This window comes from Centroberyx gerrardi, chromosome 10 (assembly GCF_048128805.1).
Source record: "Centroberyx gerrardi isolate f3 chromosome 10, fCenGer3.hap1.cur.20231027, whole genome shotgun sequence".
Lineage (NCBI taxonomy): Eukaryota > Metazoa > Chordata > Actinopteri > Beryciformes > Berycidae > Centroberyx > Centroberyx gerrardi.
In genome coordinates, this window is record NC_136006.1 from 17407785 (window position 1) to 17479209 (window position 71425).

At 43.2% G+C, this 71425-nt stretch overlaps 4 protein-coding genes across 6 annotated transcripts in view; 2 read left to right on the top strand and 2 right to left on the bottom strand.

Moving 5' to 3' along the window:
* Positions 1 to 11798: 11798 nt before the first annotated feature.
* On the bottom strand, positions 11799 to 20461 carry LOC139933024 (uncharacterized). Of its 3 annotated transcripts, none has more exons than XM_078286043.1 (8): positions 20143 to 20461; positions 19203 to 19493; positions 17021 to 17293; positions 16306 to 16404; positions 15878 to 15937; positions 15537 to 15596; positions 15312 to 15443; positions 11799 to 14858 (listed from the first exon to the last, which is right to left on the bottom strand). In XM_078286043.1, the coding sequence occupies exons 1-8, from the start codon at positions 20189 to 20191 to the stop codon at positions 13729 to 13731; spliced, it is 2094 nt and encodes a 697-aa protein (XP_078142169.1). In that variant the 5' UTR covers positions 20192 to 20461; the 3' UTR covers positions 11799 to 13728. The 3 variants fall into 3 exon arrangements, with proteins under 3 accessions (XP_078142169.1, XP_078142168.1, XP_078142170.1); XM_078286042.1 differs by having other exon boundaries at positions 15878 to 15940; XM_078286044.1 differs by lacking the exon at positions 15312 to 15443 and having other exon boundaries at positions 15878 to 15940.
* Positions 20462 to 21894: 1433 nt separating this feature from the next.
* klhl6 (kelch-like family member 6) lies at positions 21895 to 27032 on the bottom strand. The gene is made up of 7 exons (XM_071927046.2): positions 26625 to 27032; positions 26379 to 26544; positions 24962 to 25411; positions 24401 to 24638; positions 23512 to 23714; positions 22985 to 23198; positions 21895 to 22513 (listed from the first exon to the last, which is right to left on the bottom strand). Exons 1-7 carry the CDS (start codon positions 26879 to 26881, stop codon positions 22215 to 22217), a joined length of 1827 nt encoding a protein of 608 aa, XP_071783147.1. The 5' UTR covers positions 26882 to 27032; the 3' UTR covers positions 21895 to 22214.
* A 682-nt stretch (positions 27033 to 27714) lies between these two features.
* LOC139933078 (immunoglobulin superfamily member 3-like) lies at positions 27715 to 38234 on the top strand. Its single transcript, XM_078286233.1, has 11 exons — positions 27715 to 27802; positions 29983 to 30059; positions 30914 to 31285; positions 31543 to 31959; positions 32135 to 32536; positions 32710 to 33084; positions 33678 to 34052; positions 34153 to 34557; positions 34688 to 35101; positions 35618 to 36010; positions 36146 to 38234. The coding sequence occupies exons 2-11, from the start codon at positions 29990 to 29992 to the stop codon at positions 36337 to 36339; spliced, it is 3417 nt and encodes a 1138-aa protein (XP_078142359.1). The 5' UTR covers positions 27715 to 27802; positions 29983 to 29989; the 3' UTR covers positions 36340 to 38234.
* Positions 38235 to 56745: 18511 nt separating this feature from the next.
* The window catches only part of igsf3 (immunoglobulin superfamily, member 3), a 61645-nt gene continuing 46965 nt past the window's right edge, over positions 56746 to 71425 (top strand). The window contains exons 1-2 of the mRNA XM_071927095.2: positions 56746 to 57792; positions 70714 to 71094. Coding sequence (XP_071783196.2) covers positions 57753 to 57792; positions 70714 to 71094 — 421 coding nt within the window. The 5' untranslated portion in view covers positions 56746 to 57752. The remainder of the gene's footprint in view (positions 57793 to 70713; positions 71095 to 71425) is intronic.

Consider the following 71425-nt stretch of genomic DNA (forward strand, 5'->3'; position numbering starts at 1 on the left):
ACACTTGATATGGCGCATTTCATTAGAAGAGACACAAACACAGGAACCCACAGTGCAGTTTCTCTCAGCCCAGTCCCTGTGCTTGAGGTGACAAAGACACATGGCCCACTGAATGCTTTGGGATAAGCATCTCCTCTAACTAAAGGAACAAAAGCATTGTGAGGCAAAACAGGCCGCCATGCCAAAACACTCTTAAAGAGGCATGAACTGGCAAGTCCTCGATCTCCACATCTTGAGAAATAATCACTCCCTTCTGGATGTGTTTATGAGGGCAGAGGGGCCCGGGCTATGACGCCTGTACAATATACTGGGGAAGAGGCATACAGTGCAGCTGATCTGAGCCACCTTGGACTGAGTCTTACAGAAGATGCCTGCCTGAAGTGACATTGTGCTATCGTCATTTACAAACGACAGACAAATTGTTTTCTGTCGCAAATGGTTTTATTTTATCAAGGAGATAGAGCTAATCTTTTAACATTTAATATAATAAGTCATTCAAAAGGTGGCACATGGCCTCAATGACAATTTTCCTAGAAAATGACTTCTATCTGTGGAGGAAAAAAAGAACATGGCTATGGCTTTATATATTGTAGGTGTGCTCCACATGTGCTTCTGATCAAATCATAAAAGTCATAATAAAAGGCATAACTTAGCTTTTGCTAGAAAATCATTTAACCTAGCATGAGCTTATATAAGTTTTGCAGTAAAAGAGAATATTTGTCCCTTGGCACAGAGCAATTGTTTTGTCCAAGGAAAGAGAGGGGAGAGCTGAATCCAGCGCCTCGGTGCGCACAACACCATCTAGTGAAAAGCTCTTTCTGATTCAGATGACTGGAGCCAAGGCCAAGGTCAAGGAGACTAGACACCATGCAGCATACAATCACCTTTCAAAGCAGCCTTGGACACATGCTTTCATAAGAGACAGCGGCAAGAAACCACAGGATATATGTGATAGAATGAAAACCATGATCCATTGATTTTCCTTTGAATTTTGTGGAAGTAGATTCAAAAGCATTACGTACTGTAAGACAAGAAGGATGTTGAAAAATAGTTCCACTGGTATGGGGTATGTTATTTGAGCAGCAGGCTGTTTGTTTACAAGTTACCGCAGGATTAGGATAGGATGGATTTATGCCCCAGTTGAGGTTCAAATAATTCCATGTCAAATCCAGGGATATGTGCATTTTGTCCACCCATTCTAAAACAGCCCTTTCAAGCTGATGGATATGGTGAGAGCACATGACATGGAGAGGATTTGCTATTCCCTTTCATGATTTCTGTGGCATTGTTGATGTCTAAGCTCTGGGCTCCTCTAAGGAGCTCTGGGGAAGCCAGGCATGTGTTTGTTTGTCAGAAGCCCATTTATAATAGATCCATATTTCAAAACAAAAGAAAACCATCAAAGTGTTTATCTTAATTATTACATTCTCGGTACAACCTTTATGAATTATGTTACAATGAGAAAATGTGCTTTGAAACATGGAGGAATAAAAGAAACCTATATACTTAATACAGTACAATATGGATATTTATCCATTTAGTGGACAAGGTTCACATCATGACGGATCTACTGGGTTGTCTAAACCCACTTACATTGTAGACATGATATACTCTATTTTTAAGCAACTGTACATGATAAGATGATTAATTTCTGATTTATTTTCTTCCGGTCTGATTGGGAGGGAATCCTCTGAGAACCCGGATTGAAGAGTTGCATCAACCTTACTCTCTGGATAGACGAAGAAGTCTTTATGTGTCTCTGCAAGCTTGTTAAAAAGCAAAGGAGAATGTCAAGGAAAGGAACACATGTGGATATACCATTCCCAGTGGAACGTCCCAGAGTTTAAGAGACAAATGTGCTCATACCGCTTTGCCAAAATTTCATGAATGGCTGTTGCTATCAATATATTTTATTAAACATGAAAGAGTTCTATAACAAACTGTGCCAATGATCTGAGATGCCGTAAAAATTTTCCTGGAACACAACTCGGAAGTGCAATAAAAGTATGTTTGTTATTGCTAGTTGGGAGTCTTTGCTATTGTGCGCAGTGCCATTAACTTTGGCATCGGTGAAATCTATCTTTGCATTGGAAGCCAACCAAAGTTAAGGTGATGATTTATTTCTTACAAATTACCTTGGTGTTGTGTATTAAAAGGTCAACAGTTAGGTTTTGTTACAAATAGATCTTCCATTTTATTCTAAGCTACACAAGTGGAGCACCAGCATAGCCCAGTTACCGTATAGAAGCTGAGGTGGGAGGCTATGTAATGGAATCCAGGTTATGACCTATTTTTGTTTAGATTCACCTTCATTTGCGGTTCATGTCTAGAACAGTTCCCGTGTTGACATTTACAAGCCCCATGATAAATGTGGATGGCTGTAGCAGGCTGTGTAGGGCATAATGTCAGTCTGCCCACTGTCTGCACCAGTCTCAGTTCAGCCTGCAGGCCCCTGCAGCAGGGCCTGGTGACAGGACATCCCCGCCTGTCAGGGGACCTCCAGCTCCACGGGACCCCTTCCTCAAATTAGTTTCCTCATTTATCAGTTAGACCCTTGACCGCATAATGTTGAGGTACAGCGATCCTGAACCCAAGACCTCTGCCTTTGATATGGAAATAACACAAATCATCACCCTCTCAAGTTCTCATTGCACCCGGCAGCTCAACGTGGACAAATGACATTGATTGTAATTGTTTGCCATGTGAGGGTGTTGCCTCATGTTATTTCTGATTTGACTTTAATTTGGATCTAAAGGTGTGATCACAAACAGGCCAAGAATTGATAGAAAGTTGCATATGAATGTTTCTGGAACTAATTTCTCCCGGTGCCTGAACCTCGCTGTGAGGTGAGGTGGGAAATGAGAGGCACACCGCTGTAGTGGCTGCAGCCGAGAGCAGATCTATCACTCTGCCAACTGTCCTCTCTGCATCCCTCCTCAGGAACGGGTGAGAGCGGGAAGTGCTTTAACCTTGAGGGCAAGGCAATGCCAAACATGTGCAAATAATTTGTATGGCATAAATAAAGGGATGATCTTGTGACAGTCAGTGCAGTTGCTGTGGGCTTTGTTGTGGGCTTAGAAGAGGCAGCTCTCTGGAGGCGAGAAGTGGCAGGTTTCTAACTGTCGCCGTGGAGACCGGAGGGCCACAATGTGGAGCATCGGAGCCTTGGGGAGCAGAAACATGACTCTACAAGAAGGTCGCTGTCACTGAGATACAGCACGAAACCTTACACAATGCTGCCCAAGGCTCCTCCCCTTCAGATGTTTCTCACTTTTTTTCATATATTACACTCTCTTCAGGGAGTCTCCTCGGGTTTGTGGCCACAAAGGTGAGGAGGTCAAGGAAGGGGGAGAATAAGGAATTTCTGTCTCACACATCTGAAGTTCATAGAACAATAGCAAGTATGAAAACTAAATACTAAAATAGCAAAACTGCGGTTTAAAGACCGCATTCATGTTTGCAGACTGTTCAGCAGGAGGAGCTTACTCGCTCAGCATAATGGTACAGAAGTCCTTTATTATATAAAGGGTGAAACCTGGGCGTCAAAATACTCACACAGTCACACATAACTTCAAATTCACACACCGTCACATATGGAGGGTGGGGAACTATTTGGGAAATGTCTAACAGCGTGCGAGTAATGGATCATAAAATTTTGCATCCATAGCAGTGTTTTTTTCTTTTTTTTTTGGTGGTTGATGATTCACAGTATTGGAGAGCCGAGGCATTGAAAGCAAATCGCTTCATGCATATTTTTTCACCGTCAAAACCTCTCATACCGCTGAGCTATCTAAGCCAAACAAAAATCTCATGAAAAGATAAACCTTGGCCTGACACCAGATCGCTCACTCTCCCAGCCATGTCAGATGGTGTCGCCAGTGCAGGTATAGATTATGGATCTGCTCATTTCCTCTCCCTGAGCCAAAGAGCAGATGGATTGCACATTAAAAGAATTCAGACCCACCGATGGCCATTTATAAAAGCTGAAAAAGTGGGATTGAGTGGACACCCCTTTAGCAAGGTGACAGATTTAGTGTGGCATGATTTCCCAAAGGCCTCAGCGACCGAGAGGCAGTTGGAGAGCAGACTTATGATGAAATAACCATCACAGGTTTCTATGATTTGTCCTGGATTTGGAGTCAGAACATTTGAGATAATCCTAAAAGTCTACATAACAAAACTCAGATGCAACTGAAGGTTGAGGTTAAGATGCACTTAGTTAGCTTGGCTGAAACACTACAGAGGCTTAACAGCAAATTGGCCACTGGTGAATTGCATTAGGCAGAATAGACTGCATGTATATGTGTTTATGGATAAATATTTAGCCCATATGTTAAAGATTGATATGGATTTCTTGTTCTTGTTCAGCTATATGAGGGGAAACATTGCCTGATGCAGAACGGAAATTAATAACCAACTTGGTCACAGAGTACATTTATGCTTTAGGTGGAGGACAGCACAACATTTTATCAGACATCTGTTCAACACAACTTATTTCAGACAGTTGGAATCGAAGCCCGCTTGCAGAACCAAATAAAGCCGTGAACTGTTTCTAACACTGCACAGTGACTCGTGGTCGACTGTCATCCAAGAATACCACATAAAACCAAATAGTTCTTATAAAGCTCTGCTGTCCCCACGGCTTTGAGTTGGGGCTTCAGAGCTTATAAAGGGGATACTAAAACCCCTTTAAGAGACTCTGTGGCCTTGGGGGTTAAGGTAACAGCTAATTGTTTCGCTTGTGTCCTGAAGATATTCACAGTGAGCTCATGAATCGAGCATGTGACTTATGCATCAAGCCACATCCCCTCGTTCTCCTCATGCAGCAGGCAGGCCGTGATTTATGGCTGGACAGTGGCCTGAAGAGGTGTTGGATTCAATGAAATACAAGGGAGAACATCTGGAAAGCCTATTAGCTACGATTCACAGCTTGGGCCGGTTTGATAGCAATGGCTGACGCGAGCGTGGAATTGAGATGGCAGTGCACATTGAGGGACACGCTGTGGTTTCTTTCTCATCGAACAGCAATGTGTGCGCTGAGGTTATTCACATATTAAGTAGATCAATCTTAATGGTCCTACTTAAAGCGCCAGGTGAGCTAACAAGGCCCTTAAATGAGCCTCTTCGATGTGTCCTAATGTCTCCCAGATGTAGAGTCCTTCAGTCATCCTGGCGTCCTTGGTTGGAAGTGAGAGAAAATCGTGATGTGAGAAATCAAAGGCCTCTATAGGCTAAAACATCCATTCTAAAGCTGCATGGCACAGCCAGTGTTGCACAAGTCATTCTATTCAAGGATAATTGGGTAAGAAGAGCATCGGCGGGGAGTGTCTGAACAAGGTACTGCTGCCTCCACTCATCTCAGCCCCGTAATAAGAGCATGGGGAGGTGTGTTGAAATACAACCCCGTCACCATTCATCCTCACCCCCTTGATGCAACAATGACTAGCATGCAGTCTGCTTTTCATTTAAGGGAATTACCTATGGGAGGCCGGCAGACGTCTCCTGAGTTGCTCTGTGTGTGTTCTTCTCATCCCTGCAGAGCTGTCTCATTAACACAGTACCCAGCAGGCCTGGTTTAGCATAGCCCATCTCTGTCCCGCTGAAGCCCGCAGCCTGCTGCATGGAAGCTGAAAATAATGACTCACACATTACAGTCCCTGTACACAGTCCCCAGCTCCAGCTCCGCTCCCCAGGTTACTGCAGCTCAGACCTCCAGCCTCTCTAACGAGTGGACTATAATGTCGGAGGCACTTAAGAGTGAGGGGAGAGAGAGAGAGCGAAAGAGCCAGGAGGGAGAGAGGGGTGTTACAGGAAGGGAGAGAAGTAGTACTAGCTTACTCTAATTTGTGACTTTCATGAGAGGTTTTCTGACAGTGTGTGTAGCTTACCTTAGTAAGAAATAGGTTTTTGAAATGTTGCATCAACGAGTTCTTTGCTTTTCAATCTATGGCATGAGCTGTTGGCCTAATTGAAAATCTAAAATTCACAGAAGTGAACAACTAGGCTACTACTCTTTTCCTCTGTAGTCACAGATATTACATGAAAACATGATTTACTGTCATTGAAAAGGCCTAATCATTCAATCATCAGTAGGGTGGCTACTTCCTTTAGAACACTTATAAGCTCAGGCGTCATCTCACCGGGGTGTGCCTCATATCATTTACATTTCATTAAAGCATGCTGTGAGACATCATTGATTTCTCAGCAAAACCAGGAGTTTCCATGATGCAGGCTCATGGGTGGGGGGAGTGGTAGACGTGTCACCCATCAGGAGCTGTCAGGAGCTGTCAGAGGACAGGATCCAGACCCCGGGCCAGGAGAGGCCAGGCCAGCCAGCTGTCACCTCTCTGACACTGGCTGAGACCATCCATCTGGCTGAGAGAGGCCCACCATGGGTGGGGAGAAACTCACCAGATCCCAGACTGTATGCACATGAACGCAAGAATGTGCACACACGAGCACGCGCGTAGAAAGTGCGCGCGTGCACATACACACACGCACAAACATTTATGCACATACAAAGACATACAAACACTCATCTACGCACGTACACACATGTGAACACTCCTACACTGCCAGCTACACACAAAGAGAGGACAGGATCTGAGTCACACCAGAGGGCTATTTTGGGTAATCACCAGCCCAATCTGCGGCCCCGTCCAGATGAATGATTCTCTCACTGAGCGATCTGGGAAACAGAACTGACATGCTGCCATCAAGCCGAACAGACACAAATAAACAATCATAACATTTGGTTGTAATGCTCTCCTTCACATAGCTCTCGCTGTCTCAGTGAGTGGGTTTTAACGGCAATGATTTGACATAACACTTTTTCCATACAGCTATGCGCAGTTAGACAGTACATAAAATGTTGCTCACATAAGGTATATACAAAATCTGTGACTGTGAATGCTGGCATGGCATTAACATCAGTGGCAAACTTCCTACTCCAAATATAGACATGTACACACAGACACACAGTAGTGGGTCTATTTCTCCATGTCAGGCTCCACTGGTATTTTTACTGTTGTGATACTCATGTTGAGTAAAACAACAACACCGCAGCACCGTTGGCCGAGCATGGAGCACATCCACCCTGGCATGTTTCAGCAGAGGGGTCAGTGGAGTTGCCAGACATATGGAGAGCATTTGGAGATATCCAGACTCCACATCCTCAACCACAACAGACAGACAGTTTGTTGTTCATCTTGTTTTGGGGGTTTCATAATTATCCTAAATGTCCATAACGACCCTAAAAATCTCCAATCTGTCTCACTAGAAGAAACATATGCATGGTGTACTTAATTATTCATCTATCATTACCAGATAATTTCAATGATTCGTTCACTAATGACTGATATATCATTGTGACTCAATTTATTCTCATTTGGACAGGGGCCTTTGATTGAAAATAAATCATACTGATTAAATGCCCTCAGCACATTTGCTATTCAAATTGGAATTTGAGTCTTTTGGGTCGGATCATAATTGTTCAATGAGAATTCTATTTAGTTAGTGAGGACTCAGATTAACCAATTAGCCAAGAAACAGTTTAAATGTGGGTGACCTCTATGTCAAAACTGACATAAATCTCATAATCATTTATGACTGTTAGTTTCTACTTTCTCTACATATAGCATTCAAACAAATTAAGTCTTTTCCTGATTTTTATTACTCTGTATTTATCAACATTTTCCCCACTTTTAGAAGTTACTCCTGCTTTGTACAGTGTCCCTCTCATTCTGAACCTGAAGTTATGCTCCCAAAGAGTTTTTTAATTTTGAAACCTGGCAGCCGCGTGCGTGGACTCTGGAAATGTTTATTTAGTAATTGCTGTGAACAATGTCCCTTGCTGTCGGTGAAGACTCTACAGGGGGCCGTAGTGACTGTGGCAGCGAGCCATGCCATCTTTTTGGTGTGAAGACACAGCAGCCATAAATACACCACATTGGCTACAATTACCTAGAGAGTTGGTGCCAACACATTTTTTCCTGCTATTATCAGCAAGGGGCTGTTAAGTATTAGAGTCAAGCAAAGGTGATGTGTTGTTATTCACAGTCCTGGACAAAGACAGTTATTGTTGTGCTATTTGTGATAAAAAAACAGTGCAGCTCAGGGGCCAAATATATTATTCTGGTATTTGTAAAGTCATCAAGTCTTCTTATCTTAGTCATGAACTGTGAGCAATGAGAAGTCTTACTGAGAGAGAAGTACAGTGCAGGATGGAGGGAGTCAGAAAGGCAAAGACAGACAAGTGAAGGAGAGCGGGAGACAGAGATCAGTGATAATGTGATCTGATGACATAGTTGAGTGAGCTGTTCCCCTCGGTGGTCTCACCATCGACCAACTCAAAGTTGAAGAGAGTGAACTTTGTTTGGATTGGCTTTAATCTTCCCATCAGGCAATATGAAAGAGGCAGAATGCTGTGAGTGTTTTCCATTTTGCCACAGGAGAATTGTGTCAGGTTCTGCAAGTGCACGAGCGCAGATACTTGAGCATGGCACATTGACAGGCAGCTTGTTCAAATAAAGGACTGACAAAGCTCTGAACCAAGCAACTGAGCTATTGAGAAATGTATTTACAGAAACACATGCGCATGACAACAGAAAACAAAAGCAGAGAGATTTCCTCTGATGTTTCTCTAAGATTGTCTGTACAGGGTGCTGAAAGGATACATTTTCAATTGCTGAAAAGGTCAATGCATATTTTTTCCATTCCAAAGTTAATTACAAATGGTTACAGAGTAGTTTAAAAATGTGAGCAAATTGAAAACATAAGCTTTTGTGACATCTTAGCCTAACTCATCTCTATGCACAGTCAAGAGTATTCAACAACTTGTACAGAGCTATCTATGACAAATACCATCATATGGTGCTGGTTGTTTTAAACAAAAGAGTGTGAAACCAGATGATGAGTGGTACTGATTGCATGGGAATGTGTAAATGAAAGATATGTATCTGGTATCCATCTATTGTTTCTCTGTCAAGGAGATGTCCATGCTCTGACGGCTCTTATTTATTTTAAATGACTCTAAGATTTCCCCAAAGAATAAACTAAAAGCAGAAAAACAACTATGTATGATGCTTAAATCAAACATGCGCTTAGTTTTGTTTTCTTATGCTTTAAAACTGCCAAACAAAACACCTACGACAAAACAAGTTCTGCCTCCTTCATATCAAGAAGTGTTTGGCTCTGTCGTGCTAATCTGTCTGTCCATTCTGTTTGGATAAAATGGACAAATGAGGACAGGTCCTGTCCCCACTGGCCCACTGACTAATTACAAAGTTAGACACAAAGATGAAAAGCCTTTCCCAAGAAAATGCCTGTGAGAAACCATCACGAAAACATGCAAATGCTCCAAGATTTTCTCTGGTCACATGGAAATATTTTAGCTCTGAAACGTCTACCGTAAAACCCACTATGAGAAGTAAATTTTTTTTTTTCCCCACCCCAAGAGGTTGTGTGACAGAGAAAGTGTACCAGCACAAAGGAGTAACCAAGCTTCAAAGTCCAGCCAGACCACAAAGGGATGTTTTGAGACTGTAATTAGGTTTAAGCTGTGCTGGATCTGCCACGAGACTCACGCAAACCGGCTGCCACCATGCGCACCTTTGTTCTGCCTGGAGGTCTGATTACCGGTGTTTACATTGTGGTCACCAAATATGAAAATGACAACAGTGTCTTGTTTGATAGACACTGTGTTGTTCAAACAGAACCAAACAGTAGATAACATCCTCAAATTAAGTTCCTTATTAGTGGAGTAATGACAACATAATGGCCACATAAATGTTTCAACAATTAATTGATCTGATTTTCCCCAACGCAGCGACACCTCCATCATGAACATAAGGTGTTGAGACATGGTTACTTGAACCGGTTCTGACTACTGAGGTCATTTGGTTCAGAGAGGACACTGTTTTCAATGAAGAACTGACTGAATTAACAGTCGAACAACCTTCTTTATTCTAACATAAACCTACTGTATCTGTCCCATTTATAGCATTTAAAATGAAGAAGTGGTATAATAATAACTACAAAGAGCATCATCTTTGTTATTTCCCCGGATACATGTCTCTGCCTCAGGCTCACTTAAATGTTACATGATGACCAAATGCAAAATGGAGCATATAGTGCTGGGTTGGATCCAAATACAGTCATAAACCCCAATACCCTGGAGGGCAACCTTAGTGAATACAGTGTGATAACAACAATGGCAAACAATGCTCTCAGTCACTCCTGGTATTCTCATAAAAAGTGGGTCCAGAGACAAATCAGGTCTTAATAGAGGTCCCCGACAGTAATAGGAAAGGAGACTCGTTTATTATTCCATTATGTCGTCTCGACCACACTTAACGATTTATCCACACAATTACCGTGGGCACCCAGGTTGCACTGTCACAGTAAACTATGGCACAGAAAGAGCCATTCAAGCAACACTTTTATTGAGCTGATATTAATTGATTTATCCTGACCAACCCAGATCTGGCCTCCCTAGGCTGAACCTCCTCAGTGGAGCAGTGCCAAGGCTCTATCCAAACTCCGCATAAAAATAAATGAGAAGCTATGGGGCCAGTCTCTAAAGCCAGAGGATATTGTTCGATTCCACGTCAGCCCTCCAGGAGGCAATTTAAACAACCCAGCATGCTAATCAACCTGGTATAAAAGACTGTTCTGGAGGGTGGCCCATTCTTCTCTTCTCTCTCTCTCCCCCTCTGTCTTTCTCCTCTCTCTCTTTCTCTCTCTCTCTTTCTCTCCGATTGCAGCGAGGCCAAAATGGACCTAAACAATCTGAGTAGAAAACTGTAATTGGGCCTCTGTCTGAGGGAACATTACACTCCAGTGAGACATAACCATATGATGTGGAAAAGGAAACAACCATTCTTACATTAATAGCAAGTTCTGGCCTATTGTACAGTATGGGCTGCCATGCCATTATCAGGTTTTTGAAAATCCTGGAAAAAGTCAATACCCCCCTTTTTGCTGTAGCACAGATGTAAAAAAAAAAACAAAGCAGGGAGGCATGGAAAAGCAAAAGCAGAGAGCATCAGAGCCGGGATGTGAGCTCCCCCGCTGCCATCGACACATCAACAATGTCTCAGTGGAACCGCGTTGTGACCCTCATCTGAGGAGGTAGTACCCCGATCCCCTCAAATAATTCAATACTCCAATATCCCCTTGGTATTCGTTGCGACCACAGAAATATGATAGTGTTCATTCCCCACTTGCGCTCTGAACCCACAGGTCAGCTGGTAGCAGATCACAGGCTTCTCTGTGACTCAGGGGTTAAACTAATCATGCATGACTTTTTCACATGGCCTAACTAGTCCCCTCAGAAATCTACACCAGCTTGTCATCCGGCCAGCGGTGAACCTGCTCCCTGCCTTTTCATCATCAGCGGGCACCTTTGTTAGTTTGGGCGCCTTTTTTTTTTATGTGACAGCTGTGTTGTTCCTCGCTGAATTCATCAGTAATTATCTGGATCTAAATTGAATTCTGCACATCCTCAGTTTTTAATACGCAGGGTGTGATGCGACCGTTCTTTGTGCCAATAAACCAGGAGGAGCGGGTCATCATGGGCAGCTCCACTCACATATGTTTCATTGAATTAGGCAAAAACACATCCAGGAGGCTCAACAGCTAATTTTGGTGTCCCAGAACACCCCCTCCACACACACACACCCTTGGTACCCACTCGCAGCACTGATCAGACCCACGCTTGCCTAGTAGACTACATATAAAGAAGTCTTCACCAACACTTTACCCAGGACCAAAACTGAAAAAAGAAACCAGCCCTACACAGACACATCAATTAACACTTTAGACTTTTGTGCACTCAACATTTGCAGGATCGGCACCACATTCCTGTAAAGACTCATTTCACTGTCTTTCAACTGTGTATTTGTTAAACAAGCCTTTAAAGCTGAGATGTCCTTCAACCATGTCAGTGTTAATGACTTTAAAAGAATGATTCTCTCACATCTGTTTTCAGCTCAAAAAAATTATTAATTAATTAAACAAAACAAAACAAAAAACAGAACAGCCCATGTCTTTAGAGCCAGTCCATGCCTAGAGGTACGCTGATAAACACTGCCCCCTACTGACACAAACAGGCTCTTACAGTTCCTTATTAAACTATCACCTAGTTTCTCAGTGTGGGCAGCCCATAAGTTCATTCCTTAAGGTTTTTGATTAACAGTCTTAAAGTCAAACACACAATCAATTCATTAATTTATTTTTCACGGTATTTCTTTGCTGGAATAGACAGACAATATAATTTTTCTTCTGACATAGTTTTTCCTGTAAATAAATTCAAATTGAGCTTTCTAGCTTAATTTCTCAGTATTCTAAGGAATCTAATGGCACATATTGAAACCTTCAATATACTATCCTGGTGCTATTTACACAATATTTCTTTTTGCCCTTTAAATACAATGACATTGGGCTTTTTAACATTAACAGAAAGAAAGAAACATTAAGGGGAAATAAGAAGAAACCACTTAAAAAGCATACTAGCATACAATCCATACTAGCATTAGCTTTGCTGATCAGTGCATTGAAATCTTTGTGTAACATCAAGTATTTATCATCAGCAAAGAGTACAGAGAAAATGCATCTGTAAGGTCATGAATGTTAATCACAAATAACACACACAAATGGAGCCCTCAGACATGCCAAATATTATCACAGCCATATTTGTTATTGTTATGAAGTGCTGTTTTTTTTTTTTATCAACCATATGTAATGCAATCACATCAGCGGAACAATTCTTCTGAAATATAAAAAAACTTTTTTTTTTTTTTAAGACGTGGAAGAACACATATATGACAATAAAGGATATTTGATCCCAGATTTAAAAACACTATATGCTATATTCATATCCTTAGGTATACTTGAATATTGTAGGCTTGAGTGTAAATAAAAAATAAAATCACCCTCCTGTAGAATGATTGTGCAAAATATATCAAACCATTCATTCACTATCAAATTCTTTGATCACAGATATTTCGCAGTCATTTATGTAGTCCTACAAACTCATTTATGTAGTCCTACAAACTCATTTATGTAGTCCTACAAACTTACAAAACGGCATAAGTTGATAAAGATATTTTCTGTACTTTATTAAAATAGACAAACAATTAAAATTTTTAAAAAAAAACAGACCTAGTGCAGTTGTTTAACTTGTGTCATCTTATTGCATTTGCACTGATCCATCCACACTGATTTACACAAATTGCTCGATTACACAGATACTTCAGGCTGAAAATCTCAAGCACATGCAAAATGTTTTTGCACATTAGTCAAGTGCATTACACAAGCAATGAATTTGTCTAAGTAAACAAAAGCAAAACTCTTCTGATTTCCTCTGAGTTTTAGCTTCTGGTATTTTGGCAGCCTGGACTTCCCACAAAGTTAATTGCAATGAGGCTGTAGTGTCATTTTAACTGCCTGCCATCTTTCTGAGGAAGGTTGGCTGTTTCGCTGTGTATATGTTGGCAATCTCCGCTGTGTTTTAAATCCTGCTTAGATTTTGTTTTCTCCAATTATCAAGTTAGCATATTTCTATGTCTGGTTTTAAGGAGACAGAGGCAGCCTCTAACCCTCCATGTATTATGATAGATTGTTCCAGGACTCTAAACAAAACAGAAACAGAATGTTTCCAGCACAGCTTACTGGTTTTAATCGACTGTAAACCTCAACCGCTCCAATTTTCCCTGTAATTCATTTAGCTCATTCTCTGCTTCTGTCTTTCTTTTCTCCATTTGTCTTTGCATCCTCATTTTCACTACTGTCCATCTCTCCATCCTGATCTTCAGAAAGTGGCACCTCCTTGTTTAAATCCTGGTCTTTCTTTGGATTGTCTTTTAGATCCTCCCCACTGTTATCACTCTCTAACTGTATATCTTTGTCATCTAGATCCGTCTCCATTTTTGTCTCCTGCTCCGTCACGTTCGCAGCTTCACTTTCGCTATGTGCTTCTTCCTCATATTTTTCCTCTGCAGCAACTTCACTTTCACTAGGTTTCACTAGCTCTTTTTCATCCTCACTCAGCCTCTCTTCACCTGGTTCCTCTTCATTTGGGCCAGACTGGGCCTCGTGTTTCTCATCAGCAGGCTGTAGTTCATGCTGGCTCGCACCTTCAACTGGCTCTGCGGTGTAGAGGTCAGTCTGTGAATGCCCCCCAGACTCATCTGAGTCACTCTTGGTCTCGCTCTTTTGTTCAGGATTTGTCATGTTTGGGTCTGCACGGCTATCCAAAGAGGGTTCTTCCAAGTCTGGATCTGCCTGCTCTTGAAAGGTACTGGTGTTGTTGGTGTTGTCTGGTATCGTCTGTGTGGGGCTCTGAGGCTGCTGGGGGGAGCGTAGAGGCACATTTGACGCCTCACTTACTCCCTCCAAGTCACTTTCTGTGTCTGATTCATTTTCATGTTCAGAAACTGGTCTGTCCATTTCTTGCTGGTTAGATTCTGTAGCGTCTGGCTGAGCGTTTGCTTCCTCGTGTGACAAGTTTGAATCTGGCTCAGGTGGTGTCGCTTTCAAACCAGGCTGTTCAGGAGTGGAGGACGACTGCAGATCTGACTCTTTCTCCTCACTAGATTCCTCTGCTTCACCAACTGAGGCCGTTTCATTTCTCTTCTCAAAGCTTGATGAGTCAGTTTGTGGGAGCTTTTCCTCTGTAGGTGCTACTCCTGCCTGGTCCGAGTCTGCATCTTCTTCTTCGTGTTCGCTGGCGTTGTCCTCAGGCTCCGTATGCTGACCATGTCGGGCCAGAAGGGCCAGTGGCTGAGTGCTGGGAAGGGTGGCACCGTTGTCAAGAAGAGGCTGTTTTTCCTGGTCCTCATCTGACTTGTGCTCTGACCCTGAAACATAGAATGATATGTGTAAATGATAAAAGACTCACCTACCAGTCTGCTTAAGAGTGCTGAAAGAGGAGAAATCATTCAGTCAGGTTTAGTTTGAAATCATTCCGAATCTGACTTAGTCCATCGCAGACTTGATTGAAAAAGTCCAGTAAAGATCAATGTGTAATGCTAATAAATAGCTAACGAAGTGAGCTTCTGACAGCATTGAAATAATCAATAACTATATAGCCCCTCCTCCTGCTTTGAACACACAGTTTACAAATACAGTCTGAAATGTCCAAAACTAAGAAATTTGGTGGTTGCGGTTCCTTTTTAACCTTTATACAATACCAGCAATACAGTTATTAAATATGAAAAAAAATACATTTGATTCAGTCTTATTGTCTAATATCAATGTGTTTCATTGGTGTGATCAAGTTATCTACTGTAAGAGAGAGAAACAAAACTGACCTGTCTGTGTGTCTGCTGGCGGAAACAGCTTTTTCTTTGCAGAGCGATTATTTGGTAGAAATGGAGCCGGTGCTCCCCTCTGTGAGCCAGCAGACATTTCACTGAATATTTTTATCTTCTTTGCTGTATTCCCTGTAAAGAATGAACAGTCATGACCAGTAAAATGAAACTGCTGCACCCTTTATACTGCATATCAGTTATAATAATAATATCAGTATGCATAACCTGGCATTGGGGTTTCGTCTTGTTTCACTGCAGTCTGGCCATTCGGTGACCCTACATTTTCTGTAGAATGAAAAAAGACAGGAATTAAACAGGGTTGCTCCATGGTTCAACATATAACGGGTTCAAATCAGGCTTATAATCTCACATTTACTCAGCTTTCTTATCACTCAGCACAGATATGCACAAAATACTCTTAAAATAAAAATGTAAGCAGGAGTAATGGATATGGTATAAACACTTCAACACATAAAAACCACTGAATCCTGAGACTGCCCAACAATTCAAGCAATAGCAAAATTAAATGAATGTTATATCTTAAAGTGAACATTTTTGTGCCACACCTTCTGCTGGACCATGTGCTGACTGGTTTTCCACATCAGTTCTCTTTCTTTGCACAGTCCCTGCTGGAGCCAAGAGCCAGACGAGGGTCAATGCTTACAGCAAGTCACGCTCAATTCTACTGCGCATACATAGTTTTCTTTGCAAATGGTTGGTATCCTGGAAAAACCTTGGGTCTCCATGCCTAAATGACCATGAACACTGTCCCTTTACAGACCAAGCTCCATGCACCTATGATCACATGAGCCCTTTAAAAAAACTTCTGTAAAATGTTAAAAAATAGCTTTGAGAATACATGGACATTAATGAATATACATGTATGGGCTAGTTTTGCTCAATTCATAGTATTTTTCCAGTACACCAATAATAGATTTTCTGATCAATTTCCCTATAAAGGTGTTATTTTGAAAAACAACTTTTTTGACTGTACCTTTATAGCGTTTCCAGTAGCAGTAGATGCCCACAAGTATGGATACAAGTATACAGAGGATGACTAGGCAGACAATCAGTGCTGTAACTAAGCTTTTATCTGCACAGAAACACAAAACATATAAAGTCGCACCACAGCAATTTTGGCAGGAGTAGATCTGCATTAGGCAGCCACATTTTCTCTAAAGCAAAATTCATACAGCATAATGATATTAGACATTTTAGTCTAGATTTTTGAACATGAACTCTCTTGCAGTCCGCCTCGAAGCTACAACCAAGAGTTATCTAAGCTCTATGCACAATATCATCGAGAGACACATCCTGGAGCCCCACTGAGTGTGCACAGGAGATCAACAATGCGCACACATCAAAAGCGAATATAAGCAGACATTTCATTTTGTTGTTTCATTTTGTGTTTTGTTAATGTTACCACTGGAAAGAAAAGCTCCACTGGGTTTAAAGGATGAAAGATACAGTCTATGATTCCAGATAGTTAGTTTCCACTTTACAGTGTAGCAGTGAAATGTGTTGTTTCTCGATGATACCCTGAAAATAGAGACTTGGTTCCCTGGAAGAGTTATTCATGTTCACAAATATTTATGGAAAGATTATAGGAATAGCCTGTGTCAATTTGTTTCTGGGTGAATTTTTGCTTTAAATGACAAATCTACAATAGAAGCAAAAAATATACAGCAAATGCATTAGTAAAACTTTACCTGGGTAGCAAGTGTTTGCAGTGAATGTAGCATTTTTTCCACTCACAGGGTTGCTCACCCCACAACTGTACACTGCATCATCATGTTTTCCCCCCAGAGATATTGATAACTCCGGGCCAGGCTGCGGCCCCTCAAGCAGCCACCAGTCAAACTTCATCAAGGATGGAGGGCCTCTGGGTTCTGTGGAGCACAGCAGCCTCGCCTGGACTTCAGACGCGTCAGAGCCGCTGGTGTCGTTAATCACACAGGATATGGAGGGCTCGGCCACTTCATCTGCAAATACACGCCAGACAAATCAGAACTAATGATGGTACACACCAGGACTGGGGTCAATTCATGAACGAACTCATCACCATTCCTGTAGGTTTTTTTCAAATTCCTATTCCAATTCAACTGAAGAATTGGAATTGGAATTTGGGAAAACCTACAGGTTTTACCACATATCTGAGATTACACTTATATTATCAGTACTGAATATCATAAAATGTTAAAGGTGCCTTTCAGGTGGTATTTGATGCAGAGCATGTAATTGTAATACATACATTATGATTGAATGTATCTGATTTGTTGAACTGTCTTTTATTTGATTCATAATGTTTGATTTATAATGTTTAGCAAGTTAAGACAACCTCTCTTAGAAGTGGAATTTAATGGAATTTAACGGAATTCAACTCTGTTTCCTGTCATTCCAATTCAATTACAATTTTGTTTCATGGGTGCAATTCCAATTCCAATTGGAATTTACCATGCATTCTCAATTAAATTCATGAATGGCCCCAACCCCGGTACACACTGTGTGGCAGAGTAACCCTGCCTGAATGTCACACTAACACAGGAGGCCTGGGCTTGAATCAGGTCACCCAGCTCAAGATAGGAATCTCAATGGATTCTTGAGTTATTATGTTCCCAAGAATGTGTTTACACACAGCCAGACAGATGCCGCCATGACAAGATAATGTCCTGCATACCATGTACCATGGTGGTTGGATATAAAAAAGTATTTTTATTTCTTACTCTGGTAGCAGCGTTTACCCTTACTGAGACCCTAAATATTGAAAAATGTTAATATTGCTCTTGATGATGTGGATTCCACATTTGGTTGACTTTTGTTCAGTTTAACTTTTGTTTAGCCAGTTTCATCACAGTAAGATGGACATCTCGTTTTCAAATGAGCCCTGACCAAGAAGTTGTGCACAAAGATGCACACTGAATACATGGCAAACCAGATATCTAAACTGGACATTCTCCATTTTCCTGGATGGGATTTCCAAGATCTGCCCAGTATAACCCTTCTAAACAGGGGACCAGGGGCGGACTTAGTGATTTGGGGGCCCTAGGCAAAGGCAAGCATGGGGCCCCCTGAATCCCAACCATCTCCCTTTTTAATCCATCCTTTCTACATATTACCATCAAGTTGGGGCTGAGAAAACTATGCATGCAAGGGCACTTTTTGTTGTTTTTCTGCAACATTTGTGTAGCTTGCCTTTTTTGTTTTGGGTGTTACTTCTCTCTCAGCTACTGATGCAAGGAAAATGAGCTAAAGTAGCGAAATAGTGACAGAATAGTAGTACTAATCGCACTAGAAGTGGAATAGCCCACTATAGCCTGACTGTTTAGGGTGGGTGACCATGACTCAAGATTGAAATAATTTATTGTAACAAAAAGAGGGGTGTTTTTCAATAAGTACATTTCTTTTATATTGATTAAAAATAAGTTTACATTAGTTCTATTCTTGTCTTTTTTGGGGGCCCTCTGGCTGCTGGGGCCCAAGGCAGTCGCCTACCTTTACCTAATGGTAAAACCGCCCCTGCAGGGGACTGGGAACAAAAGCTCTTCTACATAAGCTCTAAAGGCCCTGTCATGACCCTGAGGTTTTCCGCTATAGAAAACAAGACAGGAAGTGTTATGAGTGGTTGAGTGTATCTTTCATTGTAAGGGGCACAAGGGTGTGTCCTCCTGGTGTGGTTGAAACCTGCTCAGCAGCTTAAAATATATGTAATCGTAACCACTCAGTCAAACCATGAATGTCAGTCATAGGATACCAAACAAACCCCAATGTTGAATAATTTTGCTAATTTGCGGTCGATGTTATTTAATCTTCATCTGTTTTTCCATTCATTCATTTATTGATCTATATTCATCTATTTAATCTATGTTCAAGAAGACAGACACAAAAACTCACCTATGACCTCCACAATATGACGTGAATAATGAATAATTTTGTTCACGGTTACTTCCGATTCATAGCGCCCACTGTCCTGGTGAGTGAGGTCTTTGATAATGAGCTCTGCACTGTACCAGTCCAGGACGACCCTGTTCTTGTACTTGCTGTACGCCCGCTGCTCGCTGCCATCAAACTCTACCACTTTGTCACCATCATGTTTCCACAGAATATGTTCAGGTTGTCCAGGGAGGGTTGGGATCAATATGGCCTCCATCCCCTTGCGTCTGTATTGTGGAGCTTCCTCTGCAACTGGACACAGAGACAGGGAAGGTGCACAGATTCTCTCCAAAAACATGCAGCACAATGTGTTAAAGAGTTCAATACATTTAAGGGTTTGGTAATAACAGATTAAGGACTTGGCATTTTAAATAAAATGCTGTTGGAATCTGCGCACATGGTTAGAGTAAATAAAATGAAATGGATTAAATTATGCTTTGGAGTCTTTTCTAGTCCATCTCTTAAGAAAACAACTTGTAGTATTCCTATAATCAATTTTAGAAGGATACTATACGCTCAGCATAGCAAATCTATAAAATATATTACAGTGACACCATGGGAAAAAAAAAAATACCATTAAGTATGATAAGGTCACTATAAATTCACGATTGTGTACCAGACACTACCCAATGGAATATTATAGGAATGTTCTATTAGGGGTGGCCGAAAGATATGAGCTCGTTTACTCATACAAAGAAAATTTGGGATTAATTATTAACTCTTCCTATCCCTGAACTTTGTGAAATACCTTCGGCCGACAGTATGTTAGGCCCGATGCCACCCTGCTATGGGACAGTGCAGTGTTGTCTATCCATGTTTAAATAACACTGCAAATTACAAAACAAATCTGTCAAGCCTCACAAAATCAGCACAATCACACCAGGTCAAACCACAGACTCACCTAGGTAAGAGGTAAATATGAAACAGCCCAAGAAACACCAGAGAGCCATGGCAGAGGCCAGGAGAAGCAGGAGCAGCAGCCGTGCAGTTGAGTTTTACATTTACTTTCACTTGTTCATCCAGTCGCAGTTGCTTCGGCAAATAAACAGGTTAATTGTCGTCTTTCCTGATGGATTAAGCATTGAAGGGTGCTATTTTTTTTTTTTTCTAATCGAGCACGTTCAGACAAGCTAATAACAAATCGCTTTCGAGCTACCTATACACAGGTAAACGAATTAATGGGCGTGGTTGTGGCTGGCTTCAGATTTCAGCTGGAAAAGTGTCCCGCAGCAACGGAGCAAGTCCCATCTGAACTCATGGAATACCGCTGTCAAGCTAGACGGCAGCTAACGCATTTCATTTCCCGTCCATCGATTTTTCCTTCAAAGTAAAAGCTCGGAAATTCGTGGTTGTTGCCCACAGCACAAATATGACGAATATGCTATGTACAAAATCATTTGGGGAATTTGTAAAGAACGATGCAATTTAAAACACACTTTAAATTGTTTGCCAGTCCAGGCAGACTAGCATAAATTTCACATTTCATCTGCTTACACTCTTTAAGCCACTGCAAAATATTTTTCTACCCCTACGTTTATTTTCCCCCCCACTACGTCCCCTCATGGCTTCTGTACCCTTTAGCCTATAATACATTTCGGACTGCCTTTGTTTTTTCTGCAGTATGCTTAGGCCTACTGTAAGTTTTATTGTTTGTCACCATTTTCTGAAAGTAGCAGGCTTCCTGGGTAATCAAAAATGTCTTTTGTGATTCATTCTACACAGATGTGTAGAATGAATCTTGTGTAGAATGAATCACAAAAGACATGGGAATTTAGGTGGGAAATATATTTCCAGCTTAAATCAGTATGGCTGTCTAGTCCTGTCTGTATTGGATGCAATGCAGGTGGCAAAGCAATTTGAGAACATTTACGTAAAAAAGCATAAAACTTATTTTTACTCAACACACTTTTTCAAATAGGTATTGTTTGATCTTTTAGTTTCTGTATCTTTTATCACTGAAAGATTTGTAGCCTACTATACTTTTCGGTAAGAGTTTTATTTTGAAAAATCGACATCGGAAGTTTGATAGATTGACATCATGGTATGCCGGTGAAAGGTGGATGTCGCCTACTACAAATTGTTTTGTGGTTAATTAATGTAAGGAATAGCACACGAGCTGGTGTTAAAATAATTAAATGTGTTATGTTAGTTTGTGTCTGACCATCCAGAGAACAAGTGTTTCAATCCTTTTTTTGTTTGTTTGCTTGTTTTTTTTGGAATGATTGATTTATAAAATATTGTAAGTAGAAGTTGTTTGCGATTGTTAGCAATGGTAATGCAGCACATCATAGGCCCAGTTAACTAGGATTTGCAGTAATTTAGACCTAGTAAATATTTCAATTGCCAAAACACTGAGATAAGGACAGTTCACCACGAGATGGCAGCATTTCCAGACAAAGAACTCAGGGACTTCTGAACGACTGTAGCTTACATTGATTTATGGGGAATAAAAACTTGAGTATTTGTCTTTGACATGACTGCCTTATCTATTGTGGGTATATGTATATGGGTGCATGTGTGTGTGCCTGTATGTGTGTTTACGCATTTGTGTGTGAACCAAAACACTTTTCCTGTTTTGCACTTGGCTTGCATGTTTCTTTTTTTGCAATTAAGGAGGCAAAACTATCTCTTCATTGAACTGTTATTACTAAAATGTTTCACATTTAATGTTTATTAGTTTGAAATCACATTTTATTTCTCCAGTCACTGCTGTAATATAACAAAATTATTGGTGGTATGGTGATTGAGTCCTCATAGTATAAGATACGATGCAACACTGGCATTGGCATTGTCATTGGCAACATCCTTATTATCACAGCTTATTAAACAGTCACATGAAATGAGCATTGTACGGAACATGAAAAACAAGTTTATCTCTCACTCTCAAACACTGCTCTCTCTCTTCATTCATCATTTCACTTTCATTTTCTCACTAACATACAAACAACAAATCCAAAGTTGCGCAAGCCGGTGTCATACGCAGTTCGCAGCAGGCGCTATTCTGTGTATGTGTGTGTAGGACTTCATGAGCGTCACACTGCCATGGTGTGAGACTCCTAAAGGTAAAACACACTCCTCTGTCAGCGCCCCGCTGGTGGTGTCCCAGCACATCACCGTGGAGATGACTTGGTTCTTGTCATCACGGCCCCCGGTGATGAAGAGTTTGTTGTTACAGGCAGCGAGGGCGCAGCTTGCCCTCTCGCCCAGTCGGGTCACGAGGGACCAGGAGTCCGACAGGGGGGAGTAGCAGTACATGGCGTGCATGGCACCACCTGGGAGCAGACATCAAATGGGACAGTTACCATGTGAAGTTTAATTTCAAAACGCTATATATACATTCCTGAAATCCCTCAGTCAAGATTTTAACAGATGACTCTACTTCTTTCATAAGCAAAGGTCTTAAAATGACTCACACAACTTCAGCAGTAACCCAGAATGTCCACTGCTTTAGTGCCAGCAATTATTTTGTGAGAGTAGGTGTCAATTTTCTCACATTGAGGACATCTCATTTTGGGATCAAACTCTTCATTTACTTTCACTGCATACACACACACACACACACACACACACACACACACATCAACGCATACAAACCAAACCATAAAATAAAACTTTCTCTCCCTGACTCATATTCTATTGTTTTTGAATGATCCCTCACTGCATTATGTCCCGCCCCAACATCCTGGAAACACATCATCAAGGAAGTAAAGATGCCATTTCATGCGGCCTTTAACGCCACTCACCAACTACATAGATGCGGTCCTTGAATGTGACAGCGTTAGTGCATTTGGCTTCGATGGGAATGGGCGCCCGCAGCTCCCAGCAGTCTGTCCCGGGCTCCCAGCACTGAACCCTATCAGTGGCCAGCTTCCCATTGGGCCCGCCCCCAATCACATAGATCCACCTATCAAAGCTTGCCGCAGCAAAAGAGCTCACACCTAGCAGAAGAGGTGCCACCTGCAAAAAAATACAGCCAAACAGGCATGGAAGTAAGGCTATGTGAGTTATAATGTTGCTGATTAAAAAGCAATACACTTTGTGGAGCAGAAGATGTACAGTAATTAATATGTTACTTACACAGTATTAAATAAATAATTTACATGGCTATGGGCCCCATCCAGTAGAAAAAGAGCATGTGCTTGAAGATGTTAGTCTCAAAGTGGGACATTATTACCCGCTTTAAAGATTCAGAAATTCTCGGTGAGGGCTGCATCTTCATGTATCAGACAAAACCACCAATATTATAGATTTAAAACTCTGGTATGTTTACCTGTGTCCAGCGATTGTGAAAGGGATCATAGGCCTCTACGCTAGAGAGTCTCTGAACCCCATCAAATCCGCCAAGTGCATAGACCTTCCCTCCATGAACTGCCATCTTGTGTCTCCAGCGGCCAGTTGCCAGGGGCTCAATCTGGATCCATCTGTCCAGAGCACCGTTATACTTCCAAACCTCATGCTTTGTCTCTTTGCCTCCTACAACAACAAGAGCATTAGAGAGAACTGTAACAAACCGCAGAGCAGCTGTCATCCCAACAGATCTAAAAATGTTTTGCTGAATCTTTAGTAACACTTAGCAGAGGCAGGGTGATGATTTCTGTTGCTGACGCTTGCACCTAAAACTTTAGTAGTAGTAGCGCATGACCCTGCCAGTAAATGAGCATGACCGTGTGTCTGAGCACTGAGCCATTAGGTCAAAAGAAGGTGAAGGTGAAAGAAGGAATGAGGTTGTGAAAACAAATCCACCTCTAGCGCACAGTGTAGATATTTCTTCTACAACAGTTAAGGAAACCGGTGCCGAGGTGTTATTTAGTTCCTGAGTTGGGAAACACCTAAAACCACAACCACTGTTACAGCAGATGGTGTCACCCCTTCCTGTTGTTTCTGTTGAGTTGCACATTCACAACTGCCAAAAAGTTCTGTTTGAGTGAGAGGAAACTAGAAACATGTTCTATAATAATCCATGTACATGATGAGAAGACGCATGAAAAAAATATACTTGATGAGAAAATACATGAAAACCATAATTTGGCTGATCCGTAACCAGTAGATGTTTGATTGACAATTTGTATTTTATCTGTCCTGGGAGGAGTCAGTCAGCGATATTTAATAAGCCTTTGTGTCTATTATAATGTGAAGACGCATTAAGTGGCATCTCTCACCAGATATATACACTTCATTGCGGAAGGTGATGCAAGCGAACTCCACCCATTTCTTGTTTTGGGACTCCTCCTCCATCTCTGTCATGGGCAACTTGGCGACCTCCAGCCGACTGCGTCTGAGAGGGTCCAGACAGGTGACGGTGGAAATGAAGCGTTCATCTTTAGTGCAGCCACCGATGATCATGAACACCTCCGATAGGAAGTGACGCACGCGGGGTTTGGTTCGCTCAGAGACCACCTGCAAACACACGACACACATGTAAAGCATGTTACCACATCAAATATCCACCATTTGACAAAGATACCTACTCTTACAAAATGATTACTATCACAGCATCAAAACAAATTACAGGCATTTTAAAGGATAGTGGGTTACTTCAGCCATTAGTGGACAAAATAATACACTTTTGCACTTAAATGGCCACTTACAGACTGGAGCCTCTATATTTCATAGATATTGAAGGTAATGATGTTTTCCAAAACAGTCAAATACCATTTTGGAAAAGAACTCTTCATATATCAGATAAGAGAAAACCCTCTTGGTCTCCCCTGTAGACTGACCTCCCTGCCGGACAGGTGATAGGTGCGGGCCTCCTGCATCAGAGGAAATGCCTCGCTGCAGCAGCGAATCAGCTCATCCGACTCCACTTTTTCCACAAAGAAGGCCGGCTCCAACAGCGGCAGTCGTACATGTGAAAGCAGCCTGGCCAGTAAAGGGCAGCGTTCATCCTGCTGGGCTCTCACCCAGCGCATCAGCGCCTCAAAAACACACTCCTCACACGTCACATCGAGGTCGTCCCTCTGCAGGACGCTCTCCAGAGCGTCCGCTGGCAACTCCACGAACTCCTCCTGCTGAACCACCTGGGAGAACTCAGAGACGATGTAGTCCTGCGCCCTGGTCCTCAGAGCCGGCAGGGCGTGGCTGTCTGCCAGACGCAGGACCCCGATACAACTCTCTGGGTGGAGAGACTTGCTCAGAAAGCCAGAGCATGCCTCCACCACACGCAGGAACTACAGGGAGAGGACATGAGCACATCCAATGCCATTACTTTCAGCCAAAAACTGAGGAAGCACACTGATACACACATATTCATAGACACTAACTGAAAAACACACACAAACACACACACACAGACACACACAAACACACACACCTGGCCTCCGCACAACCGGTTGTGTGGCCCAGCTGTGTTGTTAATTTGAGCCTGTATGGAAAGCTGATCCTGAGTGTAAACAACTGGCCAACTTTCACTTCCCCGTCTGAGTTCTTAACAACTCATCTTTAACCCACTATGATGTTTGTTACACTGAGTAGGGGAAAAACTCAACCGTGAAGATGAGAACAAATTGAATATTCTAAACAGTCCCTAAGTGGTTGTTAAACTTGCCAAATATGGTCCCTTATAGCTTGGCTTTTTGACTGTCATTAAATTAATGATCTTCTACCCTTTGGATGCTTTTTAATTCCAGTCCTGTAGTATAGCGGCCTACGCTCATGTCTTTGATACATCATTTGTTCCAACTAACTTCTGATAAAACTTCAATAACGTTCACTGAAAATGCAGTGAATCTCTATTACACTGTATAAACAACAATGAAAATGTGTTTTTTTAATCAATTAGAATAAAAGACATCTTGGTTGATAAGAATAGGGTGTTAACACCTAAAAAGTGGTTCATATGGCAATTACGAGCCATATTAACACATAATTATTTTGAACCTTTCAATATTACTATTATTATTTTATTATTTTCTTTAGAGTGGATCTATTCTTAATGCTCATTTATAATTTGTGTTTGTATGTTATTGATATGAGTTCAAGTATAACAAGGTTCAAGGTAACAAACTCTCTGAGTGGAAGACAGTAGATGATGATTAAAGATGCGAGAGAGCAAACTAATCAAGTATCTTCATTTAATTTCCTTGACATTTAAATTGTCACAGCAAGCAAGTTACAGTGTTTTAATCAGTATTTCACCTGGAACTGACTGGCAGCCTCCAGTATTCTCTGGACGTTGGTGTGTGTGATGATGGCTTGGCTGGTGTAAGTGTAGACCAGGAGGGAGCACATCGTCCCACTGTCCAGCCCCTTTATCTCCACACGCTCCTCATGACTCTCCTTCAGACCGCTACAAAACATTGCCCTAAGGAGAAAAACATTCAGTCAAAACCAAGCGATCACATCCCAAAACAGACCTATGGGACTACGTTGGATTATTTGTACCTGAAGTAGTGACTGGCAGCAGCGAGTACGGCTCTGTGACAAGAGAAGTCCTGTCCTTGAACACACAGTGTCACGTCGGTCAGCTCTCCACTCACACGCAGCGTCTCCATCCCTTTCTGTAGCTCCACAGGTAGACCTCCGTCTTCCCAGCACAACTCACTCAAACCTCCCACATTCCCCTTCTCCTCCTCTGGGTTGGAGACATCACCAGGCGGGGGCAAGGGACAGTCTGTAGTCCTCTCCAGCGAGTCACTCATCTTCACGCCGAAAGCACATCAGCCACACCGTCGTGTGAAAGTCACTCTCTCCGGGGGGTGAAAAAACACAGTTATGGCATCCAGCTACGTCAGGTGCATTTTCAGTAGGAAAAAGATATAAAATACCCCCATGAGGTCTGCGCCCGTAACAGTTCTGTGGGTTGGAGGTGCTGATTTGTCTTTCCTGTTTTCTACTGACTTCCTATTCCTGTTCTTATTGGTTCGTGATTGGTGGATGTCCATTTTGTGGAACATATGTAGCAAGGCTTGTTTTCTTCATACTTCCTCTTCTGGAGTCATGTGAGGCTGTGGCCTGAGCTGAGTGAATATCCCCAAAGTTACCCAGTATTCCTCATTTCTGAATAGAACAGGCCAGACCAGACTAAATAGTAACTACTAACTCATATTTTTTTTTAGCATTTTAACCTGCTTGGAGTACAAGTGTCACTGAAGTTTTTGATAACTGAAAAGTACATTTTCAAATACTTTCCTATGATTGTGTAAACTGGCTCTCACTCCTTGTATTGTCCTATGTGGTAAACCCCATCCATCTGGCACCATCTGGGTTAAAACAAATCATATAAAGCCTGAAAATACTATATGATCTAGCCCTGTCCTACAGTGATTCCTTTGTCTACAGGAACGTGCACACTAAGCCAACCGGTGCCCAGACACCCGCCTGGTGAAAGTGTCCTTTAAGCCTAACAAACATGCCACATGCCACACCCATACAGCATCAACTTAATTGTAGGGACTAGTTTGCTTTTATTTTGAAGTTCAGCTTCCATGCATGCGCATATTGTCTGGGGAAAGATCTTAGCTAGTACAGAGACATGCAGAAAATAGGCTTCCCCATACTTTATTGTTTTTACATCGTCATGAATATATCGCGGGGAGAGAGACACCACACACGCCATCCCAGTAAGTCAAAGTAACCCTATAAGTGGTCGTTTTCGCAGGTAAACTTATTCTGTAATTAGCTAATGCATAGATGTCACAGGTCACACACCCTATGGAGGCGTAGCTTGCCTGGCTCCCATTGGAACGGCGCTGTTTCCAAGTTGGTTCCAGATTCTTTTTCGCGGCTGGCTAGTGGTGCGGGGCGCGGGAACGACTCGACTTTTTCGAACGTTGTTTTTTGTGACAAGCTGGGAATGTTCACATATGTATTTTAAAACTACTGAGTGTTATGTTAATGATCATCAGTGTCAATCATCAGAGAGTCTGTGTCCTATTTAATATAGAACATGTGTGTTAATGGTGGCCCAAGATAATTTAACAATGTGAAAACCTGGCCTGAAAAAGCCTATGCTAGGGGACAGTACTTAAGTGGTCTATATGTCACTCATAACACTCAGTAGTTTTAAAATACATGTTGCAGTATCAGTGGCAACAAAGCATTACCAGCTTGTAACAAAAAAGCGTCCGAAAAAATCGATTCGTTCCTCATTTGCACATCACTAGCCGTGAATAAGGAGCTATTGGAAACTAACTTTCTTTCGGGTCTGACTCGTCGGGCTCATAAACAAGGTTGGGCTAGGAGGCTAGAGAAATGAGCAATGTCTACTTAAATCGGTGTAGATTGTTTGCCAGAATGCTTAAAAAACAACAACAAAAAAAAAAACAGCCAGCCAGCCAAGTCATTTCAGTGCTGTGCAAGTTTGTGCGTGAATGCGCATCTCTGTAAACGCTTGTGGCGGTTACAGATTGGCTGAACCAGAACAATATCGAAAGTTGGCACCGTTCACTTCAACAAGTTTCGCCCTACCGACCGAACAGGTCGGTGCCAAAAAAGTACCAACCTTTTGCCTACCCAGCCCTGGTGACCACTGAGCGCACGCACAGAGTTGACTGCCTGAAAAGTCAAAAGATGGCTTACAGTTGGTGCCTGCTGTCTGACCCTGGAGAGGCACACTCTCTGTCTGCCTCGACCCAGAACAGAAGAGACTTCTGTTGACTGATATTTGAAGAGCTGCTGCCCTGAACAAGGACCAAAACCCTGGGAATGAAAGACTACACTCTCTGCCTCCTTTGTATAAAAATCACCATGAATATTTAAGTAAACCCACCCTTCAGTTTTAATATGTTTTCATGTTATGTTTCACTTACCATGATAAAAGTTGCTGAACATACTGTATATTTACAGCACACTTTATCAATAGATGTGAGCTTTAAAAGGAACAAAAACATAAAACAATATGTTCTTAATTTGCACTGCAAGTGTAATATCTTACTACCATTTGTATTGTTTGAGCGGCACTAGACCTAAAAGTAGTAGGCTATATATCCGAGTCTCACTTTAAGAGTCTTTCTACCAGATGACTTATGTCATTTGCGTTTTGAATACTTTTGAAGGTATTCAATGGTAGTCGGTGGTAGTGGTGGTAGGGGGAGGATGTATGGATGCCCTTTTCTCCCATTGGAGCACCTGTGTACGGGCCTTTTTGTCTATATTCTATATTTGTCTATATTCTGAGGTTAAACCCATTGCCTCCTTTTTAACTTCTTTTTATCAGTTAAGTACAGTATGATTTCCCAGTAACTTCTCTATTAAACATTTCTCCAGTCACAAGTTTTTATAAAGAATGCCTGTGTACATTCTTACATACTTAAAGAGCAATAGTTTGTGAATTAGAAGTGACACAGGTTTATGTTTTCAGCTTTTCCACCAAGTGGCACTATTGGCTCGTTTGAAATAAACACTCTACCCATCCATAATAGGGCCATGAGTTCTTTTGGGATCACAAGCCCGTGTAAGTTTAAGACGACCGTAATTGTAAGAGAATGTATTTATCTAGAATGGAACAAAGCCATTTGATAAGGGAACATTTTCTCTGCCAATTATTCTCCCAGCACACATGCTCACAGGCATGCACATTATTGACACCTGTAAATGGCAATGACTGATGTTTTTCAGTTGCACAAGTGTATTTGTATGCAGTCGCCAGGAAACATTTCAGACTTCCTCTTGGTGTATAGACAGAACATAGCAGCCAATAACACCTCTCACAAGACCAACAGATTCACACACTAAGAGACAGCGCACCGAATGAGCTTAGTCACAAGTGTTATAGTATGAGCGCTGTGTACTAATTCAGCAGGTTCAGGATGAGGCATTCCCTGCAATCCGTTTGGGCCACTGTGCTGTTCTGCCTGGGTCTACTTACTAGTCACTGTGGTAAGTTAGTTTTGCACATCACATGAAATTCCTGCATTATAATTCAATTTTGCTGAGTGGCCATGTTGAGTGATAATGTGATATACCAGAGGGTGCAAAATATATAGTTCTCATGTAGAAAATTGAGATTGTTAAGATCAGTCATTTGAGAATATTGAAGTAAAAAGACCAACCGAAAGAAGCTTGTTATCTCTGTTGAGCACATCTTAAGTGGAGCATAATTGTGTGTCTGTCACTTCACTATTGTTCCATTTTCATCTTGAAAATAGACAAGGTGGACTTGATGGATCTGACACATCTAAAAAAAGGCTTACTATACTTTTGAAATTGTATTTTTATATTGTTATAAAATTGTATTTTGCAAAGCATGCTGTGATGAAACATTGTGAAATATCCCTGGCGTAGCTAGGCTATAGGAGATGATTCACTTCTGTTTTCATCTCACACTGTCTTAGATACAATTCATTTGTTCTTGACACAGACAAACCCTGCCATTGGCAAATGATTTCCATCAAACTGGAATAAGGCAACAATGATTATTCTTTACATTTTGGAAAAAAAACAAACAAAAAAGTTTTCCCTACTACCAGGCCTTGTCCTTATACAACATGTAGTGAAAAAGCATTACACATATTAGACATATTATGCACATATACTGTATGTTTATATTGTAATCAATGTGCAGTGGAACTGATAAGGCTGCTGTGGAGTTTTGCCTGCATCTAAAGTGTAACACAACAGTGCCACAGAGGAGGGTAGACTCTGGAGTCTAACACTTGTTTCAAACGTGATTGACACTTGAAGCCACAGTAACTAATTTTTCAACATCTGGATTCTGTCTGTAATTTACTCAGGAGAGGCCAGAGTGCTAACTGAAGCGCAATCTGGCCCTCTTTATCGTGTGTTGGGCTACCCACTCTCCATCTCCTGCAATGTGAGTGGCTTCCCCAATCAAGATACCAGGAAGGAATTTCAATTCCGTATGTTCAGACCTGAGCGTGCCACAGAGATCAACATCATCAGCACCAATGACCAAGACTTTAGCTATGCCGTCTATATGAAACGTGTGTTTAATAACGAAATCACTCTGGAGAATGTGTTGCCAAACTCAGTCCTCTTTAAGATAAAACATCTGGAGGAGAGAGATGAGGGGGATTACGAATGCTTTGTAATTAACCCAGAACAGACTTACGATGGAATCTACAGTGTTAAGACCACAGTTAAAGGTAATCATCTTTTTTTAATAACCAATCACCATTCTTCACTAGCTCTGAAGCTAAAATGTTATGGCTAGGCTTAAATATTTGCCACAAATTTCTATCACTTTTATTCACCATTAGAAGTCTAAACCTAATTCATCAAAGTCACTGTATTCCTGTGTTGTAAAGCAAGAGTAAACGGTAAACAATCTGATTGTTAAAGAGAAGCTGTATCTAATTTTGATGTCTTGGTCTTGATCTCTTTCTCCAATGTGGTGCCGTAGTGATCGACAACTCCCTAATCATTTCGTCACCCGTGTCTGCCTCTCTGAGCCATGATGAAGGCGACTCGCTCACTCTAACGTGCCAAGCTTCCAGCAACACCGTCCAGCACACCCATCTGTCTGTTACCTGGTATCTCCATAAAGATGGGGAGGACAATGCCCACCCTATCATCTCTCTGGAGAGGGATTTGACACTGAGTCCGGGGCAGGGGTTTGAAGGGCGCTACCAAGCTGGACTCATTGGGTTGGATAAGGTGGGAGAGGCCACGTACAGGCTTAACATGGCTCAACTGGAGCTGTCGGACCAGGGCAAGATCTACTGCCAGGCTCAGGAGTGGATCCAGGATCCTGACCGCTCCTGGTACTCTATCGCACAGAAGAGTGCAGAGGCAACCACCCTGAATGTCAAAGCCAAAGGTTGGAGGCATCTCATCATTTGATTGCTTTTGTGTGTTCTGTGTAGCACACACTCCTGTGTGATATGAGTTGTCATTTGCACATTATTTCCTCTTCTAAGCGTAGTTTGTGGGCCATGTGACAGGATGTGTGGTGTGTTTCTGATCTCGCTGTGCTCATTTTTTGTCTTGGTTAGAGGTGGTAGACAAGGGGTCTCTGGTGGTGAGAGTCTCGGCACAGCAGGCAACTCTGCAGGAGGGGCAGGAGCTGTCTTTATCCTGCAGTGTGGACGCTCAGAACCTGGCTGAACGGTTCTTCTCTGTAGCCTGGCTCCGGGAAAATGTGGAGCTCGCCCGCATCGGCCCTACGGGGGTTGTGTCTGTGGGGCCGGAGTATAGTGGCCGAGAGAAAGAAGGAGAGCTGAGGGCAACCCGGACCGGGAACAAAGATCACCGGCTCATCCTGCGACCTGTCAGAACCCAGGACCAGGGAGAGTATGTATGTAGAGCATGGCCTCAGGACAGAGGTGCAGATGGGGCCTTCACACAGGGAGCAGCCCAGGACTCCAGTTCCCAGCTGGTCACCGTCTCAGCCACAGGTCAGTCAGCACCTCAGCCCACACTGACTTATAGTAAAGGAAAAAGCACAATTCTAGACATGCATTAGACATAACACGTACACAACCACAGACACATGCAAACATCCTCTCAAACACAGTCACATGGTCTGCCTGCTATACATAGATTCACACCATGTCTTGTCTGATCACAGAGAGCGGACTCTCAGTTGAAATGGAAGAGAAGGATGTCAGTGTTAATGAAGGTGACGGGCTGAAGCTCACATGTAAAGTGGGCGGGGTCAAGGGTCAGCTCTCCGTCACCTGGGAACACAAATCGCCACTCTTCAGCAATGTCATCAGTCTAAGTCAGGAGGGGGTGATGGAGGTAGGAGAGGAGTTCCGACAGCGCAGCATCATGGCAATGCGTCCAGCAGCTGACACCTTCACCCTAGAGCTGAATGAGGTCAGACAGGCTGATGCAGGTGTCTACCAGTGCACCGTGTCTGAGTGGACCATCACAAGCAACGGCAAAGTCCAAAAGACCAACAGCCAATCACAGACTGGCACTGTGTCAGTCGTTCTTACGGGTAAGAAACATGTTTTTATTATGTGTAGCTAGCATGGTATATTGTATGTGTGACATTATGGCACCGTGTTGGCTGTGTCAACAAATTCTTGTGAACGCAATAACTCAAGAACAATATATGATAGAAACTTCATATTTACACCAGAGATTCCCTATAGAGTAGATTGTCTGATTAGATTTTGGAGCACCTTGCTGCATAAATTTGCATATTAATGAGGAAAACTGATTTTCTTGAAACTACTGTAACTCCTTAATGCTTTACGATGCAGAGTTCATATTAATATCACCCATGTGTTATGTGAAGACAATTATGTTGACATAGAAATATTTGCTAATTAATACATTAATTTGCTTAATTAATGACCTAATTAGCATAACTGGTAATGTTTAATATATCAGGGTGACATTAGGTGGCTCTTGTTTTAAAGAAGGAAATAAGATTGAGAAACTTGCAAGGTAATACAGATTTGTGATCGTGTGTAGAAGTATACCTGAAAGCAGAGACAGACAGTGTCTAACCACATCTTTTTTTACTTTGAGCCAACTTCTCCTTTCTTACTAGCCACTGCTAACTATATTATAATTGTCCTACAGAGTCCTTTTTAAAAGTGTCTCTAAGAAGTCGCAACACTTTAGCGACTGTAGGAGAAGAGGTGGAGTTGCTGTGTCGGCTCAGAGGGCCACGCCTGCCGATGACGTTGACATGGAGCCTGCAGCGTGAGAATGCCTCATCCCCAGATAACATCCTGACACTGTACCCTAATGGTAACATCAATTGGTCAGGAGACCAGCGCCGCTACCAGGTCAAAACAGAGAGCAGTCAGAATGAAGTCTATCAGACTCTGCTCATCATGGGCGCGAGCCACAGGGAGGCGGGACGCTACCAGTGTGAGGTGTCTGTCATCCTGGAGAGCAGATACAAGAAGCTGCCTCCTTCCAACCTGCTGGCTGTGATGGTGAAGAACCCAGGTATTGCTGATGTTCATAATGTTCCGACTCCTGTGTTGTGCATTGTGTTACTCTCTCTTCTCACCATATATGACTTAACTCTTGTGTCTCCCTCTCTTAGTGAGCGAACTCTCTCTGACCTCCACCCCCACTGTGGAAAGAAAAATTAACACTGACATAGACATAAAATGCTCAGTTATCAAGGCAACCTCTCCCTTGTCTCGCTTCGCTGTCACCTGGTTGGTCCAGCGCCAGGCAGAGAACAAGACCATTTTAAGCTCCAACCGTGATGCCGTGGTAACATTTGGAGCCCAGGTAGAGTCGAGCCATGGGCAGCGAATCAGCATGAAGCGCAGTGAGGGTCCTAGCTTTGAGTTGACCATTCGGCAGGCTCGGATCGGGGATAGCGGCTTGTACATGTGTAAGGTGGTGGAGTGGCTACAGGATCCTCGTGGCCAATGGTATGAACTCCCACCAGTCAGCACAACCACAGAGCTACAAGAGCTACAAGAGCTACAGAGCGAAAGTGTGTGCAGATTTAACAAAACGCTTACACAGCAACATTTAACTCATACCATTATAAATGAAAATAATTTGACAGAATATTGAGTTCTCCATTGATTTACATTTCTCCTCTCTGCTCTCTCATTCTCCAGCCAATGACTTGCGTTGTGATAAGACGGAGCAGCAGGTGGAGGCCGGGGAGGGAGAGGAGGTGGAGCTCACGTGTGCCCTAACCTCAGGTGCATCCAGCCCTTCCTCTCGTTACTCCCTCACTTGGCTCTACACGGGATCTGATCCCTCCGTGATGAAGGTCCCACTGGTGGAGCTCGATCACAGTGGCCTACTGAGGTACCCAGACAACCAGGGGCTCCGGGGCCTGCAGGGGAGGCTTCGTCTCTCCAGGCCCACTCACAGCAGCTTCCATCTAGGAATTCAGAGGGCCCGCGAGGGAGACAGTGGGACTTACCAGTGCCAAGTGGAACAGTACCAGCTGGATCACCAAGGTGGCTGGCAGCAGAAGGCCTCAGACGATTCTGGCCCAATCACGCTGAGTGTAAAAGCTACAGGTATGATTGCATCTTTCGCACTATGAACACATATAGAGCACTATGAACAGCAACTATATTCACATTACCAACATCATCCAATGGGGTGCATGTTTGTGTGCTTGCATTTGCTTGCTTGTGTTGCACATTTACAGGCACAATGGCACCTTTTCTTCAGCAAAATTACTGCACTAACTTCTCTATGTTGTATGTTTTTAATTGCTTTAACTGGTCTTGTTGATGGTGTTAAGTTGTTTGCTGTCTCCAAGTCCTTATGTGTGTCGGTTCAGCTCTTTTACAGTACCATCACTGTTTTTATTATGTTCTCTGTATCTGCCTTCTGCGAAGCCTTCTTATCTCCCTGTTTTGTTTTTGTTTTGTTTTTTTTGTTTTTTGTTGTTTCCTTTCTCTCCATTCCCCAAGGCCATCACTGGAAATAATAATTTGATTTTAATGTAATTGACTTGACTGGTTAAATAAAAGTCTAATAAAAAAATAAAATAAAATGTGTGTATCCCTCTGTGTGCTTTTTGACAGAGAATAACCTGATCATTGTAAAAGACGATGTGATGATGAACGTGACCGGATCCCAGAATTTCACCATCCCCTGTCACATCTCTACACAGTCAAGCCAATCGTCTGTGTTCCAGGTCACATGGTTTTGGCAGAAGGAGTCAGGGATTGAACAACACCCCATCTTCACAGCCTACAGAAACTCCACCCTGCAAGACAGGAGTGGGAGGGGTGAGCGGCTAAGGTTTGGCCATCCTGTCCCCAACCACTTCAACCTTACAGTCTTCAAGCCAGTCCCTGCAGATAGTGGCCTGTATTTCTGTGAGGTGGAGGAGTGGCTCCTGTCTCTGTCCCAGGGCTGGAGGAAGGTGGCAGCGGAAAAGTCAGGAAAATTGACTGTCAGTGTTTATATAGAAGGTAAACACAGAATGATGTGATTTGCAGTTGCTTTGAACAAATAGTCTGTCGTTTTGGGAAATCAGTTTGTAAATCTTGTGAAGTACAATGCATTTTCCAGCCACAAGTAACGCCTTATTGCTTCTTTGCCTTCAGGAGGGGATGTCTCTGAGCAAGTAGGTACCCAAGGCATCATGGTGGGTGTTTTGACAGGTGTTATCATCTGTTTATTGGTGGTCGTCTTCCTACTGGCGCTGAAGGTGTTCCGGGGCTCAGGAGCAAAGAAGCCAGATGATTCTCTGTGGGCAGAGGAACACCCTCTGAAGCCCAAACCCAGCGCAGAGGACTGAACTTCATAGACCAGGGGAACAGAGGAGAGGAGAGGAGAGGAGAGGAGAGGAGAAAATAAGAGAGGAGAGGAGAAAAGAGGAGAGGAGGAGTGGAGAGGAGGAGAAGAGAAGAGAAAACAAGAGGAGAGGAGGAGAGGAGTGGAGAGGAGGAGAAGAGAAGAGAAAATAAGAGAGGAGAGGAAAAATGTAGCCTTGGTATTTGTGGAAGGATTATGTTTTGATGTTTTATCATTCAAATGTTTACTCTTTTTTTTATAGTTATTTAAATTATAGATTTGTAGCTTGTAAACTGTAAGTTTGAAAGAACTTCTGAGGTAGAAGACATGATCATGACTTCAGAAGCACTGTCTCTAGCAAAATTTAGTGATTCTTTTTAAATGAATCTGTGATGCTGTTTTATTATAAATGTAGTCTAAATGTTTTACTCTTCATGCAGTTGGGAATCTTTTTCCCCTGTTGAACTGATGAACTTCATTAAACCGATAAAATTAAAGAGACACTTTTAACTTTATCGGCAAAGCTTATTTGCATAATCATCAGATTCTTTCTGCCTACAATGGACAGTTGAGCTAGGCAGCTGCTCAACTTTGTGGGTTTACACTCACAAAGCGACATATTCTGATAGATTTAGCTTTAGTCAACCGACCAGTCAGCTTCAAGGAAAGAGAGTGTGAGTTGGCTATGCAAGAGAAAGAAAGATATACTATTATCTGTCACAAGAATGTCATTGACAGGGAGGAATCAGAGTAACATGTCAGGTAGTCTAGGGAAGAGAGAGCGAGACACGCGATGTGGTAAGATTTCCTCTATCTCAGTGGATCACGATGGCGAGACTACCAGGAAATGCTCTGTGGTTCTGCTGTGACACAGGATGGCTCTGCGGTCTGAAATGTGTCAAGTGTGAGTCACAGTATCTGTAAAATGTTGCATTCATGCAATGGAAAGTTTTGCTTCAGTGCATTTGCTCTCATGACATGTTTTTACTTTACCTTGTTTTACTCATGATTGTCCATCTTCTTTGATGACTCGCTTTTTTACGCATTAATGCATAAGCGGTTAGTATACTTCTATGAGTGTGTGCTTACCGTATGTGTGTTTGCACGTGCACTTATGTGTGTATGTGTGTGCGTGAATGCATATGAGTATTTAAATCTGTCTGTCTTAATGCCGCTTGCTGAGTTTTAACAGATGTTGCTACTCAACAAAAATGGATGATGGAATGTAGACTCCCCCAAATTAAAGTAGAATGAAGTAGAGTAGCAGTCCCTCTCTGTCTTTCTCCCTCTCTCTCTCTCTGCATCAGCCCTATCAATGTTTAACACCCCATCTGTGTGAGAGACTAGAATAGAATCCATTTCGTCCTCTCATTTTTGAGGAAACATGCCTGGACACCAGTTCCCTTCCATACAGAGAAAAGCTCTCGTCAGCTGAATGTATACCAGTCATGTACAACCCGAGGTAAAACCAACAGCGGTTTCCTCAAGAATGTGAAAATCTAAAGTACAGTGAAGAACTTAAAGGCTGGGTGTAGTCCTCTCGGCCCCAGAGAGAGGAGTAGTTCTGTCTTTGGTCTTTGAATTATGCCGGCCCTTCACAGTCTAGTGGGCTGGCTCCCTCAGAAGAGAATACACTCTTAAAATCTCCCTCTCAACTTTACTGTAATTCTGCTCCCTCGTGTTTCCATGGCAATGCCTGGCAGAGCAAACAATGAAACATTGAATTTGGGAGGCAAATCAATGATTGTGTCTATGCAGCAAATACTAGATGTAACTGGGATACACTGGCATGTACAATGGCAGCCATGCTAGTCCCTCATCATGCAATTTTTCCTGTATTAGTACTGCAGCAGCCTCTGCAGCCTTTTCTATTTCAAATGGCAAAAACATGAGCATGAACCATAACAGTCGTATTATATCATAAATCTTGTGTATTCCAAGTAACTTGTTGCCAGTCCATTCCTTCCTCTTTGCAAATTCCTTTTGGAGGTGGCACTATTTCATGTAGTGCATGCAGTGAAAAGTGGGATTTCTAAGACTACATCTATAATCTTTCCCCATCCAGATGTCCATGAATTCATGGGTGTTAGAAGGCATTTGGTTCTCAGTTTGCCATGCATGTATCTGGATGTTTTGGCCGGTTTATCTCCATTCCTTTGATCTCAGTCCAGATCTGATTTGGCTTTAGCCCGATGGCCTGTCCCTTATGTGCCGTGAACTCACTGGCTTGATGAAAAGTTGTTGTATAACATATGAGCTACCACTAACATAGACAAGAGCATGCGCGAGCTTGTAAGTGTGCACCACATACATAGACAAACAGGCACACACACACACACACACACACACACACACACACACACAGGTACACATGTACAGACACACAGACACAAAGAGAGAAAAAAGAGGAAGAGAGAAATCGATTTTGAAAGGCCTTTGCTAGCACATTCCAAACACAAAGAACAAAATAGATTAAAAAACAAAAAAATAAATGGCACAATTAATCAAAGTTAGCCCCAATACACCCTCCTCGATGACAGAACACAGTGTTTCGACAGGGGAAGGGACGGCAGAGGGAGAGAGACACTCAAGCTGCCATCTGCATGAGTTACATAATGCCACTTCTGAAATCTGAAATGTCTTTTTTGAACCACTTTTTGCCTCCTCACCTCGAATCACCGAATCTCTCTGCTTATGGCCTCAGCTCCTCTCTCCCCTCTCTTCTGCCCTGTCTTGCCTTTGATATTCCCTTTCCTCACAGGGAGAGACACAGGCCTGACAGAACTGCCTTCTGTTCCTTGGCTGAACCAAAGGCTACATGGTTTTACTCTCTCTGTTGCTCTCTGTCTGTCTGTCTCTCTCTCTCTCTCTCTCTCTCTTTCTTGTTGGTCGGCTCGTCATCTGTCAACACTAGAGGGGGCCATTGTTACCCATAAGCACAAGGAGACAGTCAACAGATAAAGGTGAGCTGGAGTGAGGGTTAGTAAGTATTTCAGTGCTCAACAGTCACCATGGCACCCATTCTGAGCATCTGATAGGATTTCTAACGCACGCACAGCAGCTCACCCTGTCCTATGACACAGCCAATAGATTTCATCCTGTGCCATCACCAGTTGATATGAGCTCTCTTGGTGCTGGGTACTCAGAGCTTGGTGGGTAAGTGGGTGGGTGTGACAGTGTGTGTGTGTGTGTGTGTGTGTGTGTGTGTGTATGAAAGAAAGAGAAAAAGGAAGCTTGATGCAGAGATAAGAAGTGGAGAGACGGTAAGAGATGGAGAGAAGAAGTGAAAAGGGGGTTATGAGTTTCTATGCGTGAGATTCAGGTTTTTTTTTATTATTGGAGGGGGGGGGGGGGGGGGGGGGGTGATAGTTCAGAGGATGTGAGTCTGTGATGTGGTGGCACCCACAGATTACACAATGTCGCCTAGCAGCGTTTGATGGCACGACACCCCAGAGCGAGCTGAACTCTTTATCCAGGAGCATCTTCACACACAAACAGAGAGAGAGAAAATGATCACACTCTTTACCTCATTTACCCAACCCCAACTGCTAAGCACACATACAGTACACACACACACACACACACATATACCATCACGAACAAACACATACATACTCCTCCTCTCTAAACTGTACAGAGCTGTCTGCCTTTTCTTGTTGAGGCCCGATGGTTTTCCCTAGAGACAGTGCCGGCTGGTAGAAGGAGCTGGAGAGTCCAAAACAAAGACAGCTTAAATGGTGCAATATGAAGTAATAGCCTGTTCTGCTCACTGTCAAGGGAACTCTCCAAAACTCAGAGCTCCCAATTCCCTTTCACCGCTGTATTCTCACATGCAGCATAGATGAACACCCCAGCGCTGCTTTATCCACCAACCTACTCTTATCATAATATAGCTTACTGAGATTTGATCTTTTCTGTCTGTTTCAGTTAATACTCAAGCAGTGTTTGGATGCTGAATTCACTGTCTTTGCTCCCAGAGATGTTTTTTTTCTCTCCATTATGTGTGTACAGTATGTGCGTGCAAGTGCACGTGTGTACCTGTATGCATGTGCCTGCATGCTTGTGTGCGCGTGTCTTCATGTGTTTGTGCATGTGCTGTTGCTGCTACCTCTAATCACATTTGCGGTATGCTGTGTGTCACATCTGACAGACACAAAATAAAGATTATGATGAAAAATCTCAGCTTTCATTTTGACAGTTTCATGAAGCATGTATTGACTGATGTGTCATAATGAAATCAGTCTTGATTTTCTTTGTATTTGCGGTAGAAAATATTGCACCGGTAGGCACATGAATAAAACAATAAATCTTAACTGACTCTTGATGGAGTTTTTTTCTCCTTTGTCATTCCTTCCCCTCTATCCTCCACGGACCACTCCGTTTAACAAGACAGCGAAGACATTCCCATCCCACTGACAAACGAGACATAGATTCTCCATTTTGGGAATAAACGCAGCACACTTTCCTGGGCTGGTAACAGGATAAACAAACATAGTGTTGATGCTTGTTTATAGGACTGCAGGGGCCTTTTCAAAGGTTCTTGACTGCGACTGCTGCCTTCCTGTGGTGCGAGCCTTGCAGCCTCTCATGGTCGCTACCGTAACTGTCATCATTCATAGCAGAATTATTCAGAGTGGCTCTTTAATAAATCATTGGGCATTCCTATCAAACAAATACTAGTGACAGCAACATGCGGCCAGTATGAATAACTGATACGACTAATGCTCTGGGACTTCACATGCATCTCATTGGCTGGCGGACAACAAGGAGAGCAGATGACACACTGGCAAGTACGACCTGATTCAAGCATCGCCGCAGCGGCAGAAGTCAGATGAAGTTTGAGATGTCGGCTAGAGCAGGACTTTTAATTTGGCACAACTGTGATTTCTTTTGACTGAAGTTGGCTTCGTGAACTTTCCTTGGTGAGAAAATGGGAAAACAACAGTTAAGCTGGTTCAAGATTGTTTGTGTACAGTTTGGCTTTATCTGATCTCAACACCGACGGAGCCTCTGCAGAGAGAAGAGGCCTCTTAGCTGAGGGATGAGAGCAGAGGAAAATGTCAACTGCTTCCAAAACATTTCGCTCACGGTATCTCAGAGTACGGGAGCAAATATAGCTCTGCAGCTATCGAGGCAGTCTATCAGCGGAGGCCAAGCAAGCTGCTAATCAGCCAGTACCACTTAAAGCCTTCCTCACATCCCGCTGCCCATCATGGCCCAGCCTTCAAAATTCCATTCCTGCTTTTTCCTGGGAGGCAGAGAAGGGAGAAATGTCACGGTCAATGTGACATTACTCACACTGCACCTTGTTGTAGCATCTGCCTGTGGGAGGAAGTAAGGGAGGAGGCATGAGTGAGAGCAAGAAAAAGAGATTGCTCCCGCTCTGCTGTTCTTGTTGGAAAGCTAATGGGAAAACCCAGCACAAGACACAGTGTCTGTCGCTGCATCTTCCTACACACTTTATTCACAGCATGTCTGTATGATTTTGCTTTCATCTCCTCCTCCTTCTTCCATACCTCTCATTAGCAGTGGCTTACATTTCATTCTGTTTTGCCTTTTGCCGTGTCTCTCTCCCTTTAGAGATGTATGATAATCTTCTTCTTTTTCTTCGTCTCCTCCTTCTTCATCTATCCTCTAACTTGTCAAGGTCAAGGTAAACTTTATTATCCCACAAGGGGAAATTCATGTGGTCATACACGTCTCGTTTAAAGCACAGAGGTACACTGTACATGCACTAACAAACACACACACACACACACACACACACACACACGTCAACAGAATATCCTGAGCAATGCTGGCAGTATGAAATATACATCATATACAATCTAAATATACAATATACACAATCAAAATACCCACAAACAAAATACAATCTAATGTACAATATACACAATCAAATACCCAGACCTAGTAATATAGGTGCACATCTATCTCTCATTTAGTAATCTAATTGCTATAGGCACAAATGATTTGCTGTACCTTGTTGTTCTAATTTTCTGCTGCAGGATTCTGCCGTTTGACCTGCTACTCCTTCGGAATTTCAGGTGGAGAGGATGGGTAGGATCATTGAGGATCTGATCAGCCTTTTTTAAAATAAGGTCGTTGTACAGCTGTGCTGCAGACACCTGATCAACCCCAATGATCCTACTTGCTTTGGCATGATCTTGAACACATATTTCCGAAGGTGCAGATCAGGCCGAAGGACAAAACGCTCTGCAGAACAGATTTGTAGAACATCTGAAGGATGCAAAGGTCTACTCTAAAGTGATTAAATTTCCTAAGAAAGAACAGCCTCTGTTGTAGTTTCTTAGACTTACTCCATGCACATTCATTGAATCTTAAGTGGTCATCAATTTCAACTCCAAGATACTTGTAAGTTGTGACCCGCTCAACTAATTCACCATTAATCTTGGAGGGGGGAACAATTGTCTGTTTCCTTCTAAAATCTATGACCATCTCTTTCATTTTCTTTACGTTGACCTTAAGAAAATTATCTGAACACCACTGAATAAAACCCTGTGTCTCCCTCTCAAAACCCTCCACCGATGAATTGTCAGAACTTAAAACAAACAAACAAGCATACGGGAGACGTGCATGGTACCATGTCGCCACTAGCGCATGCGCCACAAACAAACGACTTGTAACGATAAGCATGCATGAGCATGCGCACCTCTCACCAAACTCACTCAGGGAGTCACCCACATTCATCACATTCTCTTGTGCGCATTTAAGAGAGAGATGCAGGTTTTTTTCCCCCCGTACTGTAGCCTTCAAATTGTCATGGTAACACTAAAAGGACACAGAAGGTTACCTCAGTAGTAGAAAAGATGATTGAAAATTTCAATTAACTTTGCTGCTTAGCCACCCCATGCCAACAGTTGTGGATTAGTGTGTTTGCCTGCGTCCCCACGTTACCTCCCATAATGAACAAGAAAGACCAGGCAGAGGAGCAGCTAAAATCAGATAGATCCATCAAACAAACAGAGCCAATCTGATGCTATTTGCTGTTTTCTTCGGTTTAGTTCTGCACATTTGACTAGCTGTGCGGCACAACCAGGACACCACCATCACTACTGGAGATAAAGTAAGATGGGAGTGCATTCGCAAGCACTACAAAGTTTTTGGTTCTCTACGCAGGCACGTGTATGTCTGAGGCTGCATCTGTGCTGTCTGGGCCATTCACATACACGCCACCGTGCCAGTTTTGACGGCTGCCTGTGACTAAGCCAGTGAGCTGATAGCTTCATTAGCATGGTTTAGATGCTGTCATCCCCCCTCCTCCTTCTTCTGTCACCAGTACCGATGCTCTGCTGCGCCCATCAGCTTCCATCAGCTCCCATCAGCCTCTCTCTGCGTGTGAGGCGCTCCCTCAACTGCTGTCGCACTAACTCATGTCGCTAATTAGCTGACAAACACTGTATAGCTCCACCAAGGGCCCGGTGCACTTACCCCACACGTGCGCGTACATCTGCATACGCGCACACACACACACACACACATGCACACCCACGTAATAAACATGCACAGTAGCATACACACAGCCATAAAAAACTACACAGTCACATAAACATAAACATTTTGCTCAATCTATCATAGTTTTACATACTGCGCGCATATTCTTGAAGTCAAATCGTTCTTCCTCAATTATTTTCTAAATCTACACTTCTCATCAGGAATAGATATGCTATCATTAATTGGTGATATATTTGTATTTAACAAGCAGGAAATGTTGGCAGGGAGATTGTTATCTTTTCCCATATTTTCCAAAAATATCTATTGTTGGCATGTGTGATGTGTTCCATTTAATCATTTGAACTAACAAAAAAGGATGTGCTTCTCTTCTGCCCCACCCCCTCCCCCACCCTCACTGTCTGGCTACCATGGTAACCAATTCCTTGAGAATATTACAGTAAAAAAAAACAATATTTGCACAATGTAAATGTATCAGTTATGACTGACATTTATCTCTGTTACATCTCATTATGATCCTTATTAGTGGTTTTGCTGTGACACCTGTATCAGTTCCGTCATGGCTCACTGGTCAAATCAGGTAGGTACATGGGGAAATATGAAAGTAAAAGGCTTTTTGTCTATCTATCTGTCTGTCTGTCTGTCTGTCTGTCTGTCTCTCTCTCTCTCTCTCTCTCTCTCTCTCATTCTCTCTCTCTATCTCTCCGTCTCTCTCTTTTTAAGCAGCTGGTTGACATGACATTGAGGCAGGCAGGCCTGTCACACATCATCAGGGTCTTATAGTGTGACACAGTAGGGCTTGAGGGCAGAGCAGCGATCTGGTCTGCGTCTAGGTATCTCATCTTTTTCAAGTCCAGAGCACAGCCAGAGTCAGAGCCAGGTACAAGTTAATGCAGGGTCCCATGGCATTTTGATACGTTCTCATCATCTTCCACTCTCTGTCTAATTATATACAGATTTGGCCATCGCAGAAGCAGCTCTTTTTACTTCATTCATTCATTCATTCATTCATTCATTCATTTTCAGTGAATTAAGAAATTACCTGGCAGGCACTGGTACAATATGCCTACTTGGTTCTGTTTTACAACATTTTAATTGCATACAACTGATGCTAGTGGGGGGGAATTATAATACTGTATAGTCTGTAAATGTGTCTACACTTCTCTTTATGTCAATCAGTCTGTTTCTCTCTCTGTCTTGCTATCTAGTTAAATATTATTCCACAGAGGACCAGATCACCTTGGAAAGTATTTTTTCTTGCATCGGAATAAAGAATATCCTCTTTTAACTTCCCCTTTTTGACTTTTATTATTATATTATTACATTATTACACCCTTTCTCCACACAAAAACACACACACATGCACGCGCGCACACACACACACTTATACCAGACTATGGCACTAGATACAGGCCATCCAGGTATTTGCAGGATACAGATAACTCACTAGTGATGCTGCCAGTTTTTTCCTGTATGCTTCAGCATCACAAATCAATTCTTACCATTTTTATAATCTGTTTACAGCAGAGATAGCTACGTCTCTCGAGTCAACAACTGACATGACAGGCTAACCCCCTGGGAATCAACAAGCGTTTTCTCCCCACTAGCATGTTTTTCATGCCTGTGCATCTATAGCATTAATGTACAAATAAAACCTATGTGAGCTCACATCCAGTTTCAGGCTCCCTTAACAGCAGATACTGTCCTTTCAATGGCCGATATACAGTGTGTTCACCTGACAGCATTCACCAGTTTATGTAAGCTCAGTGAGTAGCAGTACGATGATAAAGCCTTATAGTAACAGCATTAGGTCCTTACAAAACGTATTGATAGTGGTCAAAAATGAGCTGTTGAGAGCTTGTAGGTGCAGGTTTTAACAGGGGGTTTACGAGTGTTTCATCCTGAGCATCTCTCTGCCACAGCAGGCCCATTAGGCCTCATGATGCAGTGTGCAGTAATTGGTATGTCTGTTGTTAAGCAGCTGCTTTATCCCGGAGAGAGAAGAGCTGAGCCCCACACTGTGCAGGAGAATGTCTGATATTACCGCTGCAGAGAACGTGTCGAGACTGAACTTGTGGAGTGAGCTGCATATCACTCCACAAGTTCGCTCTGAGGATGAGCAAACTCCAATACTTGACTGACACAACTCACTCTTCTTTTTTTTGGGGTTTGTTTATTTTTTGTTCGGGCCTTGATTCCATGCTCTGCAATGCTGTATAAATGCTCCCTTTTTACCTTCCAGCAACAATCCCTCCCCTAAAGGATAATGGCTGTTGTGTACCTTGAGTGTACTAAGTAGGTTGACCCTTGCACGACTGAAAGATATTAATGAGGGAAGTTCATAGATTAGCATTTTTCAAAAATGCTGCATGTCATCAAAATCAGCGGCTCAGTTTATACAAATGGCAAGAGGGTGGTTGCCCCTTTGATGTGGTAATGAGGTGTTTTGATTTCTGTGTGTCAAGCATGTTTTAACGGTAAGAGGCATTCCCAACAGCTACTTCAAAATCAATTAAAAACGTTTTGCTAACAGCCCTGCCTGGATCAAAACTAGGGAAACTAATTCTCTCTCTCTCTTGCTCACTCTTTTTTTCTCTCTCTCAAACATACACACACACACAGTTATTTGAAGAGTGTGGACCGAAAAAGAGCAGAGAAAGGGTGTCCTGAGGGACTGGGAGTCAGTCCTGGATTTTGATAGCTAGGCTTCTCCATTATCTTTACTTGGTATGTGCTGCTCACAGCATGATTAGAGCATGTAGGCAATGGACTTGGACTAAGTGTGTGTGTTTGTGTGTGTGTGTGTGTGCGTGCATGTGTGTGTGTGTTTGCGGATGTGTGCACATACCTCATCCAAGAGTGACTATGTGTGCGTGTATGCATTTGTAATTGTGGGAGTGGGTTGCATGTATGTTACTGCCATAGGCACAAAAGCCAATCTATTTTCCTCTGACAAAACTAAATGAGACAAGTCGTTTCATGAATATCCCTCTGCTCTACCCACTGTTGCTTGTTTTGAATCACGGTGTAGCGAACGCTCATCGGTGTCATGCAATCCAAGCCAGATCTGTCAACAGCAATATAATGATTAATTCCCCGAACTTCCTGTAACATTTAAACTCCTTGAACTAATATCACCTGTAACATCTAAAATCTGCCTAAACTAATATCGCCATGTGATTTGATACTGATACCGTGTCCAAATATCCTACTTTGCTTTCAAATTAGACTTTCCTCTACTTCTACTTCAACTTCTTCTTTCTACCTTTCATTGCAGAATGAAAGTACATTTGACAGAGCAACAGAGTATTTTTTTTTTGAGTGAGACCATGCTCAATTGATGCCCTCAATAAAAATGCCAGTGTTAGAACCCAACATTGTGAAGTTTTTGATGCCTTTTTTTCAGCAGTTTTTGATGCCAAAAAATTACATCATTGCCAAAAATCAATATGATAGCAACAGGTATTGTTTTTGGCTTTGAGTAAACACACAGATTGTATTCAGATTCTGTGCCTCTGCTGTGATTCATGTTCTAAAGTTTGATACTAAGAGGTATGAAGAGTTGTATGTTATGACTGAGAGGGGGTTGAGGGGGCAAGGGAGGGCCCGGGATTGCACATGACTTCTTCCTTTGGATCGAGGTGTGTCAAATTGTGTTTGGGCAAGATCAGATTTTATGTACACACATGCCTGCATGAACCGTGTGTATGCGTGCATTTGTGTCAGCAGCACGTCCGTGCATGTGTGTTAGTTTTGGAGCTAATCCCCAGGCTGAGTCCTGTTTTTGACATTCAGATGTTTTTAGTCTCTGCCGCTCTGCAGAACAGTGTTTCTCTGGAAAGACAGTCACCAGGAGCAAAGACAGATCGCTGCTTACCTCTGTTTGTCAATGGTGTAGGACATGGCCAGAAACTATGAATGTGATTGATGAACGCTGGAAAGGAGAGAAAGACGAGGAGGTTGGAAAGCGTGTTGGGGAAGAGTTTGCATGAGAGAGTGCTTGCACGAGATAGTGTTTGCATCAGAGGCAGTGTTTTTCATGGCAGGTATATTCGCGTCCTGAGCTGTGTGTTTGTGTCCGTGTGTGTTGCTGCACGCGAGTGTGCAAGTGTGTTTGTTTAAGAGAGTGAAGTGCATGACTCAGCCTGGGGTAGGCAGGCAGCTCATGTTTCTTCTGCTCGGCAGGCAGCACAGATAAGATCGGACTGACCCGATCATTTAAAAAGCCCAGGGCTCTACCTCTGCCAAGCAACACACACACACAACAGGCTTAGCAATCTTTATCTGTAAACTCTCAACTCCCATCTGATTGGTTTGATTAAGTGCCAATGCACAGATTGCCATGGCAATGCCTGTTCTAACTAGGGGTGTGTGTGTGTGTGTGTGTGTGTGTGTGTGTGCACCTGCTCCTATACTATTTTCAATTTCACTGTGGTTTTGCAAGTTAGTAGTAGATAGATAGAGTAGTAGATAGATAGATAGATAGATAGATAGATAGATAGACAGACAGACAGACATATAGATAGATAGATAGATAGATAGACAGACAGACAGATAGATAGATAGATAGATAAACAGACAGACAGATAGATAGATAGATAGATAGATAGATAGATAGACAGACAGACAGACAGACATATAGATAGATAGATAGATAGATAGATAGATAGATAGATAGATAGACAGACAGAGATAGATAGAGATAGATAGATAGATAGATAGATAGATAGATAGATAGATAGATAGATAGATAGATAGATAGATAGATAGACAGAGATAGAGAGAGATAGATAGATAGATACATAGATAGATAGATAGATAGATAGATAGATGATAGATAGATAGATAGATAGATAGATAGATAGATAGATAGATAGATAGAAAATTTCCACTCACACTAGTTTTTAGTTTAGGCCAATTTCAGGCTACACTGCACCCGCTCTAGACTTGTTACTGGTGAAAAGCAGAAAAGGATGGTGTCGACAGTTACATTCATTGCCATAGCTACATTAGCTTTTATATTGCCAAGCCCTCATCTGACTCACTGGCTGAGCACCTATTCCTCATCCCCGTGACTTATTGTGTGTCATTGCCATCTGTATCTGAATGTGACTGCACAGGATCTGAACCTCGTGTCCTGGAGACTCTCAGTTGTCCCATCTCAGATTTCACTGTCAAAGTCATGATGATGTCATATAATTCCTTCAGAGTTGTTGCAGAGACTCAAGTTCATATATTTGCATTTTTAGTCGTTTAGCTGATTCTCTTATCCGGAGTGACGTACAGTGAGTCAGCAGGCAGGGGTTTAGGGACTTGCTGAAGGACACTTCGACGGGACACACGGCTGATGCTTACAGTAACCACATTACTCCACTGAAAATGCATATTGTCACTGTCAGGTGAAAACCCTGTATCTCCAAAATGCCAACCTTTCAGGAAGAAACACAGCCTTGTTTTAGCTTGATCACAATGCATTTTTTACTTTATCCTGTGGATTTTCTTTTGGTTTCATAAGCCCAAGAGGTCGGAGAATTGTCTCTCTGAGGAGCATGTAATCCTTCAACTGAAGTGAAAACATGAAAATCACCAAAATTGGAGTTACAGGACAACAGTGATATGGATTTGTACTTTTACTTATCTTATTTCTTTTATGCACATTGTTAACATGTATTGATGTGAACCTACTTGATATAACACTTGACTGAACTGAATGCAGGCAGCACGGTGGATCAGTGGTTAGCACTGTCGTCTCACAGCAAGAAGAACCGTACAAGGTTTGATTCCCAGAACCGGTTCTTTCTGTGGGGAGTTTGCATGTTCTTCGCATGTTCTTTGCATGTTCTTCTGCACTGTTCCTCCCACAGTCCAAAGACATGCAAGTCAGGTAGATTTGAGACTCTAAATTGCCCACAGATGTGAATGTGAGTGTGAATGTGTGCCTGTTTATCTGTGTTAGCCCAGTGATGAACTGGCAGCCTGTCCACAGCGTCTCCCTGCCTTCCACCCTGTGTATGCTGGGATAGGCCCAGGCCCCCACCTTGAAAAGGATTGAATATAGTATACACTCATATATTACACTTCATTATACACATATTTGTCCCCTCATAAAACTAATATACATATCATTTTGTATCGTCTCTTAAAATACTTCAGCAAAACATAAAAAGATAGCTAAAACGTTGATTAGAGTATTTCATCAGCTAATACTTAATATTCTCTTGGTTGGTATTTCTGTCTGGCATCTCCAGTAGTGTGTGTGTGTGTGTGTGTGTGTGTGTGTGTGTGTGTGTGTGTGTGTGTGTGTGCGTGTGGGTGTGGGTGTGTGGGTGTGTGACAATGTGTTGAATGTGTTCTTATCCCTCTGGTTTATGGTAGCTGATTTCCTCTAGAGGAAGGTGTTGTTAACCTGTTGTCCATATTTATAAGTGAAATCACAGATAGTGCTGTGAGAAAATATTTGCCCCATCTGTGATTTTCTACAGTTTTGTACATTTTCATATTTAATTTGATCAGATATTAAGCCAGAGAATCACACAGGAGGCAATTACTTTTCATGCTTATGTCTGTGACATTGGATAAAATGTTTTCACAGCATGCATCAATGTGTTTTAATTACATAGATGTTATCATTATTATTGTAAAACTACAGTTTGATAAGTGGGAATCCTTCCACTGTACAGTCTGCTGTATCCATTCATTATTAACAAACAGGCAGAATCTATTGGGCTTTGGCAGCAGTGAGACCTAATAGTGTTAGAAAGCAAGATGGTCACAAAGTAGAGCTGTGTGTCGGTGTAGCCGGTGCCAAGGAGCGGGGTCCAGTGTGATATGTTGTCATGGGGCCCAGAATCTGAAAGAATGTAGAGAAAATGAATGAACTGAATGGTTTTACCTGTGACCTACAAACACCTTGTATAACACAGAAGCGGACTTCCAATCCACAGATGAAGTGCGCTAAACGTTTTGTCCATCATTAAATAAACACTGCTTAAAAACATCCTTGCTGTCGAGTGCGGCCCCATTCTTTGTTGCTGGGATCGAACCTGTGACCTTCTGGTTACAGGACGGCCCCTGTAATCACTGCATAGGCTTCACTGCCATCACAATCACACGCACTGTGCACACAAACACACTCATGCCATATTCCTCAGTTGATTAGTTGATTACCAGATAAATAATTTATGCTGTGCATGAATTAAATTATTAAGTCTGAAACATATTTGGAGTGATAGTGAGAGTACTTCACAGTGTGTAGCTGACGTGTAAACTTCAGCGCTGTTGATGTTGAACCCTGCGGTGCGTTCTGTACAGACTACCATGAATTTATTAACACTCATGTAATTTCAGATACCATGTCCCGCTTTTATGTTGACTACGCTCTGCTGTGATTCACCAACCGGATGGTGTGCCCACCTTGCCTCTGTAAGCTTTTTATTGCCCACATAACCTCCTCTTAGTAGCCAGCCATGAATCACACAGTGAGTTTTACATGGGTGTGCTGTGAGAAACATTAGCTTTTTTTCTGCATACACAAAGCAAAAGCTCCAGTAAGTGTGACCATGAGAGGCAAGTGATGTTTTTCAGCCCGGGGTTGATAGATAACATCTGCTTTGTTGTTACTATCCAACTGCAAAAAAGGACAAGCTTGTGCATGTGAGCGGTGATGATGAAATGTGTGTGTTGTGTAATGCGGTTTGTGTTTAGGGGGTGCAAAGCCCAACACTCTCTCCTAGCAGGTACAGTGTGTCTGTATACTTCACCTTGATACCCTGTCATCATGAGCTCTTCCCTGGGACGTGTGTGTGTGTGTGTGTGTGTGTGTGTGTTTGTCTGTGTCTGTGTCTGTGTCTGTGTCTGTGTGTCTGTGTGTTTGTGTGTCACTTTGTCCAGGACACTACAAATGAATAATGTATGACATACAGCTGTGTTTGCACATTGGGTGACGCCCACATAATCAAGCTGAGAAAGGACAGACAAAGGGAGAGAGAGAGAGACAAAGAGAGAGAGAGGGAGAGCGAGAGAGGGATGAATGCAACACAAATGCACCGACCTTTCTAGAATTAGTTCTCCTGAAGCCCCCTATAAAATTAGTTCTGCTGCGTGTCAAGGAAAGATTAAATGCACACCTGTCCCTCTTCATGATACACTGTTGGTGGAGGGGGATTTTATATCTGCCAGTGGCTAAAACTGTCATAATTGTGTGTGACTTGCTCGATTATGCAGTGTGGTCCGGTGGCTCTGCTGCTGACTGTGTGTGTACAGTATGAACACCTGGTGCAACACACTGCGATGACGCCTAAACCAGGTGAAAATATATTTATAAGGCTCTATTGTAACACAGGCATTTGTTCACTTTGTTCAAAAGCCTATGATTGTCACATTCAGCTAGAGTAATCTCTTGCAATGAAATAAATGCCAGATATATCTTGCAACCACCTGCCAGGTAATGATTATAAAAATTACATGTTGTGTTGAGCCCAGTTTCATTTTACAGTGTCAGATCTGCTGTAATTTGAAAACAAGGGGATTTAAATAAACATATAGTAACTTGGTTACAACCAGCTGCTAAGTTATGAGGAAAATAATTGAAGTTTTTCACTGTAGTACTAATTACTATATGTTACTGAAAGCATATGTAGCCTACATATTAACACCTAATGCAAACTAATTTACTATTTTATTGCTATTAAAGTGCTTCATTGTACAATATAGTACTGGAAAAATTATAGTGTTGCAATTTGTGATCACAGGATTTTACAGTTAGTAATGCAGCAAAATAAAATGAAAAATATGGCAGTGTTTTTGCAATGGATAGTAGATGCAAAGGCGTGCCCACACACGCACACAGGCACACACACACAGACACACACTCACACACACACACACACACACACACACACACACACACACAAACTCACACATGCATACATATAATTAGCATGAACCATGCAATCATGGCAATCAGTGCTTACAAATAGAAAGCAAAAAGCAATGATGTCAGTGACGTGTCAGAAATGACCACAGAAAGATGGAGAGAGAGAAGGCTATCGGAGGTAAAGGATGGAAAAGGAGAGATAGTGAGAGAAAGAAAGAAGGCAAGAAAGTGGTAGTCTGACATTCATTTCATATTAATAGTCTGCATTAAGAGCCCCTATAATGAATAATTGATCTGCAGGAAAATGTAGCGATTTGTGCTCCTGGCGGGCTAATGCAATGTTAAATCAAGCTGCATGTTTGTAGTTGTACATGCTGTAGCTGTACATGTACATGCTCTGACGTTTGGTTTGCTTGTGTGTGCCGGGTGAACATGCGCTGCTAGTGTATGCTGCAGCAAGACTAAAGGCTACATCTTGATTCTTATCTAGTAAAAAACAGCTTGTGCATGACAGTTGGTTTATAACATAAAGGCAAAATTACATCTCTGACTGCGCCAGCCTCAGCTTTATATAATCACAGGTTATCTGGCAATGCAGCGTGTAATCTTCAGAGCCGGTGTGAAGTGTGGCGTGAGAAATTGAACTGTATTACCTTGACTGTGTTAGTGACTCAGCTGACATTAATGTAAGCTCCTAGATGTAGGAATGGCCCTCATGAGTGTGGTTCGTCCCAGCAGGATGGATGCCTTCTGCCTGCTGTCTGTCAGTCTATTGATCCTCATAACCTGTATCTGCCACACTGGGACCTGTTTAAATGGCTGCCTCACTATACAATCCACATGCATCTAGGACCCGCTAATAGTCTCTACATGTTCATGGCATAATAACCTATGTCACAGGCATATGGAAATAGCAGTAACATTGATTTTGATGTGAATGTGTCCATAATTATCTATGATTGTGGATCAGTTTGATTGTTGATTGATGGTTGTTGTCCAATAAACAATGCCCCCACCCTCCTAACCTTCACATGCAGCCCCAATTGTGCTCATGTTTAATTCAGAGGAACTACATGCTACAATATAACTTTTGTTTGACAATGAAATATTAAGCTTTCTCTCTACTCTGTGTTCATCTTTCCTTCATCTTTCCCTATCTGGATTCTCTCTGGCCCTCTCTCTCCCTCTCTCTTTTCCTCTCTCTCTCTCTCTCTCTCTCTCTCTCTCTCTCTCACTCTGCTGAGCGAAGCCCTCTTTGGCTAAATATGGCCATAGTGAAGAACTAGTTTTAGAAGTTTCTCTTGTTTTGTCTTGACTCCATCAGGGGAAACAGCTCTTGTTTATTTATTTATAATCTTTCATTTGTTTCTGAGAACTTTTAGGTTTCATCAGTCAGAACAACGCTAACAGAGCTGATTGTATCCTCTGTGCATCTCAGATAGCCAGTTAGGATTTGCCAACAAAGTGGGTGCATGCCACTTCTATTTATGTTTGCGTGTATGTATGTAATTGTACGAACACGTGTGCATACGTGTGTGTGTGTGTGTGTGTGTATGTGTGGGTGGATGGGTGGGTATGTCTGCGTGTCTGAATGTCACTGAGGGACTTTCATCAAGGTGATTGGAGGTGACACTTGTATCTGTGTGTGTGTGTGCGTTTGTGTATGTGTTTGTGTTTGTGCATGTGTTTGTGTGTGAACTGTTTTCACAGATTCCTCTGTGTAACACTGATACGCTCATGTGAGGCTCAAGAGAAACACACCAAAGGAAATCCAATAAATCATTCATATACTTTTGGGATGTGCTATGAAAATATGTGAAAGATGAAATAAGTGAACAAATCTCTCTCTCTCTCCTCAGAGACAGAGGTGCTGGGTTTCTCTCCGCTTCCCTGTTTAACCTTGCTAACACCGGCTCAACAGATAGTGCTTTAAGCATTCTCAAATATTAAGACAAAAAGAACATGCGGGCCTGTAGACTTCTCATACAGTGTCCAACAATCACGCTCCTTTAAAGAGGCTGTGCTATCAAGACTGGATCCAGGTGCTATCATAGACCCTTTTCTGAAGTGCACGTAGCATGGACTCCTCTGTTTCCATGGAGACTCATCATAATCTCAGGTTTACCCTCTATACTTGTGGATAGTTGCCTGCCAAACTGGAGTGAGGGGGCAAAGGTGATTGCATCTCTAATGCTGACATGCTGTGTGCAAGTTTATCTCTGGTAGTTCTCTGACAACAATCGCAATGTGTCGAGGTGTAACTGTTAGCTGCCTGCCTGTGCAAACTGTGCCATCACTCTGCCATGCAATAAGGAGTCTATGGAGAACCGAGCTAAATTTAGGTACAGCATATGTAGTCCAGGTGTACCGCACATGGCCTACCTAGCTGGCTCTGTTGGGCTGTATATTAATTCAGCAGTGTTTGGACGTCTTACTCTGCAGACCTTAGAAGGAGCTAAACCAATAGCCCACATGCTTGATATCAGTAGATAATCCCATTCTGGATTATTCTGTCTTGGCTGCAATGTCCCCTAAAGCTTTTGTTTTCATCTCTATCAACATACTCAAAGCTGTCTCTCTTTTCTGCTAATACCATGACACAGTTTTAGACAGAAGGGGGGACAGACAGATTTTATTTTTTCGTCAAACTGTTTGGTGGACCGTAACTCAGCTGTGAGGTCATGGTTTATTAACATACTATATACTGTAAACATTTCACTCGCCGCCTCAGGCCAACCGGGTGCTCGTGAAGTTTTATCTCAGCTGAAATCCTTGAGCAGAGTGCGGGGAAAAGATTTGTTTTTTCTGCTTCCAAAAAAATGGTATTCATGTTGCATTCAGGCAGTGTTCGGAACTTGTAATTCCCAGTTGATGAAGTGGATACCAGATGGGTCCATTGCAATTACTTTTTGTATGCACGCGCAAAGGCTCGCTCATTTATTTATGTATTACACAAGAGAGCTCTTTGAATTTCACAATGTTATAACTTTTTTGGATTCTATTTTCCTGCCCTCTCCAAAAAGCACTTCTCTGTTACAGCTTCACACCACAGCAGCATTATCTCTTTATGCTTTTTTTTCTGACTACAATACTAAATGTCCTTGCAAACCCCAGTTCTCCTTGTCTTCTCTGAGATTTACTCAGAATAACGCAGCAGATTGCAGGTTTATTCATGTCATATGTAAGTAAAGCTTAGCTTAACTATTTATTTAATTTGAATCAAAGAGTGACGGAATTTGCCATGAGCGGTCGGCAGAGCCAAGAAAGAGTGAACCACTGTATGTCCAAAAAAGTTTGTTCTGATATTTCATGTTCCCTGTTCCTAAACAGTACTTCATTATGTAGATTGCCAAATGAGGTGAGGTGAGGTGATTGTGTGTGTGTGTGTGTGTGTGTGTGTGTGTGTGTGTGTGTGTGTGTGTGCGCGCATGCGTGAGAGAGAGAGAGAGAGAGAGAGAGAGAGAGAGAGAGAGAGAGAGAGAGAGAGAGAGAGAGAGATTGGGGCATTGGAGGGTGGAGGGGGCTGATATTACATTTATAATTTCTGCCAGTAACACACAGGCCTAGTGGGCACACGCTATTACAGCCAGTGATGCTGTGCTAAGTAAAAAGGTGACCTCCAGTTGGTGATCATCAAAAGACAAACAACCACAAGCATAAACAAAAATGAATAATGTTTCCAAAAATGCATTAATTCGTTCTTCTTCATTTATCTCACATCAGTTACCACTTACTCTGCAGTATACAATGACTTTGTGCCATAAAGATTCATGTCAGATTAAAAAGGTGACGTGATTTTATTCTGCAAATAAAAAGCTGGGTAATACGGGTAGTTTTAATGGGTTTACCCTCCACTACATCCCTGATCGCAGCCTAGAAGCCATTCAAACCATGAATGGCCTGGCCTAGAAATTATATTCTGAAATGCAAATTTAGCCACTCCCTGCCTCGCAGTGCATGGTCTCCCACACGGGGCGTGGTCTCACCAGACAGCACGCTGTTAAGTTTTCAAACTGCTGGGCAAACAAAAGTGCTTTGGCTGGTGCCTTACCCAAGCAGGAAATAGGGAAATAACCTTGGAAGAGGAGAACACGTTGGACTGTTATGACTTTGAACTATTTCTTGGTGCTGAGGGATTAGACCATAGTCTGCCAAATTAGAAATCAGGCTGTGGTGTTTTTGTAAGTGTTGTGCTACTATGATTTGGTTAGACCACATTGTCTTGTAGTGGTCAGTGTGCGTTTACCAGCATTGTGAGTTGGGGTAGAAAGGTTCAGGTAACAGATAGTCCAGGTAGCCTAAATTAACAAAAAAAGGTCTCTAATATTTTGGCCGTAAATTATTCATTGATTTATCTGATTCATCTTGGCTGTTTCATACACAAAGCCTTGTCTGCCTCATCTAGAGCGCCCGCCCATTTCTTGCAGAGCGATAGTGGGAGATTGATTATAGGCTCCGGGACCTGCCGTGGAGAAAGCCAGCGTCTGCTTGGATTGCGCTCCGCTCTCCCATCCAGAGGAAGGACAGCTGGGGGGGGGAAAGACAACGACTTATTTCAATCTGCCTCTATACCGCCGGGACTTTTGTATCGCCTCCACATACTTAGCTGTTCATTTATCTGTCCTCTGTCTCCGATCGCGTATCCAAATACGCTCAAGTCATCCCGACGCTACGCTGGACTTTGTGTCTACCGAGGAGGCAGCGAGTGAAATCGCCTCCGCAGTCTCAGATGCGTAGTGAGGGGGGAGTGGGCTGGGTCGCATAGGCGTCTGGTAGAGACGCACGTCGTCACTGATAACAGCAGATAGGTGAGGGTGAAAACAAGGCGAAGCGAGGGTTTTTTTTTTTAGCAGGACACGGGAGAGGTGAGTCCCGCTGGCGGACTGCCGGACTCACCGTCTTTGGGTTTGACTCTGAAGACAGCCCGGCAGCTTTGTCGCCCGGGATCTGTACACCTTCCTCCCGACACCAGGAGCAGCGGTTAGCCGGAAACCACACTGTCAAAACCGACAAGACATCGCCCCCTCACCTAAGGGATTATTGGAAGTGAATCTGCGGGGCAACACACAATGGGAACCAGTGCGCTCCTTATTGCCTGTGCGCTGCTTGGTAAGTCACGCCTTCTCGAGAGGCATATAGCCTGCCTCGCTCTGCCGTGGATCGTTTTCTCCCACAGTCTGTTTAATTAATAAGATAAAATCAGAATCCGTAGTGCCTCGGTCACGTCTGAGTCACGGCGCACCTGTATGAGACACCTGCATTACAAAATCAGGAGTGGGTCAGTGTGTGAGAGCGGGTTTATTCCACCCAGTAGTCATGAGTCAGGGGGAAGTAGGCTACATTGATAGTCACTACAATAATAACAGATGCCTTTGAACAGCTGTGTGTGTGTGTGTGTGTGTGTTGAACTAGGTTAATGTGATATTTGGACTTTAGTCTCAGATTAACCCTATAGAGATTGAGCTCCTGTGTTTAAGCATAGATGACAACCCGTTATTGTCTGTAATTAACACACACACACACACACACACATCATAGACACACACACCTCATAGACACACCCGAATCACACATTATTAACACACCTGGATATGAGCTCAGCAGCGTGAAAATACCCACTACAAGCTTTTCTAGTTGTAAGAGTGTGTAAGTGATCCCTCAGGGTGTAGTGACTGTGTATTCTATTCTGCCACCAACCTGCAATTTATTGGTTTTCACAGACAAATGCGAGTGCAAACACGTACACTGGCTGACACATACAAACATTCATACAGGCATGATTGCTGTCTCACGCACACACACGCACACACACACACACACATACACACACACACACACACACACACAAACAGGCATACATACATCCTGCCTGTGAACTGTCCCAAACAAACACCAGATGGCTTTTCTGTTCCTGGATGGGAGGCCTGTCAGCGCTGCCGGGGGGACAGGGGAGGGGGGCGGAGGGTGGGAGTGGGAATGGAAGTCGGCCCGCTGGAGGCCCCCACTTGGCCAAGAGGATTACCAGTCTGCTCTTTCCTTCACTTCCCCTCTCAACGCATCAGAACACACTTTCACTGGGGATATTGATCGAATGAGGCGGTAAAAGATTTTTTTCCCCAAGGAGAATGTCAGGTGTATCATTCCGTGTTTAGCCTACAACACACTACTGCACATAGTCAGAATACAGATGTAATCCGCAGTGTAGGCTGGGTGAAGTAGGGTTTTTGTGTCATCAAGATTACACAATAAACATGAATGTTGTAGGTAGCTGGGAAGCAGCTGTGCATTTGAGCTGGGGAAGAGAGCATTTCTCGTCTCAGGCATAAGTAGGTTTTGTGTTATTGGCTGTGTGTTTGTGTGTGCATGTACAAGCATCTGTGGCAAGCGAGATGTGCTTTGTGTGTCACTGCTTATGTGTGTGTGTGAATGTTTGTATGTGTCAGTGTGCGTGTGGCAAGCTGTCTGTGAGTGTGCTATGTGTGTCAGCCAGTGTGTGTGTGTTTGCACTTACATTTGTCTGCGAAAAAGAATAAATTAAGGGTGGGTGACAGTAGTGTTAGAATAGAGACTGTATCAGTCATTATACCCCGAGGTATCACTTCCACAATTTATAGCTGGCAAAGCCTGTATCGGGTGTTATAATGCTGCTGAGTTGGCATCCGGGCATGAGTGTGCGTGTGCACTTGTGTGTGGCACCAGGGTATGATATAAAAGCATATAAAAAGAATTGCCTGAAGGAATGGATGTTTATTACCTATACAAACAGGCTGCCTTGCTTCTTCTCCACAGAGAGAGTGAGAAAGATCTCACACTTCTGGTGTGCTGTAATGCAATGTGCTTTTTTTGGGACTGTGCTTGTGTTTGTATGTGTGTGTGTGTGTGTGTGTGTGTGAGAGAGAGAGCCAGCCTAACATGCCAGAGATATCCCAGTTTATATAACTAAATTGAAAGTGTAATGTAACGTTGAGCGCGAGCCTGGCTGGTTAAACAGTGAAAAGCCTGAGTGGTTTCCATTTACTAGGCTGATGGGAGAGCAGCCTGCAGTAGCCCAGTGTCAGATGAGCTGCCACCGGCTCCGTTTCACAACTGGCCTCAGAACAGAGTGAGATTGTCGAGGGGAAATTCTCATAAAGCTTTGTCACATTGTGATTTTGTTGTACGTTGTTTCTTGATTTGTAGATGTTATGGTGTAAGTTTAAGAGGAAAAATGGGTAGGATCTTACACCTTTGTGTGCAAAACGCATACAACACACAAAACACAAACCTGGCTAAACACATTGAGGTTGAAGATGAATACAGTCGGCCTTAAGAGAAGTCAGACTCACTCTTGCTGTGCTTATTTCCGTCGACTCAATGATGGTCAGGGGAATGTTGAGGTCAGCGCAATGACGTTTCAAACTTTGTCAGGATTCAGACTTTGCAGTGCCCCTCCCTTATCCCCACCACAGCCCATCCTGTCCCAAGTAAGAATGACAGCTGGGTGTTACACCCCCCTCTGCCATGTCCCCTCCCAACACCCACACACACATATGGAATGATAGGGATCTCAGGATCTAAACCCTGTGTGTGGTCAAGGCACACTCTTTCTTGCTGTGAAGCTTGAGTCAGCCGTTATCACTTTGGGAATGCTCCTCAGATGTAGACGGGAGAGTTTGTGGTAGTCAGACATATGTTTTTTTTGCTCCATTAAAAAAAAAAAAATCCCTCAGCTGTTTAGCCAGAAGACGGCCTGTGTCTGGGTGCTGTCCATGTGTTTATATGCGTCTGTTTACATAAGAGAGAGCGCTGTCTAGACAGTGAGGTAAAACGCAATAGCTCATCGTCTAGCAGTTCTATATCTGTGTACATTTTTACAGAAAAGTTGAGTGTATGTCTGTGCGTTCATGCATACGATTGTCACAGGTTTTGTGACTCATTATTTTTGCCTGTGTGCCTATGTCTGTTGGCACCAGAAAAAGAGGACCTATTTCTCGGCGTGAGGGGAAATACGGGCTCGTGAAACTGCTTGATTGTGATGGCGTTTGCTACCCTTGTTATTTTCTGCGACCGTTGTATCCTGTAGTTGCATGCATGCTTGTTTGCATCATAAGCAGTCGACCCACGTCTTTGTGTATACCCACAACAAGATGCCTTTTGTACTATTGTTTTTCCCAATCACAACATCATTGACTCAACTGACAGAGAAAACGAACAAAGGAAAAGCAGACGCACTAGTGTCAGTTTGGCTATTATACACCGACCGTGTTGGTAATATCCAGTAAATATTCATAGAAGTCGTTATGAATATTCAAACACAGGCCGTTCATAGGTCATTGTTCTGCTCTTTGCTGAGGGCTGACACGTCTAATTAGTCATGGATCAATAGATCTGAATGAGGATGAGTGTCTGGACGTGCTACCAGGACTGTCTGTGTGTGTCGAGTTGGTAGCCTCAGGTGAGGTTCCTACCTAGAGATTAGTCAAAGGACTGACCATGAGTGTCTCTTCTACCCACAGGGCTAGTAATTGCCCTGTAATACAGACTTCACAGTCAGTTACAGAAACTCGCACCCAACCACCGCTGCAGTTTTACTTCAATCCCATTGTCTTCTGCTATCAGGGAGGAAGACCTCAAAAGTTCCCTCCGCTCTCGGCATCCTCTTTGAGGCCGAAAGTTTATGCGGAGTAACAGAGCAACTTCTCCTCCAGTGGATTTTTCAAAAGAGATGAGGCGAGAGTTGTCTGAAAACATCTGAGATTGAACTGTGCATTTCCCTCAGACTCAATGTCTAATTAGTTGTTCTTCACTAGCGGAGTAATAAAACAAAATTGGAAGTTGGTTAGTTCTGGGTAATCGCAGCTAGTTGTCATTCTCGTGTTGCCACGTCTTTTTTTTTTTTTTTTTATAATGATCCTCCCCTGTGACCCAGATCCAAGCTGTAGTCGACTCTCTCCGGTTCACATGGGGAGATAAGTGACTGTGTGAAATGAAAGCAAGTTCTTGAGGGAGACTTCCTGTCTGCCATAGTGAATCAGGAGGCTGGCTGGAGCCGGAGCCGGAGCTGGAGCTGAGGCAGCGTCTGCTTTGTGTCTGATTTTTTTTGACTCCACAGCAACAGCTCTCGTTAACTGTCAGGACTCCCCCACATCACAACTCGCGGCCAGGGCTGCGCGGCCTCGCCTGCACGTCTTTTCACGCCTGAGATCCTATCTCCTCTCTTTTGTGATAAGATCCAACAACCCTTTAGCCTTTCAGTTTGTACACACTGCGAGGCGTTCTGTTGGGCTGATTTGCATGGATGTCTTCCTCTTCTGACTCGCACACAAACAGTCCTCCAACTGCCTCCACCTCCTCCTGTGAATAGCCCCTGACCTTCCTCCCCCCACTCCACTCTAAAGAACACTATGCCCAGCCCACCTCCTCTTCAAAGAGCACTAATTAGAAACTGCCCTCAAGTATGATCCAAGCCAGATATCCATCTCCCTAATGGCTACAGAGGTAGAATCTGTGTTTTAGAGCCACATCTACCTTAGACTGTTTACGAGCACCTTCCTTGTCCACATTAAAGACCGTCCCTGCCCCCTCCCCACTTGCGTTTTCTTCCTCCTCCCTCCCCTCCTCCCTCCACTGCTCTGTTCTCCGTGAGTGATGATGACTGGCCAGCCAGAGGATTCCACTTCACTCCTCCACACACACAAACACCCACAGCGCTCCGAAGCTGCCGTCCTTCGGTGTACTCGCACTCCCCTGCTCCCCGCTTGATCCTCCACCCGAGCAGATCCCGAGCCGGTGGGATACACACCAGGCGGCGTAACTATGGCGACGGTTCCCCACCTGCACACCGCTGATCCATATACATATTCATATTCATATTCAAGCATAGCGCGGCATGCACGTTCAAAGACGTGCGTGCGTGCGTGCGTGCACGCACACATGCATACCTACATGTGCACTCACATTTTTCCCCTGCAAAAATACTCATCCTTATGTAATATTGAAACCCATCCCACTCACTTTACCACTGTGTCACTGTCTCTCACTCTCTTAATGTGCTTCTTATATACTACAGACCAGAAACCAGAGATTTGTGTGTGTGTGTCTGGTTGCAAGAGCATAAATGCATGCATTTACACGCGATGTGTCTTTTACTGCCTGAAAACTGAAATGACTGACAATGGCAGAAAAGTCTGTTTGAAGTAGACTAATTAATAGTTAATTAGTTTCCTTTCCAATCTGTGGCTTAATGCGCAAACGTGGGAACTGATAGAAAGCAAGCTGCCAGTCACACAGATACAAACCGCTGTACGCAAAGTAGATACAGCTGTCAGGCTTAATTGCGAACAAGCACAAGATGGATAGTGAACGAAGATAGCAGACTGTTTTATAGCCTTGCATTCTTTTACAACAATTGACGCACAACTTCAGTCGACTGTGCCATAACAGTTACTCACAAGAGCGGTTTCTATAGGCCTAATCTGTTTCTGTGTTACTGTGAAAGTTTTGAGGAGGGCAGATTTGAGACCGAAGTGCTTTGTTATTCAAACGGGGTGGGGGATGGGTGAGATGAGTCGGGGTGGGGATGGGTGGGTGGGATGTAGGGGTCTTGGGGGTTGGTAGTGGTTGGGATTGGGGGTTGGGGAGATGAGGTTAGTGGAAGGGGTAGCAGGTGTCCATATAGAGTTAATGGATTTCGGGAAGGGGGAAGATGCACTTAATATACTGGAGAGGTGTGTGTGTGTGTGTGTGTGTGTGTGTGCATGTGCATGGACTGGGTTGCTAACTAGCATCCGTCTCCTCTGACCTTCCTGTCTCCCACACAGTTGAAAAAAAAATGTTGATGAGAGCATGGCCATATCCTCTAATTACAGCAAGATTGCAGCTTTTTAACTACTGAGCTAAACATTTCCATGTGGCTTCCTGATAGTCACGCTTCTCATTGTTTTTATCACAATCACTAACTGTAACCATCTGTCACATTGTAAATGATTACCACGCTTTCGGTGGCCCTTATATACCTAGGAACCACAGAATCTTACGTTTGATATCCAAGAACATTGCATCTACTCTCCTTTTTAACAGTATGCAAATATGTATATATAAATAGAAACATTTAAATAATAATTTTGATGTGTTCTCTGACGTGACTGGAAATCCTCCAGATGTTGTTGATGAGAAGCTTAGAGAGGAGAGGTGCTATACTACTGCGGCCTTGAAAAATGCTTCCATGCAAAGTGCCTTAGAGAGTCTCTGGTGATATATTCAATAATCAATGGGCAACATTCACAAGCAAGTGGACAGGGGGCGTCAGACATGGGCAAGATTGTATTAAATGTGTAGCTGTTGACTGTAGATTGATCATCATGTAACTGATGGGCTGAAATTCTCTGACAACATTTTTGTTCTTTAAATATTTCTGCCTTTTATGTGAGTAGAAAACAAATGATCTGTGTGTGTGTGTGTGTGTGTGTGTATGTGTGTGTGTTGTGACCTGGCCTGGCATGGCTGTAGGCGTTATATGGTCCAGTGAGTTGGTCACTCACAAACACTCATTTTTTTACAGTGGCCTTTATGGACAGAGGCAAGAGAGGGCCAAGAGAGACGTCTCCACCCATCCCCAGTTCCTCACTCTGTCTCTCTCTCTCTGAATTATTTATTTATCATAGGGTTGGTAAGTAGTGGCCATTGAATGTATTTGTGTATATACGCACACACACACACACACACACATTGTTTATATCCCCCCATCGCTCCCATCGCTCCCATCCTGGTCTCAGCAGCTGTCGTGGGCGGTCACACAGGTGGGGTCATGCATATGGTAGCCCAAGAGGCCCATAAATTAAGACTAGTTAGCATAGTGAGAGCAGAGCCCGGCAAGACCCAGGTACGACACAAAACGGCAAAACGGGAGTCCCAGTTGTGAAAATGAAAGGACAGAGAGCGAGAGGAATTTACATGTGACCTCTTTGTATTCCAGCTAGAGCGAGAGAGAGAGAGAGAGAGAAAGAGCGAGAATATCGGTGTGTGTGAACGTACAGTGTGTGTGTGTGTGTGTGTGTATGTACGTTTCAGGCAGGCTTAGAATGGGGAGCCCATCTCTCTCTCTCTCCATCTCTCTCTCCCTCTGGTTAGAGCTGTGTGGGTGTAATGGGCAGTCGTTGTGTGACTGGTGGTCAGCTGTTAGAGTGGTCTTCCAGCCTGTCTAACTGGTCTCTAATGGGGGTTGAACACGCCGTCTCTCCTTTCTCATTCTCTCTCTCCCTGTCAGACACACATACACAGAATCAATCACACCTCTTTCCCAGCTGACCGACTTCCAACAGCTAAAATGATGTTCTCGCTCAAACGCTGGGAAATCTTTCGCTTTTTCATCGGTACAGAAACTGTCCGCAGACGCAGCGGTCTCTTCCACCTGCCTTGTCTTTTGAAACATCCCTATTGGTAAAGCAGGCTGTGGATCTGGGATTTGATAAGGGCTTTAAATCTGGTGGAAGGGTCAGAGGTTAATGACGGCCCTGCTAAATTGATTTCTTATATGTAAAAGATGATTATCACCCAAGGAGAAGTAAGGCGTCATAATTGGAAAGAAGAGAAAGGATGAGATCTGGATTGTAATATTTGATGCTGCCCATCAGTCAAGGGCACAGCAACTGGAGAAAGTTAGAGGGGGGAAGAAGCGAGAGGATTGAGTTCAGTCTGTCATTTCATTAAACATTAGGCTGACATGCTGCATGCAGTGCAACGTGTAATGAGTGAGCAGGGAGGGATTCAGTTTCTTGTTCACGGACACTTTCATCTGGCTGCCAGTGGACACACGGGCTGTAGTGTAGGGCTGCAACGATTAATCGATTAGTTGTCAACTATTAAATTAATCGCCAACCATTTTTATAATTGATTAATCGGTTTGAGAAATTTTTTAAGAAAAATAAGTCAAAATTCTCTGATTCCAGCTTCTTAAATGTGAATATTTTCTGGTTTCTTTACTCCTCTATGACAGTAAACTGAATATCTTTGGGTTGTGGACAAAACAAGACATTTGAGGACGTCATCTTGGGCTTTGGGAAACACTGATCGACATTTTTCACCATTTTCTGACATTTTATAGACCAAATAACTAATCGATTAATCGAGAAAATAATCGACAGATTAATCGATAATGAAAATAATCGTTAGTTGCAGCCCTATACTGTAGTGGGGATTGTGAGTTTCCAGTTATGGGAACATTTCTCAAACCACTAAGCCAGTCCGTCACACCTCCGTCAGATCTGGCACAGATCCACTTGCTATGTAAATTAAATGGAAAGAAATCTATTCCATCTAAATTTAGATCAAGAGTAAAAATCTTTTTGTCATGAGCTGGATGTAAGAGTTTATTTTGCCCAGCGCTTTCAGGAAATAGATGAGATTCTATTCTCCTCCCTAAATGACAACTTTTGCCATCCTTGAAAATTTCCTGTCTCTCTACCGCTTTCATCTTTCTCCCTCCAGTTTTCCCTCATCTTGGAGTCGCTCTTTCTCTCTCTCTCTCTCGCTCTCTTGCTCTTGCTCTCTCTGGTAATGATGTTAAAGGGGTCAAATGCTTTTGGGGGCCTAGAGGGAGAAAGACGCAGATTGATTTTGGAGAATGGTTAACCAGCGGTGAGAAGCCTAGAGAGGAAACAAGTCTTATGTTCTCTATCTTTCTCCGTCTCTCAGTTTCTGTGTCACACACATACATGTACAGCACATGAGTCGGTGTTGCATCAAGTCGCGCTGAAATTATTTCTGTGCATTTTCTTGTCGTTCAGCACCCTGGGAGATGGCTGTCTTTTTCTCTTTAGTTTCCTCCTTCTTCCTCTTCTCCTCCTCTTTCCATCCATCCCTTCCCTCCCCCCATCGCTGCCTCGCTGTCTGAGGATCTTCACAGGATTTCAGATCTGTCGGATGAGTCTGAGGCCCCCTTGGGGAGATAGGACACTGACTTAGTCCATGTATTTATTTTTTTAACGTCTCGCTCGCATGTTCATAATTAATTCATGTTTCACTGCCTGGAGTTGCCTCCCTCTCCCCTCTCTTTAACTTCCCCTAAAAAGTTTTGGTGGATAAGTTTTAGGGTGATGAGGGAGGGGGCTGCTCTTCATCTACGCCATATGGTGTGTATGTGTGTGTGTGTGTGTGTGTGTGTGTGTGTGTGTGTGTGTGTGTGTGTGTAAGAGAAAGAGAGAGAGAGAGTAATAGAGATAGAGAGAGTTGGAGTTAAATAGCGAGAGACAGAAATAGCTCCAATGGGGCACTGTCCCAGTACTGGCATGTAGTACCTAGGTTTCATCTGTTTTGTGTGTGTGTGTGTGTGTGTGTGTGTGTGTGTATAATCAAGAATGGAGGCGGGGTGAGGAGAGGTGACGGACCGTTGGAATCTCCACATTAGCATGTCTGCGCACCGCTGTGAATGTCCTTTATATTTTCCACACCCACTACGCGTCTTATTATACACCTTTCTAGGTGTGTAATTATGGTGTGTCATAGAGAAGTGATGATGTTTGTGCACGTGCATGCTAGCAGCCATGCTGCTGTTTCCAGTGTGTGGATAAGACACCGGCCACAAATGATTGGATTAGTGTTTAACCCCCCTTCCACTTAGCATAATCCTCTTTACAGCTTTCTCTTTTTGTGTGTGTGTGTGTGTGTGTGTGTGTGTGTGTGTGTGTGTGTGTGCGTGTTTACAGTCATCTGCTCCCATTGCTCTGCATGCTCCCGCCATTGAACAGCAAGGTCAGTTAGAGAACTTGTCCGTGGTCATTTGCCGTCATCCAACACTGGACACATGTGACCAAGCTGAGTGGGAGGCAACTGACATGCAAAACTGAGAGACAAGAGAGGGTCAGGAAGCGAGAGAGTCAGAGAGAGTGAGGGTGGGCTGAAGAGAGGGATAGTGAGAGTTCCAGCCGTATGCAGGGAGATGGAGACGAGCGTTAATAATAGAAAATCGGAGGCCTTGTCAAGGAAACGTGGTTGGAGGGGCGCGCGGCGATCGAGGCAGCGCAGCCAGAGGTGAAGAAGTGAGGGTGGTAGCGGGCATAGAAGGATTATCGCGGAGGGATGGAGGGCTAGAGCGATCAGTTGAAGGTCTGCAGGGTTTGGTATGTCATTGTCAGCCTCTCTAAACAGCCTGCAGAGCGACGGGCACTTTGAAGTCTCACAGAGCCGCTTAAATCCTGCCTGAAAGGAAGCGGAGAACCGCAAGGCACAGAGAAGAGACAGGAATATACAGAGAGAGAGAGGGAGAGAGAGAGAGAGAGAGAGAGAGAGAGAGCGCGGAGGGGCAGGACGAAGGGAAGGATTGATGGTGTGGTGAAACATGGAGGAAGGGAGTGAGCAATCAGAAGTAAGAAGGGAGGATGACAGGAGACTGAGGGGAGCGGAGAAAAGCTCTTAGTGCACCAACACAGTATGAATAGTCTGTTTTTTTTTTAAGGATGTATGAGTAATATATTGCCAGCAGTTGTAGATGAGTAGCTGTAACATGAGAAGCGGTGATGCAGCAGTATCGCTCTGAGCTGAACTGAGCTGGATGTGGGGAGACCGAGCGGCGCCAGATTAGCACTCTGACATCACAGTGAAGAAAAACAGGGGAGCAAGGTCTAAATCCGGATAGATGGCTGCTTCCCCTACCTGATGCATCCCATAACATGTTTAGTGGGAGTCAGGCTTCACTCTCCACTGAATACTCTGTTTCTGTTCTGTCGATCTCAATTTCTGTCTCTGAGTTAGCAGTGTTTGGTGCTTGCTTACTCTTTGAAATACCGATGTTAATTGAATTTTCAAATGTCAGTAACCAAACGCTCGGCTGTTGTTGTACGTTGCAGTTCATATGCTGGTAGGTGACCATTTGCTCCGATAAAGCTGTTTTTCCACTTTGCCTTTCTTTGAGAGTAGAGTTATTAAACGGTGAGTTGGAGAATTCATAAACTGATCGATCCTGTGATGGTCCTTTTGGAGATGTCAAGCTACAGTAGACGGAGTAATTCACTGTGATCAATTTTCACTTTTGGATGCCAGTGTTATTGAATTTAAATCCCAGTCAAGTGAGGCAGCCAAAAAGATTTGTAACGGTTTTACGAGCTCATGAGCGGAATGTGCCTCAAAATGGAAGCAAAAGACAAAAGACCTGAAGCGCGGAGCGCAGGAAGGAAATAAAATGAGGAAGACGGATGCTCCACACACGCAGATGCGCGCACGTGCGCACACACACATATATGTATGCGCACACAGCAAAATAAATGTGGTCCATCTTCCCATTTTCCTCCGTTTTGCCGACCCAGTGAGCACAGCCTGCGAAGGTTTGTTCATTTTTCAGCTAGATAACCTTTTATAGCCGTACACACACGCATAGACATATACATACATAATACTTAGTGCAAGCTCATGCACGCACACACACATACACAGGCATGCTTGCACTCACACTAATGACAGTGAATGAAAGATGGGGGGGTGTAGTGGAAGTGTGAGAGAAAGTTACTATGAGGGAGAGGAGAGAGGATGTTGAAGTTAAAAAGCTGTTCTGGTGAATTATTAATGCCAAGCATTGTGCCCACAGACACAGCCTCTTAGAGACTCCGACACACACATATGCACACACACACACACACGCGCACACACGCGCACACACACACACACACACACACAAACACAGCTGCAATCCCCAGTTGCTCATCCAGACAGGAAACAGCGTATTTGTCGCTCTGTCTGGATTTGGGGTATGTGTGAGTGCTCCGTTGTCTCTAGACCGATGAGAGGGATATTTGTAGTTGTTCCCTGAATGGTGAATGCTGTGTGTGTGTGTGGTGTGTGTGTGTGTGTGTGTGTGTGTGTGTGTGTGTGTGTGTGTGTATGCATGCAGGGGGTTGAGGCAAGAGTCACAAGTATGTAAGTTTGTAGCCTATATATAGGCTACAAACAGAATAATACAAATCAGTCTTTACACATCTTGCTCAACAATCATGACAAGGTGTGTATGTGTGTATGTGTGTGTGTTTGTGTGGTGGTTTGTGGCTGCATCAAGCAAAACAGTACATATCATCCTCTCCATACGTGCGTCTGTACTCAGCTGATACTGCCCACAGATGTTTGAACTGACATCCATTTCTTTCCATGTCTCAACCTTTTTCATATCAAATGCCCTAATCTAGTCCACATTAGGGCCACAGACCCCCATTTGATGAGAATGTCTCTCGGACCCAAATCTGAGAATATTTTTATTGCTAGATATGTTTTTGTTCAGAATTCCATGACTATCTGTACTGTAGGTAGAGAGAAAACTGAGACTATGATCAAAATCATTCTTCTGCATTTTCTAATTGTTTTAACTTCTTGTAAATTAAATAATAGTGAAGTTTAACAATTCATCAATTTGTTGGGGACCCCTTGGAACCCCCTCAAGGACCCCTGGTGGTCCCCAGACCGCACGTTGAGAACCACTGCACTATACAACTTGACACACCGTATGTGTGACATGTAACTCCTCCTGTTAACGTGCTGATGTGGCCCGACACGGACTGCTGGCCAGTGTGTTTTACTAGACTCCCACTGACCTCCCTCCCAACTCCCAGATGGCTTCCTTTCAACTCAGTGTATTACAGCTGGAGTCATGTCCTTGCGGTGAGGAGTTAGCATATGAGTGTGTGTGTAATGGCATTGAGCGTGGTCGGCTGACAGCTTTTAAAATGAGTTAGTGAGGATGTTTCGAGTGGTCAAAGGTGTTCAGAAAGTTTGCGAGTGTGTATGTGCGAGCGTGTACGTGCGAGTGTGTCCGTGTGCACACCTCAACCACAGTGAGCACTCTCCAGAATGCTTAGCTGCACATGTCACACCGTTTCTGTATTTCCTGGGAGATGCGGGGTGCATAAACTCTGCCAATACTAAATATTTAAACCGCAGTTTTGTAACCCATGTTCTCTCTTTCCTCTCTCTCTCTCTCTCTCTCTCTCTCTCTCTCTCTCTCTCTCTCTCTCTCTCTCCTCCCCCCCCCCCCCCCCCCCCTCTCTCTCTCCTTCTCCCCACCTCCGTCTCTAGCCGGTGTTGCCGTGGCTCAGAGAGTGGTGACGGTGCAGAGTGGACCGCTGGTGCGGACGGAGGGCTCCCACGTGACCATCTGGTGCAACGTGACTGGCTACAAGGAGGGGGTGGAGCAGGACTTTGAGTGGTCCATGTACCTGGCGTCGGCGCCCGACAGGGAGATCCGCATCGTGAGCACGGCTCAGCCAAACTATGCCTACGCGGTGTATGCCCAGAGGGTGAACAGTAAAGAGATCTACGTGGAGAGGCTGAGCCGCGACTCGGCCCTGCTGCACATCAGCAAGGTGCAGGCGAGGGACCAGGGCCTGTTTGAGTGTTACACACCCAACACAGACGGGCAGTACCTGGGCTCCTACAGCGCACGCACCAACCTCACTGGTGAGTCTCTCTAAGCACATCCACACCCTCAGCACACACACATACACACTGATTTATTTAACCATAAGGCCGCAGTCCTTATTCCCTGATTCTGTCAGTTTGTGTATCATATCTGTAGTTTTCCCAATAATGATATAGACTGTCATATATTTTCTCTATTCATACTTCTATCCCACGTTGTTATATTTAAACAGACCCACCCCCAGTGAGATAGAAAGTAGTAGAGATGCACCGATCAATTGGCCACCAATCATAATCAGCTGATAGATTTTCTAAATAGGTCAGTGATGAACGGCCGATCACCGTTTCAACTGCCCGATCATGTTATTGT

What these genes read in the sequence shown, in the direction of transcription:
- klhl6 (XM_071927046.2), bottom strand. Translation starts at nt 26,881, where the DNA reads ATGAGTGACTCGCTGGAGAGGACTACAGACTGTCCCTTGCCCCCGCCT. An exon ending in AGGCTGCCAGTCAGTTCCAG is followed by an intron (nt 25,412 to 26,378) that starts GTGAAATACTGA and finishes CTCTCCCTGTAG; the next exon opens with TTCCTGCGTGTGGTGGAGGC. An exon ending in CAATGAAGTGTATATATCTG is followed by an intron (nt 23,715 to 24,400) that starts GTGAGAGATGCC and finishes TTGTTGTTGTAG; the next exon opens with GAGGCAAAGAGACAAAGCAT.
- LOC139933024 (XM_078286042.1), bottom strand. Translation starts at nt 20,191, where the DNA reads ATGGCTCTCTGGTGTTTCTTGGGCTGTTTCATATTTACCTCTTACCTA. An exon ending in TCATATTGTGGAGGTCATAG is followed by an intron (nt 17,294 to 19,202) that starts GTGAGTTTTTGT and finishes GTGTATTTGCAG; the next exon opens with ATGAAGTGGCCGAGCCCTCC. An exon ending in CTACTGGAAACGCTATAAAG is followed by an intron (nt 15,941 to 16,305) that starts GTACAGTCAAAA and finishes TCTTGGCTCCAG; the next exon opens with CAGGGACTGTGCAAAGAAAG.
- LOC139933078 (XM_078286233.1), top strand. Translation starts at nt 29,990, where the DNA reads ATGAGGCATTCCCTGCAATCCGTTTGGGCCACTGTGCTGTTCTGCCTG. An exon ending in CCTGAATGTCAAAGCCAAAG is followed by an intron (nt 31,960 to 32,134) that starts GTTGGAGGCATC and finishes TGTCTTGGTTAG; the next exon opens with AGGTGGTAGACAAGGGGTCT. An exon ending in TGTGATGGTGAAGAACCCAG is followed by an intron (nt 34,053 to 34,152) that starts GTATTGCTGATG and finishes TCCCTCTCTTAG; the next exon opens with TGAGCGAACTCTCTCTGACC.